General features: G+C 33.1%; 5 protein-coding genes across 7 annotated transcripts; 1 reads left to right on the top strand and 4 right to left on the bottom strand.

The window, feature by feature from the left end:
- Positions 1 to 27,814: 27,814 nt before the first annotated feature.
- Positions 27,815 to 30,763, bottom strand: LOC131629036 (zinc finger BED domain-containing protein RICESLEEPER 2-like). The gene is made up of 2 exons (XM_058899835.1): positions 29,142 to 30,763; positions 27,815 to 28,265 (listed from the first exon to the last, which is right to left on the bottom strand). The coding sequence occupies exons 1-2, from the start codon at positions 30,761 to 30,763 to the stop codon at positions 27,815 to 27,817; spliced, it is 2,073 nt and encodes a 690-aa protein (XP_058755818.1).
- A 9,662-nt stretch (positions 30,764 to 40,425) lies between these two features.
- LOC131629047 (uncharacterized) lies at positions 40,426 to 41,702 on the bottom strand. Its single transcript, XM_058899845.1, has 2 exons — positions 40,889 to 41,702; positions 40,426 to 40,657 (listed from the first exon to the last, which is right to left on the bottom strand). Exons 1-2 carry the CDS (start codon positions 41,638 to 41,640, stop codon positions 40,642 to 40,644), a joined length of 768 nt encoding a protein of 255 aa, XP_058755828.1. The 5' UTR covers positions 41,641 to 41,702; the 3' UTR covers positions 40,426 to 40,641.
- A 7,250-nt stretch (positions 41,703 to 48,952) lies between these two features.
- LOC131629035 (uncharacterized) lies at positions 48,953 to 50,977 on the bottom strand. The gene is made up of 6 exons (XM_058899834.1): positions 50,851 to 50,977; positions 50,664 to 50,754; positions 50,451 to 50,578; positions 50,291 to 50,381; positions 50,040 to 50,196; positions 48,953 to 48,991 (listed from the first exon to the last, which is right to left on the bottom strand). The coding sequence occupies exons 1-6, from the start codon at positions 50,975 to 50,977 to the stop codon at positions 48,953 to 48,955; spliced, it is 633 nt and encodes a 210-aa protein (XP_058755817.1).
- Positions 50,978 to 51,963: 986 nt separating this feature from the next.
- On the top strand, positions 51,964 to 56,772 carry LOC131629046 (uncharacterized). Its single transcript, XM_058899843.1, has 17 exons — positions 51,964 to 52,094; positions 52,218 to 52,329; positions 52,435 to 52,485; positions 52,577 to 52,752; positions 52,849 to 52,926; positions 53,037 to 53,148; positions 53,395 to 53,479; positions 53,575 to 53,626; positions 53,872 to 53,933; positions 54,016 to 54,131; positions 54,223 to 54,344; positions 54,885 to 54,953; positions 55,134 to 55,191; positions 55,403 to 55,476; positions 55,705 to 55,753; positions 56,130 to 56,209; positions 56,449 to 56,772. Exons 2-17 carry the CDS (start codon positions 52,275 to 52,277, stop codon positions 56,509 to 56,511), a joined length of 1,302 nt encoding a protein of 433 aa, XP_058755826.1. The 5' UTR covers positions 51,964 to 52,094; positions 52,218 to 52,274; the 3' UTR covers positions 56,512 to 56,772.
- A 3,193-nt stretch (positions 56,773 to 59,965) lies between these two features.
- LOC131629029 (probable inactive receptor kinase At5g58300) lies at positions 59,966 to 63,710 on the bottom strand. 3 transcript variants are annotated; one of them, XM_058899825.1, is made up of 3 exons: positions 63,512 to 63,710; positions 61,105 to 62,437; positions 59,966 to 60,822 (listed from the first exon to the last, which is right to left on the bottom strand). In XM_058899825.1, the coding sequence occupies exons 2-3, from the start codon at positions 62,429 to 62,431 to the stop codon at positions 60,194 to 60,196; spliced, it is 1,956 nt and encodes a 651-aa protein (XP_058755808.1). In that variant the 5' UTR covers positions 62,432 to 62,437; positions 63,512 to 63,710; the 3' UTR covers positions 59,966 to 60,193. The 3 variants fall into 3 exon arrangements, with proteins under 3 accessions (XP_058755808.1, XP_058755809.1, XP_058755807.1); XM_058899826.1 differs by lacking the exon at positions 63,512 to 63,710 and adding an exon at positions 63,443 to 63,502; XM_058899824.1 differs by lacking the exon at positions 63,512 to 63,710 and adding an exon at positions 63,213 to 63,351.
- Between the last annotated feature and the right edge of the window lie 8,379 nt (positions 63,711 to 72,089).

The following is a 72,089-nucleotide window of genomic DNA, read 5'->3' as shown; positions in this document are numbered from 1 at the left end:
AAAAAATGCAAACAATCAGGAAATCGATCTCCAGGTCGAAAGGTTTGATGGGATATACGATGATGAACCTTTAGGCTTCGAAATGGATCCATTAGGATCGGTAAAAAGAATGCAAGCTCAAGATCCTCTTGAGGAAGTTGACTTAGGTGACGGAGTCATTAGAAGACCTACTTATGTAAGTACAAAACTTACAAGTGACCTAAAGACCAAGTTGGTTCGACTGTTTAAAGAATATAAGGATTGTTTTGCATGGGATTACAATGAAATGCCTGGTTTAAGTCGAAGTGTGGTTGAACATCAATTACCTTTAAACCCAGGAAAGAAACCTATCAAGCAACTTCCTAGAAGATTTGCGCCAGAGGTTATGGAAAAAATCAAAGTAGAAATTGAAAGATTGCTGAAAAGCAAGTTTATTCGAACTGCGAGGTATGTCGAATGGTTAGCTAATATAGTGCCTGTAATAAAGAAAAATGGTAGCCTTCGTATATGCATAGATTTCAGAGATTTAAATAAGGCTACCCCTAAAGATGAATATCCCATGCCTGTTGCTGAAATGTTAGTCGATTCCGCAGCCGGATTTGAATATCTCAGTTTATTAGATGGATATTCAGGTTATAACCAAATTTTTATAGCTGACGAAGATGTACCTAAGACGGCGTTTCGATGCCCAGGTGCTTTAGGAACTTATGAATGGGTAGTAATGCCCTTTGGTTTAAAAAATGCTGGAGCTACATATCAACGAGCTATGAATTCCATGTTTCATGATTTTATTGACAAGTTTATGCAGGTCTATATCGATGATATTGTAATAAAATCTAACTCTGAAAATGGTCACTTAGACCATCTTCGACAATCTTTTGAACGAATGAGAAAATATGGACTCAAAATGAATCCTTTAAAATGTGCTTTTGGTGTCCATGCAGGGGATTTCTTGGGCTTCGTGGTTCACAAGAAAGGTATTGAGATAAACCAGAACAAGAGGAAAGCAATCTTGGAGCTAAAGGCGCCAGAAACAAAGAAACAACTCCAGTCATTGTTGGGGAAAATTAATTTCTTGAGGAGATTTATTTCAAATCTAAGTGGCAAAACGAAGATTTTTTCACCACTTGTGAAGCTCAAGAATCAAGATCAATTCAAATGGGAGCCAGAACATCAACAGGCGTTCGACCAAATAAAAGCTTATTTAACTAAGCCTCCTATTTTGTTACCCCCCAATAGGACAAAGAGTATGAAATTGTACATAGCTGCATCAGGTTCGACAATTGGGAGTATGTTAGCCCAAGAGGATGATAATGGCGTCGAAAGAGCTATATATTATCTAAGTCGAACCTTAGTGGATGCTGAAACTAGGTATAATGATATTGAAAAGTTATGTTTATGCTTGTATTTCTCATGTAACAAACTTAAGCAATATATAAAGCCTGTTGATGTGTATGTGTCCTCTCATTTTGATGTTATTAAACATATGTTGTCTAAACCAATTTTGCATAGTCGAATTGGTAAATGGGCCTTAGCGCTAACTGAATTCTCCTTAACATATGTTCCTTTAAAAGCTATGAAAGGACAAGTTGTGGCTGATTTTATAGTCGAACATGGGTTAGTCGAGTTCCCTGCAAATCTAGTCGAACAAACTAACTGGAAGTTGTTTTTCGACGGTTCTAGTCACAAAAATGGATCAGGCATTGGAGTCTTGATTATTTCTCCTAAAGGACTTCCAACAAAGTTCCATTATAAAATGAGAGGAGTATGCTCTAACAACGAGGTCGAATACGAAGCCTTGATAACTGGTTTGAAGGCCCTGATAGACTTGGGGGCAACACGAGTTGAAATTCGAGGTGATTCTGAGCTGGTAATTCGACAAATCAAGAAAGAGTATAAATGCATCAAAGAAAATCTAATAATGTATTATGCAATTGTGATACACTTGTTAGAAAAATTCGAACATGTTGAGATCTTGCATGTACCAAGATCTAATAATTACATTGCAAATGAATTGGCACAGATTGCTTCTGGCTATAGAGTTTCTAAAAACAAGTTAGAAGATATGGTCGATATCAAAGAGAAAGAAACTCATGAAATAACAGACAAGTTAGGTCAATTGTCGACGTCAAAATTTGGGGGGGTAGATGACAAAGTTGAAAGTAAAGATTTGTATGCCTTAGAAATTTTTGCCATCGACAATATGACAGATTCTGATTGGAGAAACCCATTGGTCCAATACCTAAATAATCCAGTCGGAGGAACCGATCGAAAGATTAAATACAGAGCTCTAAACTATGTGATATTAGGAAATGATTTATACAAGAAAACAACTGAAGGCGTATTGTTGAAATGCTGGAATGAGGCTGAAGCATATTTGGCTGTGTCAGAGGTTCATAGTGGTGTCTGTGGAGCTCATCAGTCAGGCCATAAGATGAAGTGGTTGTTGTTTAGACAAGGTTTATATTGGCCAACAATGTTAAAAGATTGTATTGAATATGCAAAAGGGTGTCAAGAGTGCCAGAAATTTTCAAGCATTCAACATGTTCCAGCCAGTGAATTGCATGCCATTGTCAAACCTTGGCCTTTTAAAGGATGGGCTTTGGATTTAATAGGAGAAATCAAACCTGCATCTTCTAAACAACAAAGATTCATTTTAGTAGGAATAGATTATTTTACTAAATGGATAGAGGCAATTCCCCTGGTTAATGCTGATCAAGAAACAGTGATTAGTTTTATACAAAAACACATTATTTACAGATATGGAATTCCAGAAACTATCACTACTGATCAGGGATCAGTCTTTATTGGTCGAAAGATGCAAGCTTTTGCAGCTGAAACAGGATTTAAATTACTAACATCCACTCTGTATTATGCTCAGGCTAATGGTCAAGTCGAAGCTGCTAACAAAGTTATTATAAATTTGATAAAAAAGCATGTGGGGAGAAAGCCAAGAAATTGGCATCAAACGCTCGACCAAATCCTTTGGGCTTGTCGAACGTCACCAAAGGAAGCAATAAATACTACCCCATTTCGTTTGACTTTTGGGCATGATGCTGTGTTGCCTGCTGAAATTCATTTACAGTCAGCTAGAATTCAACGACAAAACAGTCTTTCGTCTGATGAATACTGGAGTATGATGTTAGACGAATTAGTAGAGTTAGACGAAGAATGACTAATAGCGTTGGATAGGTTGATAAAACAAAAGAAAAAAGTGGCGAAAGCTTACAACAAGAAAGTCAAAGAAAAAACATTCATGATAGGTGATTATGTATGGAAAATTATTTTACCCATGGATCAAAGGAATAAGTTATTGGGTAAATGGTCCCCAAGTTGGGAAGGACCGTTCAAAATTTTGCAAGTATTTTCAAACAATGCATATGAAATTGAAGAACTAAATTCAGATGGTCGAATCTTGAGGATAAACGGTAAATATTTGAAGAAATATAAACCTATACTTCAAGAAATTCGTATAATAGAATAAAACCAAAAGATTATATTAAAATGGCTAAAAATTTGGCCAATCATTACAAAAAGTTCCTTATAAAGAGCGTTGGCAGTCATTACAAAATATAGCCAGTTAGTCGAAAACAAAATTACAAAGTTGGAAAGTTGTTCCTAAAATAAGCTAGCTTGGCTGACTCAAAGTCAATCTTAGAATCAAGTCGAGACAAGTTTTGCTTAAGTTGTCGAATGTTGCTTTCCAACTTGAGGGCATTTTCACCATGACCAAGTCCTTTCAAGACTTCTTGGTTAATAATTTCAGGCGAAGGGATTTCTTCAGTCTGGGCTAAATTGATTTTCTCTTGTTCAAGACCTTGAATCTTCTTGTTGAGAGCATCAATTTGAGCTTTGTAGTCAGCAATCTTGTTGTCGATCTCTCCCTTCTTATCAGAAAACTTTAAAGTTTTTTCCTGAAATTCTTCAACCTTTTTGGTCGAAGCTGCACTGGCATCCCATTCCCTCTCCATTTCACGCTCTTTGTTCTTTGTTTGACGAGTGATGTTCTTCTTCGTCATAAGGTCCCTCCAGAGTTGGTCGAAGTACGCCTCAAAATCAAAGAAGAATTGAACAACAACTGCTGGAAGAGAAGCTTTGACTAGTAAGTCTAGGATCTTACGAATTTCTCCACCAAGATGTTCAGAACTCTCAAGAACAGCGAGAAACTCAGGTTCGTTCAGATGGGTTTTTAGCTGGCATATAGCTTCGACAAGAGAAGCATCAATCTCAACATCAGGATTGGTCGATTGAGCAGGAATCTCAAAAGAACTTGGTCGCAGCTTCTGAAGTCGAAAGAAAGCTTCTAAAGGATTAGTCTTCTTCAAGTCCAGAATTTCCTCCTGACTAAGAGAACTGTTGGAGTTAGTATCGTCAGGAATAGGATGTTGTCTGGACTGAGAAACTGCATTGTGTTCTGGTCGAGAGACATCACCAGCTTCAACAATTTTTGTGACAGGTGTTTGTTCGACGGTGGGTTTGTCCTTAGGATCTGTTCGACTTTGACCTGGAGTGTTAGCCGAATCAGTGTTGCTTCCAAAAGCGTCAGTCCTTTGAGGGCTAAAAAGGTTGGAGTCAGGAGTAGCTTCAGCAATTTTTTCAGCAACCTCGACAACTTTCTCCTGAGTGTGGTCGACAGTTGGTGCATTCTATTCAGGAAAAGTGTTAGAAAACAGAGATATTGGAAGGGATATATTGGAAGAGAATGTTAAGTTACCTCAGGAAGAATTTGAGACGAAGAGATTGTTGGAGCTGTTTGAGGCTTGACAACCAATTTGGGAATGTTCTTTACAATTTTTCGTCTCTTTGGTGGAGTCGGAAGCGGGGGTCGTGAAAAAATCTCACTTTCTTGATTCGGTGGAGACGTAGTTTCGTCTGATTCAGTAGGAACTACCAACTAAAAAAGAAAAAGTAACAATTAACGAAGGTTAAGGTAGATTTGACAAGATTAAAGATCAGGCTAAGTACCTTTCTAACAGTTTTGTTTTTCTTGGTGGTGGTGCTGTTCGACGTACTGGGGCGCTTTCGACCTGGCTTAGGAGCAGGAGCTTCAATTTGATTGGTAAGATCAGGCCCTGAAAGATCTAAAATTGATATTAGAATTTTGTTGTTGTCAATAAAAGAAAACGAAAGCAGATATAAAATACTTACTTATGGTAAGTTGATCCTCCAACTTGTCGAACGCAGTATTCAGTTTCTTGATAAAAGAATCTCGATCAAATAGTTGGTAGTATTCAGACCACCACTCACTAAACTCTTTAATTGTAAAATAGGAGTTTTGAAAGGTGAAAGTTGGGTGTTCCAGAGATTGTTTGTTATGAAACTTTAAACAGTCAAGGTGTTGACGAGATGTAAACGGTCGACCGGAGTAACAAATGTCATTGTCATGAGAATATAGGCTTTTGGGCAGCATCTGGCTCAAACCAAATTGTCGAGAGACCAAATTTGGTTGATAACTTACAAACCCATAGCACTTGCCTGTCGACTCAATACGATGAGAGAGAAGTGTTGGGGTCAGAAAAGCAGCCCAAATAGCATTCAGTTGAGCTCGAAGGGTTGGAGTGTTCCCAGGGAAAACGGCTTTGAACCAAGTCGGCCCAAAGCATCGATTGGAAAAAGGAGCCATAGAAGCTATGAATGTTTTACATTCAGAAAACAATCTCACATATTTAAGAAGGTTGGACCTGTTAGACTCATCTTGAGGAGTTTGAAAGGCAAGTTTGATGCCTTCGACCCTCCGGTCATACATGACCTCAAGAATGGACCTGGAAACAGTGTAACCTATATGTGACTCGAAGGTGGCATTCAACCAGTGTTGCAAGAGCCAATAAGGTCCCGACAGAGAGAGTTGTTTTGGAGTTTCGTGCATACGTTTTATCCTTAAAGATGCTATGCCTAAAGTATGGTAAAGATAAGCAAGGAGAAGCTTACCTAAAGAGACCTTTCGACCTTCATGAATCTGAATAGCCAAAGGTATGTAAGCTTTAGCAATCTGAACTGATCCTGGACAAAACAGATAGTATGAGAGCCAGTAGGTGAGGAAGGCAACATACTCTTCGTCAGAGACTTCTTCTGTCGACTTGTCATAATGATCTTGCATATACTTGGTGATGGTAGCGTTGGTGAAGTTGAAATTCATTTCTGTGGGAAGAGTTGGGTCGAAGATCTCACCCAATGGCGAAAGCCCTGTGATGGCAGCCACGTCGAAGAGAGTGGGAGTCATCATTCCACAAGGAAAGTGGAAGGTGTTAGTCGAACCTTCCCAAAAAAATATCGAAGCAAGTAACATTGGAGGACAAACCCTATGACCAGTTCTGGATAGTTGTATGGCGTCGAAGATGCCCAATTCCTCCCATCTTTGTTGTTTTTTCGCTTGAACTTTGTTAAGCCAAGCCAAATACTCTTTGTTGCCAGGAGCTGGAGTCGAACGAAACACCCTAAGTGAAGGGTCCATAAACTTCAAGTCGAGGGGACGTGGTTTGTCGAAAGCTACAGGCATAGTGGTTTGGAAGCAAGGAAAGAAACCAGTGGTTTGTTCTGGATGATAACGGTGATCTGGTAATGGCCCTGAGAAAGCCATTAATCTATCAGTAATCTGAAAAGGGATTAACATTTGGTTTTGCCAAATAATGGCTTTGGCTTCTGTGAGGTTGGGTTGAGGAACAAAATCCAACCCTTGTTCTTCTTCTTCACGAGACATAATAAACCCTAAAGGGTTAGCACCTGTAGCGTAAACGGTAGTGTTGGTGGTTGCAGCAGCCATTGTTGTGTATGGAAGGAGAAGAAGAAAATGGTTAAAGGTTAGAAAAGAGGGGTGTTTCTTTCTGAAACGTTTGAGAAGAGAAGGAAACGAGAAGAAAGAAAGAAAAAGGAGAAGGAACCTGCACATATATATAAGCTGGTAGTGACGTCAGCAGAAATCGTGCAAAAAGAAGTTGTAGAAATCAAAGGTCATGTCAAAGAAACGCTTTGGAAACTGGTTTTTAGAAAGTGGGGAGCAGTTATAACCCACTACCTAATATTTAGGTAATAATTAGTACCTAGGGATGCGCAAAGTAATCATGGCGTCATAAGAGAACAAAAGTCGAAACCTAAGAAAGAACTGAAACGCCATTTTTCTCTTTCCTGAAGTCAGACGAAAGAAGTCGCTTGGGGGGCAATTTGTTACCCTAGGATTTCGACTTATTAAATAATGGTAAATAATCTCTAAAACAGGTGAGATTATTAAAGAATCTAAAGAGAAAAGTCTGACTAAAAGGTCTTGTTTAGTCAAAGCTGACGTTCGACTATCTATAAATCATCATTGCCAAGGTTCGACTAGAATTAGTCAATATGCATGTTCGACTAGAACAAACAGGAAAAACTTAGACGTTTTGTTTAAGTATAACCCTGAAGTCGGAAGGCATCAGAAGTTAAGAGGCAGTTTCAAGCAGTTTTCTGGCAATTTTTGTTAGACGCTGGCCTAAGGATCTAGAGGGGGGGTGAATAGATCTCTCAGAGTTTTTCGTAGTTAATTGAACTTTAAGCGAAAGCGGTTCTGAATCGACTCACGTCTATTCCGAACCACTATTGAAACGATTGTATATGTGTTAAAACCACTAAATAGCTTGAGATAAACGATAAGAGAATACCCTATAGAATCAATATGTCGCTCTAATGAAAATCGATTAACTTCTTATATGATGAACGATGTTTGCAATGCAGTAATAGTGAAAGAAGCAAAAACACAAACACTTGGTGATAATGATCAAATTGATAGTAATTCAATGTGTGATGAGTTGTGACGTTTATACAAGTTCTTAATTCACAATTTTAACACTTGAATCGTTGATCAATTTGCAATTATAACCAAATATGAACAGAACGTAAATGAAAAGATAAAAGCGATAAGAACACGATATTTGTTTAGGCAGTTCGTCGATCGTCCTCGCTACGACTACGTCTGCCCCCAATTCCAAAATGAAATTGGGAAATCTTCCATTAATGTTGAAAGCAGTTTATACAAAGAAGATAACAAAGCGATAAACAATAAACCAAATTTGTCAATCCTTTGAATCTTCTTCCCCCTTAATCTTGAGTCAGATTAAGGTCTTCCAAGAGCTTCACTTTGATCCCTTTCTGCAGTGTCTTGAATTGCTCGAACACTTGTTCTTCAATCTTCACACTCAGCTGGATCCTTGATGAACCTTCTTGATAAAAACCCCCAAAATTCACCTATCTTGGAGGACAAAACCCTCAGATTTTATTCACCAAAAACCCCACAAATCTTCACCCACTAGGAATCTTCAATTCCGTTCCATGGACGTTATCGAACTCGATCACTAACCCTCAACACAAGAATGATTATGTGTAATTGTGTTGGAGATGATGAAGAACGAAGATGAGAAGCCTTTGTGTATCTTTCAGTTGTTGGTGTTGATGAATAATTAACATGGAATGATATATATAGTTGCTGGTATGTTGGAGCAGAGAAAACACATAATTTGGGAAGTTTTCAGCAAATAGGTTGACCTACTTTAGTGCTTAGGTCGACCTAACAGAAGCAGAGTTGAAATTGTCCCAGTTAGGTTGACCTGTTAGGTTGGCCTAAAATCTGTTAGGTTGACCTGCTGAAGGTTTAGGTCGACCTAAAGTCAGTTAGGTTGACCTGTTGAAGGTTTAGGTCGACCTAAAGTCAGTTGTTTCCAGTTAGGTCGACCTGTTGAAGGTTTAGGTCGACCTAAAGTCAGTTGAAATGCATTTTTGTGACTTTTCTTCAGTTTAAGTCGACCTAGGAGTGTGGGTAGGTCGACCTAACAGTGACATGTGTAAATCCCTTCAGTTTAGGTCGACCTGGGAGTGTGGGTAGGTCGACCTAACAGTGACCTTGTCAGTTTTGCTGAGTTTGCTCTGGTTTTGAGTCGACCTAGGGCTTTGCTTGGTCGACCTAACAGATGCAATACCATTTTCTGAGTGATTTGAGCTTTATAATCTTCCATTGTCTTGAGTCATTCATTTATGCTTTTGTATTTGGTTGCTTGTGATGTTTGCCATGAATCAAAAACTCATTTGTGAGTGTATGCTTGTTCTTACAAACTCCCCCTTTTTGATGATGGCAAACATTTGATTAAATGACGAAAGCTCCCCCGGTCTTGTATGCGTAAGCTCCCCCGTACTAAGCTCCCCCGTACTCTCAACTCATCTCCCCCTTTGACAACATCAAAAGAAACCAGGGAATAGTAGAAGAGAATAACAAAATAATCTAAACAAAACAATGTCTTACATAACACAATAGTAAAGAAATAGAGCATAATATCCAAACATATTTAAAGGTACAAACCAAGCTTAAGTTCAAGTAATAAAAGACATAATAACATGACAGAAATGAGATGCAATGCAATGAAATGAACTAATGCAATGCTCGCTAACGTTTGCCCAAACATGTTAGATGTATGCTTATTCTACTATTTTTATGTCCAAACATGATATGTTATGAGTAATGATGAACAACATATACATGTAAATGAGATAGGTGGAGAAGCATATAAGAAGTCACTATAAACATGTTAATTGATAGCATATTATAGCATCAATGATATTTTTGGAAGTGAACAACAAACATGTTACCACTTTCTCTATTATAGGTATCTCGTCATCATTTCGTAGAATGAAGTATATTCCTCTAGTCAATGTGGAATGATACTTGATGTGATGATGAACTACCTTCATACTGAGAGAGATGTTAGCTTGAGCATAATCAATATATATAAAGTAAAGGAATAAAATTAAGAAAACAAACGCATTTAGCTCAAATTAGAGATATCTAATATCCCTAATTCCCTATGAATGTTGAAGAACTGCTCCGTTGCAAGAGGTTTGGTGAAGATGTCAGCTAGTTGCTTCTTGCTCTTCAAGTTTAAGGCACTTGTGTTGTCGCACATGATAGGTATACGATCAAGCTTAATACCAAAGTCAAGAAGTTGTTGCTTGAGCCATAATATCTGCGCACAGCAGCTTCCGACAGCTACATATTCTGCCTCAGCAATAGATAATGCAACTGATACTTGTTTCTTGCTATGCCAACTTATCAATGAATTTGAGAATAGATGACATGTTCCACTGGTGCTCTTTCTATCGGATTTGCAGCCAGTAAAATCTGAGTCGGAGAATCCTACCAAATAACACTCAATTCCCTTCGGATACCATAGGCCATATGTAGGAGTTCCACGTAGATATCGCAGAATTCTTTTGACAGCTTTTAAGTGAGATTCCTTTGGACAAGAGTGATATCTTTCTCATCTTTGTCTAGGTTAGTATTTGTTGCCATAGGTGTGTCAATCTCCTTCGCTTCACTCATTCCAAATCTTTTGAGCAGCTCCATGAGACTCATCTCAAATTCACTCTGCATAAGCTTAGAAAATTCTTTGACAAGTTTTGCATTAGTCGACCCAAATATAATATCATCCATTTGGAATAGTTTGAAGTCTTTTGAACAAGCATAGGCAAGTAAGAGGCGAATAGCTTCGAGACGTGCTACAGGAGCGTATGTATCTTCATAATCAATACCTTCCTATTGATTGTAACCTTGAGCAACTAATCTAGCTTTGTTTCTAGTGATAACTCCGTTTTCATCAAGTTTGTTACGAAAAACCCATCTAGTACCGATTACTTGATGATCTCCCGAATGAGAGACAAAGTCCCAAACATCATTCCGTTTAAATTGGTTTAATTCTTCTTGCATGGCCATTAGCCAATGCTAATCAAGTAATGCGTCCTTCACGTTTTTCGGTTCAACTTGTGAAACAAAAGCAAAATGATGACAAAAGTTACTTATCTTGGAGCGTGTTGTCACGCCCTTTGAGATGTCCCCTATTATGTTGTCGATTGGATGATCTTTTACATTTGTCCAGGCCTTAGGAAGTTCTTCATTGTTTGAGATGCTTTCTTTTTCAACACTATCATGAGACTCATCTTTCTCTTTCTTAGCATCTTCCTTTGCAACACTTTCACTTTCGTCTTCCTTATCTTTGACAATTTCTTCAGTGGATGGGCCTGCACTATCAAAAGATATACCTTTCTCGACACATTTTGCATAAGATTCATCAAAAAGAACACATGAACTGACTCTTCAACAATAAGTAGTAACTGAATTGATAGAACCTATATGCCTATATGCCTTACTAGATTGAGAGTAAAAAAATATGCCTTCTTCCAAGTTTTAGCATATAAATGTGGTTTACCCATGTGCCATTAAACATGATCTATCTCTTTTCTTAATATGTTCTATTGTGCAGCCAAAATTTGTAAAAGTTACTTTGAAGTCTTTGTCGCACAATTGACTAATACTTAGGAGATTATGTTTAAGACCTTCTACTTAGTAACACATCAGTTACAGTTGTGGTAGACGGGTTACCTACACTTCTTTTACCAAGTATAGCTCCCCGATTGTTGTCTCCATAGGTGACATACCCCTTTTTCTTTGCGTGGAACTTCAACAAAGAGTGATATGTCTCCCGTCATGTGTCTTGAACATCCGCTATCAAGGAACCACAACCTTTCGGCAATGTCAAGACACTTTTCCTGCAAAATTAATTTATAGTGGAAGGTCCCCAATCTTCATTGGGTCCTGGGTGGTGAGTACATAAACTGTTGCATTTAGGCAACCATTGAAATACTCCTTTAGGAACTAAAATCCTCCTAAATTTGCATTTTTCAATGGTATGTCCCTTTTTGCAACAATAGTGACAGGTAATATGATGAGAATATGCTGTTTTGCTAGTTGATACTTTTGGTACAAAAGTGTATTTACTATATAAAGGAGTATACGATCTTTTGAACTTATTCGGATCAACCGCAAACGTCATTTTTGGTTGTAGAGCCTTATCTAATTTGGCCTTTAGGTCTCTCACTTCTTTTTGCCAAATATGACATGTCTCACAACCAAACCATGATGTAGGATCTTCCTCAATTTTATCCTTTTGAATATCTAGCATAGATTGTTTCAAAGCTTCCATGTCCTTTTCGGTCTTCTCAACTTTTGATTCAAGATATGAAAAAAATTTCTTATTTAAGGCCAAAAGTTTAAAAGCTTCAATTGCATCTCTATGTAGTTCTTCAAAGGCTAATTTTAATTGAGCATGAGATACCTTATCTACAAGTTCAGGTTTAAGATGACTTACACGTTTCTTTTTCTTGTGTTGATGAGCCGTAAGACATAAGTTTGCCAATTCTTCTTCATCGCTTGATGAGTCTTCACTAGATGAATCACTTTCCCATGCTATGTAGGCTCTTCTAGATTTGTTGTGACCTTTGCTTTGGTTCTTCTCTTTATCCTTCTCAAGGTATGGACAATCCGGTTTGTAGTGACCGACTTTGCCACAATTGAAGCAAGGACCTTTGATTTTTCCTTTGTTATTGTCATCTTGTTTGAACTTGTTTGATTGCTTTCTATAGTTGATCAAACCTTTGTCAGAATGTTTTGCTCCATTTTTCTTTAGGTATTTGTGGTATCTTCGCACAAACAGTTCCATTTCCTCATCATCGGAGTCTTCATCATCACTTGTATCACTATCCTCTAGCTCTTGTCTTGAGGTCTTGGAGCTTGAAGCTTTTAGAGCTATTGACTTCTTCTCTACCTCTTTCTCCATGTTCTTCTCTTTCTTTGCCCTTTTCTCATGCATGTCAAGGCATTTAAGATGTTGTTCATGTTCTTCTAGTTTACCAAAGAGAGTGGTGATGTCTAAGGTGTTTAGATCATTTGCTTCCTTTATTGCTGTAACCTTGGGTTGCCATTCCCTGTTCAAACATCTTAAGATTTTGTTAGTAGCAACTGCGTTGGAAACAGGTCTATCAAGAGAATTTAAACGATTTTTCAAGTGAACGAATCTCTTCTGCATGTTTTCGATGGATTCACCATCTTCCATGTGGAAGAGTTCGAATTCTTGAGTTAGCGTATTGATTCTAGCTAGTTTGACATCATCCGTTCCCTCGTGGGCAACTTGCAATGTGTCCCACATAGCTTTAGCGGATCTACAATGGGAAACGCGATAGTATTCATCAACTCCTAGAGCTGAGATTAGAATGTTTCTCGCTTTCCAATCGTATCCATATCTCTTTTCATCTTCGGCATCCCAAGTATTTTCTGGTTTTGGAACAACTGCACCAGCTGCATTTGTCATGGTGATCTGAAAGGGACCATTGACAATAGTTGTCCAGATGTTCCTATCAATTGCATTGATGTGGACACACATACAATCCTTCCAATAGCCATAGTTTTCACCGTTGAAAACTGGAGCTCTATTGTGAGCCCCTTTAGGTCCGGAAGCCATCTTTCCAATAAGTGTTTCACGTAGCACGGAATAAACCAGAGCTCTTGATGCCACTTGTTAGACGCTGGCCTAAGGATCTAGAGGGGGGGTGAATAGATCTCTCAGAGTTTTTTGTAGTTAATTGAACTTTAAGCGAAAGCGGTTCTGAATCGACTCGCGTCTATTCCGAACCACTATTGAAACGATTGTATATGTGTTAAAACCACTAAATAGCTTGAGATAAACGATTAGAGAATACCCTATAGAATCAATATGTCGCTCTAATGAAAATCGATTAACTTCTTATATGATGAACGATGTTTGCAATGCAGTAATAGTGAAAGAAGCAAAAACACAAACACTTGGTGATAATGATCAAATTGATAGTAATTCAATGTGTGATGAGTTGTGACGTTTATACAAGTTCTTAATTCACAATTTTAACACTTGAATCGTTGATCAATTTGCAATTATAACCAAATATGAACAGAACGTAAATGAAAAGATAAAAGCGATAAGAACACGATATTTGTTTAGGCAGTTCGTCGATCGTCCTCGCTACGACTACGTCTGCCCCCAATTCCAAAATGAAATTGGGAAATCTTCCATTAATGTTGAAAGCAGTTTATACAAAGAAGATAACAAAGCGATAAACAATAAACCAAATTTGTCGATCCTTTGAATCTTCTTCCCCCTTAATCTTGAGTCAGATTAAGGTCTTCCAAGAGCTTCACTTTGATCCCTTTCTGCAGTGTCTTGAATTGCTCGAACACTTGTTCTTCAATCTTCACACTCAGCTGGATCCTTGATGAACCTTCTTGATAAAAACCCCCAAAATTCACCTATCTTGGAGGACAAAACCCTCAGATTTTATTCACCAAAAACCCCACAAATCTTCACCCACTAGGAATCTTCAATTCCGTTCCATGGACGTTATCGAACTCGATCACTAACCCTCAACACAAGAATGATTATGTGTAATTGTGTTGGAGATGATGAAGAACGAAGATGAGAAGCCTTTGTGTATCTTTCAGTTGTTGGTGTTGATGAATAATTAACATGGAATGATATATATAGTTGCTGGTATGTTGGAGCAGAGAAAACACATAATTTGGGAAGTTTTCAGCAAATAGGTTGACCTACTTTAGTGCTTAGGTCGACCTAACAGAAGCAGAGTTGAAATTGTCCCAGTTAGGTTGACCTGTTAGGTTGGCCTAAAATCTGTTAGGTTGACCTGCTGAAGGTTTAGGTCGACCTAAAGTCAGTTAGGTTGACCTGTTGAAGGTTTAGGTCGACCTAAAGTCAGTTGTTTCCAGTTAGGTCGACCTGTTGAAGGTTTATGTCGACCTAAAGTCAGTTGAAATGCATTTTTGTGACTTTTCTTCAGTTTAGGTCGACCTAGGAGTGTGGGTAGGTCGACCTAACAGTGACATGTGTAAATCCCTTCAGTTTAGGTCGACCTGGGAGTGTGGGTAAGTCGACCTAACAGTGACCTTGTCAGTTTTGCTGAGTTTGCTCTGGTTTTGAGTCGACCTAGGGCTTTGCTTGGTCGACCTAACCGATGCAATACCATTTTCTGAGTGATTTGAGCTTTATAATCTTCCATTGTCTTGAGTCATTCATTTATGCTTTTGTATTTGGTTGCTTGTGATGTTTGCCATGAATCAAAAACTCATTTGTGAGTGTATGCTTGTTCTTACAGTTTTCACAGGACGCGTGGAGGTCTCACAGTTGAAGATCTTGCATGTCGAAGACACGTGTTGACTGATAATCAGTCGACCGTTAGTAGTAGTTATTTTATTTTTTACTATTTAAGCAAGTTCCATAGGAACAGTTTAGGGTCCGCATTTTCTACAAAACACAAGTAAACTCAAATCTCTGTGCAATAATGAGTGACGAGTGCAACTTTGGAATGTACGTATGCGTACCAGTGTAATTTATGCAATCATTTTACGTTATATTTCATTTTTAGTGCACATTTACTGCTTTTTAATTGCTTTTATTTACTTTAAAGCCTTCAATTTCAGTGTTTACTTTTACTTTCAAAGTCACTGTTGCATTTAATACAAACCAGATACACGTAATAAACAAATTAAAGCAATTAGTCCTGGAATATTCTAGTTGATTCCGCAAAAGTAACCTTTAAAAAGGAAACTAGCACTTGTTTACCATTTTTCTGTGTAAACAGAGACGGATGAAGGATATGATTAGTAAATTTTTTTTGTTTGTGTTTATCTAAATTATTTTAAGTATTAACTTTTCCAACTCTATTTTATTATTTATTTTGAAATAAATATTAGGAATAAATGAATATTGTTGCATTTTTCAATAGTCACTTTTATCACTTTTCAATGCAAATTTAATTTCTCGCTTACTCAATGCCTTTTGATCTGAAAGGTCACATGGAAATCAATACACGATAACCAAATTTTTTAAAGTTTTAAATCCAATTCTCAGTATTTTTGGATTTGATCTTTCTATTTATTATTGAATTCATTTCATGTTCTTATTAAATATAAATACAAAATAATGAACCTTAATTACTTTTGTGTTGTTGACATCGTAATCCTAAAAAAATATATGATGATTGTAAAAATTGATTGATATAGAAAATTTATATTCGAATGTTTTTAATTGAATTATAATATATATTTATATGTTGCTTATGTGAGTTTAAATTGAGAAATAAAATTATATTGAACTTACTATATTTAAATATTTTTAAGTATTGTCAAAAGTATCAAAATTATATTTAGTGTTATCTTTTCCATTTTTATTTTTTTATTTATTTTGAAATAAAAAACCCCTTATTTAAAATGAATATTTTTTCTTTTTTAATCAATTTTATTAGATTAATATCATTATTTAACCCATCTTTCATTACTTAAACAGTATGGATAACTGTGATAAAAAAAAATTATGGATAACTAATAAATATCAAGTCATTGATATCATAAGGTTTAATATAAATTAATTTAATTTTATGTTTTAATATATTGATTTAATTTTATTTTTTTAAATATGTGCATTATTTATTTTTAATCTATATTAATTTTTTTGTATTATACTATTATTTACTATTATGATAACAAAAAATGGTTACTAAAATATTTATGACAAGGACAAAATATTTATTTTCTCAAATAGGTTACCAAAATATTTATGACAAGGACAAATGATTATGAGTAAATATTTATTTCTTTTGTTACAAATGCAAAAAATTTTACCTCAGATGTATCAATCCTAAATATTAATTTTTCTTTTTTTAAAACTAAACATACCTTAAACACTTAAAAATTTAACAAAGGTTAAAAAAAAGGGTCATGCTAACGAGTGCCCCAGGGGCACTGGTTAAGCATTCCAAATAAAGAAAATATTCAAGGTTCAATGTATTGAATACACAGAATATTCTTTAAAAAAGTTAAACATTTATGTTTTCAATGCATTGAATACATATATTTTAGGTAAAAACATATCTTTTTACTTTATTAAATGATGCTTAACTTACTTTTTTAATCTCTTAACCAGTGCCCGGGGGCACTCGTTAGCATTACCCTAAAAAAAATTCAAAAACCTAAACCCATCATTACATTTATGGCATGCTTCCTTAATCTAATCTACTCATTTTAAGTATAACCTATTTGATTTACTCATTTAATTATAAGATATTTAACCTATTTAATTTTAATTAATAGTCTAATTTATTTTTATTTTATTATTTCCAGTACATATGTATTATTTTATTTTACGACTCTATGGATTCCAATTTTTCATTTTTCTGTCGTTCACTATTGTTTAAAGGTGAAATATTATATATATATATATATATATATATATATATATATATATATATATATATATATATATATATATATATATATATATATATATATATATACACGATAAATTGTTTCTTACTACATTATTAACTGATTTATATAAATATTATTTATTTCATTTTGATAAAAAAACATAATACGTATTATATTTTAAATAGATATTATTATAATAAATATTAGATAAATAAGGATTGTTAATACTTTTATAAATATGATAAATAAAAAATTATAAGAATCAAATATTATAAGAGAATAAAATACTTAATTCAATGTTTCCGATCAAATATTATAAGAAAGTAAAACACTTAATTTAACACATCGTCTTTCAATCAAATATTGTAAGTGTTTTTAAAATATTATTTTTACTTAGAAAATATTTAACCCGTGTCTCGCACGGGTTTAAGTACTAGTAAAAACTATAAATTAATCATAAATTTTGAATAATACAATTCATCTCATTCTTATGTTTGAAGTCACTTGTCCAACCGTTAACACTCCAACGCTTGTCAGTGAGAGAATATGAAATAATATAAAAGTGAAAATGAATTTGAATCATATTTTTTCTTCACATAAACTTGAATCATACATGGGGCTTTCACTTATTGGACCTTTAGTCAACCCCAATCAACATCTAATCTCAAATTGACCATTTTTTATTTGTCAAAGCTTCTTATTCCTAAGTTCTAACATTATTGGTCTACTTTAATGAATATTAGTTGGAAATTCTATGATAAAAATTGCGAGTGTAAATATTTTCTTTATCACCAACTAAAAATCAAGAATTTTAGTCATTTGTATTTCTTTCTGGCCTACAGGTGGTGTGTTCCAAAATTGAAATTGCTTAAAGATTAAAGATATCTTGACACCACAAACTTACACCTACATCTAATATACCGTTCACAAATACGTGAACAGTATTTTTATCATTATTTTAACATTTTGATATATCTTTATATTTTTCTTTAAATTACTTTGCCTAATGAAATATTTAAATTTGGTTAATGCAATTTTAAGTTTGGTTAATATATATTCTGATATAAAAAAGTTAATATGTATATCGTTTAGATTTTGGTTAATAGTTTATATAAAGTTGGTTAATGCACTTCATAACTTGGTTAATGAATTTTCAAACATTAAAAAAATATTAAATAGTAAAATAAAATTGGTTAATAGAGTATAAAAATTGGTTAATACATTTATAATTTAATGTCAGAATACGGTTAATAGTATGTATTTTGGTTAATGAAGTATTGAAAGTGATTAATAAATTATAAGTAAAATAGTTGGTTAATGACGTACATTTTTGTGGTTAATACAATTGTGAAGTTGATTAATGACACAATCATATATTTGTGTTATAAAATAAAATTTAAAAATAAATATTTCTTTTATAAAAAATAAATATTTTTTTAAAAATAATATTTTTTTAATAAAAATATACTGTTCACCGTATAAATACGATAAATAATATATATGATGTAAGTATTTGATGTCAAAATGTAAGTATTTGGTGTCAAAATAGCAATGTCGTTGCATAAATTAGTATAAATATACACTTACTTGGCCGCATTGATGTGTTCTTAACCTACTTAGACTCCTTTTAATCTTTCTGCTAAGTTTAGCACCTAATGCAAGTGTGATTATCCTAAACAATCAATATACTCCCTCCGGCCTGAATTATAAGTAAATATTCTCTTTTCAGATTCATTGAGTAATGAATGTATCTGGTCTACATAAGAGACCAGATACATTCATTATTCAGTGAATCTAAAAAGGGAATATTTGCTTATAATAATGGTCAGAGGGAGTACGCTATAACTTTTATAAATTTATGTGACTTACTCATAATTTTGACAAATAGATTATGATATCAAAGATGTAAATATACATTTCACAAAAACAAAAATAAAACATGTCTTTGACCTTTGAAATTTTGGTGTCTCCAAGTATTAGGCATATTTCTCCTAGTTTTATAATTTTATAAGATAAAAAAGAACTTTAAGTTACTTATCAAACATGGTTCCATATATATATATATATATATATATATATATATATATATATATATATATATATATATATATATATATATATATATATATATATATATATATATATATATATGAGAAAAGAAGTCATACATTGACAAAACCTCCTTATTCATCACAACACTAAGACCTCCATCTCACTCATCCTCCCTGAACATCACCTTCACCATCAATATTTCCACCATTTTTCTCCATCACTAAACATAAAACATCCATCTTTAAGCTTTCAATTCAATTCTCATTTTCGTTCATCAACACCATCACAAGAATATTACCAACACATGCAACAATAACCATTAATAAAGAGGGGAAGTAAAATAACAACAACTCAGTAACAGAATGAGAAGCCGAAAAAATATCTCGCCAGAAAAGCAATGTCACCACCACATTCAAGCTTACTGTTGCTGGATATGGACGCTCACCGCTGATCCGGATTCACGACCACCTTCATTCTTGACTTCGATTCAATACTCGTTTGTTCTCCTTCATTTTATTTGGATCCATGCTTTGCTTTTGATTTTGTTTGCTACGAAGAAGAGATTTGATTTGATTTTTTTAGAAATTTATGTGATGATTTTTGTTTGAAGCAAGAGAGATGAGAGTTTGTGAAGAGGAAAGTTTCAACATGTAACTTTTTCGAGAAATCCATGTCTCTTTGTTTTTCGTTCTGCTTCACCTGTAGTTTTTTTTGAAAAACTTTTCAGTTATGCACAATTTTGCAATTAATCACACACTGGGTTCAATTGTTTAAAAATACCAGTAAACTGCAATTTTATACTAATCCATAACTACAACTACATCACAATTTCATAAACATCAAGGAGTAAAATTCAATGTACTTGAATGAATAGCCAGAAGGGAAAGACTTGTTCATGAAAGATCCAGCACGTAGATGTTTTGATTGGCTGCATTTTGTGGTAAAACATTCATGTGTATTCTGTTGTCTTGACTAAGGTCATGACATGTTGTGTGTAGTGTTAAAGGTTATGCAGGTTCTGGTTGTGTAAGCTAATACATGCTGTGAGTTGGATGTCATGCTCGACGTCATGACATCAGTGTTTGACAGCAGTAGCTGCTACAGTTTCTATTCTGTTTCTATTATGTTTCCTTATTTATCTTAGTCTTTATTTTGGGAAACTAAAGATTATGTTGATTGTACATCAGTAATAGAACAAATCATGGGCTGTCTTTTTGGCATCCTGATATGTGAGAAGCAGAGAATTGAAGTGAAGAATACTGTTTGCTGTGATTTATGCAGAACAGGTACAGCATCAAGATGTTCTATGGAATGTCACGGCATGCTCTGTGACATCAGTATTTGACAGCAGTTACTGTTATATTTAGCTGTCACGCGCCTGCTGAGCTGGAATATAAAGATTCAGTAAGTACTCAAAAGATGCAAAATATTCTATGGAATATTATGCAATCCTATGTGGCGCAGGTTTAAAGGTCAAGAGAATCAAGATTAGAATATTCGAGAATTATGCAGTTTCTAATTATGAAGATAAATTAGGAAACTTATGATTGAAGACCTTGTTTGTAGCAGAAGAAATCTGCTGATTTGTAACAGCATGGAGTGCTGCGATTTTAAGCCCAAGTCCAACTAGGATCAGGTTATATATAGGAATCTTTGTAGCCTTGTAAACCTAACGATCATAATGTAGTCATTAGGGTTTGTTGTTTAAGTGAACCACCCAGGTTGTGGGATGGTCACTGATTTGTGTCTCGAAGCCTGTAGGTAAGAGGTTTGTTTTATTCACTCAGAAGCTGTGAAGCAATGAGTGAAAATTGTGTTCTTGGAACTACGCTATTATGTATATTTAAGTTGTTGGTGATTAAGCCGTCGATGCAGTGGCTGAGTTGTTGACTGCTAGACATCGTTGCGATGATTGGGAGTGGAATGGAGATATTCCATATCTAGGGAGAACCTAGGTAGAAGGGTCATTGGGTAGTGATTAAGTGAGGAGTTGTAAACTGGGAGTTTAGCTCTGAATTGATACTGCTAATAGTGGACTTCATCCCTGGCTTGGTATGCCCCCAGAGTAGGTTGATTGAACCGAACTGGGTGAACAATTCTGTTGTGTTGTTTATGTTTCTGCATTGTTTATTTGTAAGTTCAGTTTGGATGTCATAACATCGTGCACGACATCAGTGTGTGATTTAATGACTGTGCTAACACAGAATCTCTGCTAAGCGGATTTGTTAATGTTAACTGAACTGATATGGGATCCCAACACTTCCAGACTTCTGGATGTTAGATGTAATAAATAATTGAGGGATCTGTATGTACTGCCTCAGCCAAGCTGATGACAGACCAGATGTCTCAACATCGTATATGACATCTGGGGTCTGTCTTACCAGAATTTCAATTGGTATCAGAGCAGGCATCCTGTCTGTTTCTGGATGAGATCCATGGGAGATACTTTCTGGTTGTTGGAGGTAGTTGATTGTTTGAACATTCATGTTCATATTGAATGGTCCCTAGAAGTGGAGGATGGACCTATGTGTGGAAGACTGGACCAAACTGACCAAAACAGGTGTATTCTCTTGGCAAGGGAAGATGGTGTTACTGGTTTCAAGGATATCCAAATGATTCATGCGGGAGTGAAGAATTTGGGGTGTTTTATTCAGCATATAGCAAGGTACAGAGAAGAAGATTGTCAAAACCTTCATGCGGGAGTGAAGTTAATGATAAGGTATTCTTTGTGCTTATCTGTTTCTTTCTGGTCAGAATATTGGTTAGGTCTTGTTGTGTTGCTTGAAGAAGAAGCAAGCATATTGTTGGATTGTTCAGTTGCAATTCTTGGATGTCATGCTTACAACTGGTTCTGGGAGTAAGCATTGTGTAATCTCTGTTGATATATGGCTATTTTCTGCTGCATAGCATCTGATGCATAATCCTATCTTTGAAAGAAGATCTCTAGGGTTATATGGTTTTCAACAGAATTTGTAGCAGATTGTTTTCAACTTTAGTACAAGTGTCAAAGATACTTGAGATTTTTTCTCAAGTCCACTCATAAAGGCATGGTTATTGAGGTTGAAGAGGTTCATATGATCAGTGTTCCTCATGTTCATCTGCAAAGTTGTTTGATAATCCTCAAGATTGTCAAGAATTGTGTGTTCCAAGAAGAAGGAACTGATGGCATACTGGTATGCAGCTACCAGTTGAAGAACAGATGTTCTGGTGCTAAACTTATGTAGTGTGATTACATTTGTTTGGAACCTACTCCTGATTTGGAAGAGGAGACATCTGCTTTTTGTGTTGATTGGTCAGAATACAATCAACTGAACCTTCCATCCCAAATGTCAGTTTATTTCAGGCATAAGCTTATGGGAGTTGGAAGTAGAGCTCAGTGCAAGTGAAAGGATTCATTCAGGTTTTCTTTTCAAGACCTCTATGAAAATTCAAGATGAGCTTATATCTGGTATGTTCTTTTGATCAAAGGAACCAGATGTGTGAATTGTTTTCTTAACCATAGAACAGTTAGTGTTGAAAACTGAATACTGTGTATCGTGCATAGTGAAATATGGTTTTGAATATTGTGTGATGATTCAAGGGAGTCAGATTACTGTGTGGAATCTGAGGTATTTTCAGGAGTTATGTCATAAGTGAATCTGTTCCAGAAACCTTGTTGAGATATGGCATATATTATCCCTTAATCATGAATGATGTGTAGCTGACTGATGCAAAGGTTATTGTTTTAGGCCTGAGGTTTATTGAGGATAAATTTTAGTTGGTTTCCGCTGTATGGTATCTCTGTTAACCATGGTTTATGTAAGTATAGTATCCTCAACTGGTGTATGAAGTATGTATAGGTATAACTCATGGAGTTAGTTGCCTCTAGTAGGGATGGTGTATAATGAGACTTTTATGTACAATGCATGGATAAGCGGTGTGGAGTTTCCATGATTGTTTGTTTGAGGGGGAGATTTGGTTAACCTCCCCACGTCTGATTCAGCCTTGTGTTTAGTTGGCTACTGAACGGTGTCACATGGGTTCTGGTTGTTGTGTGACACATTTGTAAGGAAAGATTCATCTCTCTCTTTCCTAAGGGCGAATCTAACTGGGAAAGGATTTAAGATTAATTGTTATTTGTGCAAAGTACAAGTATTTAATTGATTATCCTTGGAAGTTCAAGATAACTGATGTTCTTAAAGATGTTGGAACATCTCTTCTTCAAGACCATGTACAGGAAGGATAGTGCAATTGTTTTAAGATCTATCTCTTTGATGGCAGCAGAAGCATATGATCACTGAAAAAGGTTTCCTGGCAAGAAACATGTTCGGTTTTGGAGTGCACAAGAAGAAGAAGACATCATAATCTTGATGGTGGTTACTTGGATCAGTTTATTTCTGATCTAGGTAAGGAAGTGCATTGGCTAATGCACACTGTGAAGTCAAGAACAAGTGGCAGTATTCTTGACATCATGGAAATAGCTTTGCTCAAGGAAGTGGCATCCTTGGTACAGCTAGAGGATTAGTCTCTAACTAGTCCTTCTGATGACTCATGCATCAGAGTGTCTGATGTTGTTGGAAAAGAAGCAGGGATTCATAAAAGTGTGAGCTTGGATGACATAACTGCATAACTGCAGGATGGAGGTTGCGTACTCAAACTTGGTTTCACAATCAGGTCTATGAGAGCATTGAACTCTGGTTCTGTAAAGGGAGGAAGTTCTTTCAAGTGGCAGAAGAAGGAGCTGAATTCAACAGCTAGATGTTAAAACACAATGTGTTGACATTTGGTTCATCTCAGAAGTGGGTTCGAAGGATCAAGATAATCAACATATGGCAGCTGATTATTCTTGAGGATAGTCTTAGACAAATTACTTTTGGGCAGAAGAGTAATAAGCTGAAGACAAAAAGGAGGTGTTTTCTACTCACCTCTTGGAGCTTGTGGTAGAAGTTATGAGCTATCTATGAAAGAGTGCATCTTGTAATATAGATCTCCTATTGTGGGTGACTTATTGTATCCTAATCAAGCTGGTGGCGAAGTGGTATCTAAGGATTATCAGATGGTGTTTTTTTTTGTGTGTCGTGGTCATGTCATGCAGAGTAACTTTTAAGGGGGAGCTGTACGTTGCTTTGGCAACATTTATGGCCAAACAGGGGGAGAAGAGATTGTCACCCCAGATCATATTGAACAAGTTATTTCTATTCATGGTATGTGATAATGTAGCTTGTGGAACTTATTCAGCAGGTCTGATGTTTTGATGTGCTTTAGCAATTCTGCATAACTGGTAGTTTGCTAGTTGTTTTTGTGCTGCTGTGGTGACAGAATGTTTTAGCCAAAAATTTGCCAAAGGGGGAGATTGTAGATGTTTTGATTGGCTGCATTTTGTGGTAAAACATTCATGTGTATTCTGTTGTCTTGACTAAGGTCATGACATGTTGTGTGTAGTGTTAAAGGTTATGCAGGTTCTGGTTGTGTAAGCTAATACATGCTGTGAGTTGGATGTCATGCTCGACGTCATGACATCAGTGTTTGACAGCAGTAGCTGCTACAGTTTCTATTCTGTTTCTATTATGTTTCCTTATTTATCTTAGTCTTTATTTTGGGAAACTAAAGATTATGTTGATTGTACATCAGTAATAGAACAAATCATGAGCTGTCTTTTTGGCATCCTGATATGTGAGAAGCAGAGAATTGAAGTGAAGAATACTGTTTGCTGTGATTTATGCAGAACAGGTACAGCATCAAGATGTTCTATGGAATGTCACGGCATGCTCTGTGACATCAGTATTTGACAGCAGTTACTGTTATATTTAGCTGTCACGCGCCTGCTGAGCTGGAATATAAAGATTCAGTAAGTACTCAAAAGATGCAGAATATTCTATGGAATATTATGCAATCCTATGTGGCGCAGGTTTAAAGGTCAAGAGAATCAAGATTAGAATATTCGAGAATTATGCAGTTTCTAATTATGAAGATAAATTAGGAAACTTATGATTGAAGACCTTGTTTGTAGCAGAAGAAATCTGCTGATTTGTAACAGCATGGAGTGCTGCGATTTTAAGCCCAAGTCCAACTAGGATCAGGTTATATATAGGAATCTTTGTAGCCTTGTAAACCTAACGATCATAATGTAGTCATTAGGGTTTGTTGTTTAAGTGAACCACCCAGGTTGTGGGATGGTCACTGATTTGTGCCTCGAAGCCTGTAGGTAAGAGGTTTGTTTTATTCACTCAGAAGCTGTGAAGCAATGAGTGAAAATTGTGTTCTTGGAACTACGCTATTATGTATATTTAAGTTGTTGGTGATTAAGCCGTCGATGCAATGGCTGAGTTGTTGACTGCTAGACATCGTTGCGATGATTGGGAGTGGAATGGAGATATTCCATATCTAGGGAGAACCTAGGTAGAAGGGTCATTGGGTAGTGATTAAGTGAGGAGTTGTAAACTGGGAGTTTAGCTCTGAATTGATACTGCTAATAGTGGACTTCATCCCTGGCTTGGTATGCCCCCAGAGTAGGTTGATTGAACCGAACTGGGTGAACAATTCTGTTGTGTTGTTTATGTTTCTGCATTGTTTATTTGTAAGTTCAGTTTGGATGTCATAACATCGTGCACGACATCAGTGTGTGATTTAATGACTGTGCTAACACAGAATCTCTGCTAAGCAGATTTGTTAATGTTAACTGAACTGATATGGGATCCCAACACTTCCAGACTTCTGGATGTTAGATGTAATAAATAATTGAGGGATCTGTATGTACTGCCTCAGCCAAGCTGATGACAGACCAGATGTCTCAACATCGTATATGACATCTGGGGTCTGTCTTACCAGAATTTCACAGCAACCTTTTGATACAAGGGTCTGGAATTATCAACAAGAATTACCTATAGAGAAAGCATAAACATTTGTTAGGTTAACAAAAGCGCAATGAGTGGTTAAGTGTTAAGCTATGGACTATAGAAAATGATAGAATTTAAATGACATACTGAAATTTGACTATTGGGTTGAGATTGGTGGCGGCTACAAATGGAGTTGAAAGGGGTTGCTTCGTTTTTATCCATTCTGATAAGGAAGGAAAAGTTACTATACTGATGCAAATGTGTAGAGATCAACCTGCAGTACCGTTGGATTTTATGTTATCTCCCTGTATGGGTCCCAAAAAGAGTTTGAACTATTTAAAGGTAAAAAAAATCATGTCAACACTGTTACTAACACCTAGGGTTGTTTTTGGTCCGGACCGTGTAACACCCAAGGCCAAAGAAGGTGAGTGGTGGTTACACCGCATGTAACACGTGAGGCCGAATATGGCAAGAAGTTGTCGCCACATCGGAATGAGAGGGATCCTAAGGCTGTGCAGGTATGGGACTGTATGGTTGAAGGAAAGTTTATAAGGATTGATGGGTACTACCTATACCAACAAGATGCATCTTCTTTTCGGTAGCTCATTCCATAAGAACTCCACAGTTAAGCCTGCTTAACTTGGAGTAGTCTTGGGATGGGTGACCTTCTGGGAAGTTTCTCGGAAAGCGTGCGAGTGAGGTCAAAGCATGCTAAAAAGACTCGTGTTGGTTTGTAAGGTTAATCGATCATCCCGAAAGCAGTCTGGGGCGTTACAAATGGTATCAGAGCCAGACCTCTCCCAGTACGATGTGGTTTGAGGACGAACCATGCGGAAGCTGGTGGGCATGTAACACCCAAGGCCAAAGAAGGCGAGTGGTGGTTACACCGCATGTAACACTTGAGGCCGTCTTTTCGGTAGCTCATTCCATAAGAACTCCACAGTTAAGCGTGCTTGACTTGGAGTAGTCTTGGGATGGGTGACCTTCTGGGAAGTATCCCGGAAAGCGTGCGAGTGAGGTCAAAGCATGCTGAAAAGACTCGTGTTGGTTTGTTGGGTTAGTCGATCATCCCGAAAGCAGTCTGGGGCGTTACAGACCGGTCTGGGTATTCAAGGTCCCGAGAGTTGGACCGAACACTTAACCGGATAAACCGGGACCGGACCAAAACAATATTGGTTAAATTTTTGAACCGAAACCGATTCGGTACCTTCGGGTAAACCGAGAACGGACCAGATACTTGAGGAATTGGTATTGAAAACCAAAACCGGACCGATAATTTCGGATCGGGTATCCAGACCACCCGAATTAGAGAGAAAAAAATGAAGATTTTAAGCAAAATTCACATAATCAACTCACATCATTTTCTCATCCCAATTTGAGTATTTGACATTTGACATTCACATTACATTTGATCAAAATTCACATCATATGATAAAAATTCACATAATAAGTCACATGTTCAAAATAGAAAGTTGATGCAAATAATTAAAACTTGTTCAAACATAAGTTTAAGTTATGCAAATTTTGTTTTAAAAAAAACACAAAATATCATTACATTTGTTAATGCCTCAGAACAATCTTATCATTGGCATTGCATTATATCTTCAAGTTGCTGTTGTAGAAGAAGCGACAGCCGGATCCTCACCAAAATGATATGCTAAAGGTTCATCTTGTAGTTCTTCAAGCTACAAAAGTAAAAAGATAACTTCATAAGCAAAAGTAATATAGTTATTCAATTAAAATAGACCATCCATAAACATAATCAAAGGTTACTTACAATGCTAGCAGTGCAACCCTTTTTAATTCCATACTTCTCCTTCACCCAATCACCCCCACAAAGAACCATTTCAACTGTCTTAGTTTTCATTGAAAATCATTTCGGATCAATAACTCTTTTACCAGCACTAAAAGTTGCTTCAGAAGCAACAGTTGTAACTGGAACAGTTAGAATATCCTTTTCCAATTTACTAAGAACAGGATACTTGGCTTCATTCCCCATCCACCATGTTAAAACATCAAACTTAGTTTTAGGGGGAACTTTCAAGGGAGGCTCCTCAAGATATAATTCAAGATCAGATTTTGAAATAGTGTTACCAACAACAGTTTCTAAAAACATTTCAAAACCCCTCCTTCCCAACCCAGAACTAGACACGACCTCTGGGTTCTCAAATACAGGGACATTCTCACCATTGGTTCCATAGGTATCTTGATATAATTGGAAGAGAGATTTTAAGTTGGTTGCCAACTCTTGTTCATAGGCAGTGGCTTGAGTAGGATTTAAATACAAGAAGGGATATACCCATTTGATGAAGATCATTTTATACCTATTTGAACAAGTAGAGTTGTCAACCAACTTAAATTCAGCTATACCTAGACACAACTAAAAGACACCATGAGGTAACAGAATGTTTGGTCTCAGAATGTGATTTCATCATAGGCAACAAAAGACACCATGAGGTAACCGAATTTTCCCTAGACACAACTAAAGTCACATCAGAAGAAGGTAACAGAATTGGCCTCAGAGTCATCATAGGCACAATTGAGTCACAAACAACTCACTAGGAAACATAATTAATCATAGGCACAATTGAGTCACAACTCACAATGTTAGATAATTAAATTGGCCTCAGATTCACAACAAGACAATAGAATTCATCATAGGCCAAGGTTGATTCTCAATTCACAACAAGGCAACAGAAATCATAGGCCTCAACATGTATTTCATAGGCAACAGAAATCATCATAGGCCAAGATTAAATCAAACAGAAGTACACAACAAGGCAACAGAAATCATTGGCCTCAACATGTATTTCATGGGCAACAAAATCCATCATAGGCCAAGATTAAATCAAACAGAAGTACACAACAAGGCAACAAAAGTCATCCTATGAAGAATTTATTAAACATAACCACAAGAAAATCAGAGATATAAAAGTGGCCTCAATATTCATCATAGGCCAAGATTAAATAAAATAGAAGTACACAATAAGGCAACAGAAGTCATCATATGAATAATTCATCAAATAGAACCACAAGCAGATCAGAGACATAGAAGTGGCCCCGAGATGTATAACTTAGGCAACAAAATTTATCATAGGCCAAGGTTGAATCTCAAGGCAACATACAAAGCAGAATAGTAGCTACCTATTGTATAATACAATGGCAACATAATTAACTATCTACTTGTAAAATGTACATACCTTGGATCAAGAACTGCACCAATAGAAATCAATGTATTAGACTCTGACCAATACTTGTCATATTTCAACTTCATTTCATTAGCAAGCGCTTGCAGCTGAGGATTATTTGAGATACTTGAAGGGTTGTCAAGTAGAACCTTCACCATGTAAAGCTCAGCCAAAAACAAATTAGCAGTAGGGTAAGAGGTACCACTAATGATTGATGTAACATCAGCAAAAACCTCCAAGAACTTGCAAATATCATGAACATCTTCCCAATCATTTGCATTAGGCAAATAGTTGAGAAATGCACCATTTTCTTCAGCATATCTAGGCCAGACTTCTCTGTAGTGGTATGCAGTGGACAACATCAACCAAGTTGAGTTCCACCTAGTCTTAGTATCCAACACTTGCATTCTGCTTTCAAGTTGCAACTCATCAACAAATTTTTTGAAGGCTTTGCATCTAGTTTCAGAATTCATCAAGTATTTGACCCCATTCCTAATCTTATCAACAGTCACTTTAATCATATCAAGACCATCCTGAACCAACAAATTTAGGATGTGTGCACAACATCTCACATGAAACAGTTTACCATTCAATGGTAGATTTCTCCTACCAGAATAATCTCTCTTCAACCTAACAATACAATTATCATTGGCACTAGCATTATCAACTGAAATTGAAACAACCTTATCCCTTATGCCCCAGTCACCCATGACCTTAATCAATTCCCTACATAAAACCTCACCTGAATGTGGTGGTGGCACATTCTTAAAAGATAAAACTCTTTTGTGAAACTGCCATTTTGAATCAATGAAATGACCAGTCACAGTCATATAACCTATCCTCTGCTCAGCGGACCACCACAAGTCAGTTGTAAGACTGATCCTGTTAATCAAAGACATAGACTTTTTCATCTTAAGTCTCTCAGCCTCATAAAATGTCTCACAATCAAACTTAACCTGTTGTCTAGTAATATTTTTGTACCATGGATAAATTTCTCTAAGAAACTCATTAAAGATAACACCTTCCATAACAGAAAAAGGAAATTCATGACCTAGAATCATATGAGCTGCAACCTCTCTAACCCTAGCATGATTATATGTCCAAGTTGCCAAACTAGGAGTATTATCATCACCTACATTTAACCTAGATTGTGCAACATGTTTGTCAGTATTACCTTTCAGCCTCAACTTTCTCTGAATGCAGTTTTCTAAATGTTTCTTACCATTAGAAGTACTTTTCCATTTCACATCATAAGTGTAAAGCTTACCACACCATTTGCATTTCCACTTCTTGGTACCATTAGGCAGTTCTATAAGAACCATTTCAGTATGTATAGCAGACTTCTTAGGACGAGGAGCTTTACCAAATGCATTTCTTTGACTCTGAGAACTCTGATCTGGGTCAACTAGAGGGGTTGCACCATCATCAACAGTAGTTGTATTTTGTGTAGTAGTTGTATTTTGTGTAGTAGAAGTATTTTGAGTAGTTGTTGTATTTTGAGTAGTGTTGTCATTTGGAAGTGTAACTGGAAGGTCCAAATCAATCATCTCGCCAATCTCTAAATTTCCTCCGTCCGTTGTCTCCTCTTCCCAACTCCCATCAAGCATCATGTTAATATCAATAAGATCATCCATTGTTGGAGTCAATGAAGAATCTTGAAAAGACATGGCAAAAAGAAAAAATATCAATCAAACAATAATGTATGATGAAATATGAACAAAATTGAGTAACACAAATAAATTAGAACCTCAATTCAAAATCCTAAGGCCGAACCCTAATGTAGAACAAAACTCAACAACAAAATCAAATACTCAAACAATTTCTTCTCAAAACTCAAGCAATATAAAGAACAAATCGAATACTCAAACAATTTAGGTCAAAATTGTGTTTGAAATTTAAACAGAAAGAACCTCAATTCAAAACCCCGAAACCCTAATGAAAACAATACTCATCAACATAATCATCCTCTCAGACATTTTTTATCACAATTCAAGCAATATAAACAACAAATCAAATACTCAAACTGTTTAGGTCAAAATTTTGTAACGTCATTGAAACAGGGTCAAGAACGATTCCGAAATCACAACATTTTATGTGAAAATTAATACCAGGTAAAGAAGTATTCAATATATCAAACATGCAAACATTGTAAACAATAGGCGAACAGAAATAAGAAATATAAGAGTTTGGAAACATTACACGATTGTAGTACTAGTAGTAGGCTTGAAGTCTTGAACAAATTACACTAACATAAATGATTCAAACACTCATGCAAGGAACCACTGTGGCTTGATCGGAATTTGGGAGGAAGAAGAAACCCTAGAAGACGGAACGGAAGAGTGAGAGACGAGAGAGAGAGAGAGAGAGAGAGAGAGAGAGAGAGAGAGAGAGAGAGAGAGAGAGAGAGAGAGAGAGAGAGAGAGAGAGACGAGAGAGGGACTAAAAAGAGAGAGGAAAAAATTGATGAAATGAAAAAACTAAAGAATTTATATGCATGCTTACCGGGTATCCGTTGGATAAATGGTTCGGTTCTTTGTTATGGATACGGATTAAAATTATATCCATTACTAGACCAACATTTGTTTCGGTCGGTCCAATGGTCCAGTTCCTGGGTGGATTTCGGTTCTTCATCTCCATTTACAGCCCTACTAACACCTCATTCATGTTAATTTTAATGCCACATATTCAATTTTTAAATGAAATTTTTTAAAAAAAGCAACTTAAACGACTCCCCATATATATATATATATATATATATATATATATATATATATATATATATATATATATATATATATATATATATATATATATATATATATATATATATATATATTTCAAATTTTATTTTTAGTCTCTATTAAAAAAAATTATATATTTTAGTCTCTAAAATTTTATGCATGCACTTTTAGTACCTGCTATTTTTTTAAAATTTTGAAACTGTCTAATTACCCTTAAAATTTTAAATTTTTGAATAACTTTTTTCATACAAGTTTAGAGTATTATTAAATATTTCTTTACAATTTTTTATAATGAGAAAACTTAAATATGAATTTTTTAAATTTCAAAAGATATTGATAAAAGGAAATACAAATCTCGACTTAGAAATCAAATTTTAAGTTTCTTTTTTTTCGAGGAAGTTTTTATAACGTTCTAAACATGTCTGTAAAATAATAATTAAAAAAATACACATCGGTTTAACAGTATGGACTAAAACAACGTGCATAATAATTTTATAGGGACCAAAATATGTCATTTTTTAATAGGGACTAAAAATGAAATTGGAGATATTTATAGGGACCAAAAACATACTTAACCCTATACAATATTTAATCATTTTGTGATATTTTTGAATGGGAAAGCATGAAAACTATATTAATTAAACAAAAGTTAATAAAGATATAAAAAAGTGAAGCCGAGAATATCAATAGTGCCCTAAAACAATAACATCAGCCAAAGCCGAAATACCTAGGAAAAAACCACACAAAACGGGTCACCTCCTAAACACGAACCAAGATGGAAAAGAAATAAACCAACAATCAACCACATAAACACCAAAACCAATAGGAAACAATCAACCAACCACCGATATGATCCATTCACCAACCACAAGCACAACAGACCTTTAGAGAAAGCAAGTTGAAGGAAGGAAAACTCGAGCATCCGACAATAACAAAAGGATGATGGTTAGCCAACCAACATACCCCTAAACACTCATCCACTTGAGTGGACCCCGCTCCTAGTAAAGCAAAGAATGACAAAACTATGGCCATGAACACGAGTTCACTTCCATGTCAAATTAATAACCAAAGACACTTAGTGACTAACCCCATCAAGTGAATATGTTTAAAAAAACTTTATTCTGTATATTTCAAATAGCCCATATCATAAAGAGCCAGACCGAGACTAGACCTATGAACACCATCTTCCCCTCTCATTAACCCCAAAACCATTCAAATACCCCTCTGAACGACCTAGTCAAAGACTTTGGTTGTCCCACTCACCTAAACACCATATACCAACTGATAGAAGAAACATATCATAACATAAAAAGGTGGTATGCTGACTCCACCTGCCCGCACACACGACATACTCCACACCACCACCACTCAACATAATATGACACCTAAGAAGATTATGCCTAGTCGACAACCTATTCTGAATCAGTTTCCAATATAACACAACTACTTTGTAAGACGCTTAACTTTTCCAAATCCTAGGAAGCCCGTGAAGGATCGCATCAAACCTATTATCTGACAGACTGGCTAGAGAGCTAAAATAACCATAAGTAATTTTCACGAAAAAGCCACATATCGGGTCTAGGTTTCAAACCCAAATATCCTCTTTATCAAACCTCATATTACCTACAAAAAGACCAAGTAAAAACTCTAGAAACTCCTCCTCCTAGACCCGAAGAAGACGCCTCCAAGAAAACCTCCAGAGCCAAACTTCCCCTTTCTAGACTCCAAAAAAAACTCACCACCTGATTTTTTTTTTTAAAAACACACTAAGTTAAAGTTTAGAAAGGTTTTTGGAATAACAAAAAGTATGTTTAATTTTAATTGTGAACTATGAGTGGTTTTCAAAATAAATTGTGTGATGTATATTTTTGTTATATTTAAAGGTTCTGTTTGGTAAGACATGTTTTCGAGCTTATAGCTTATGTCTTATGTCTTGTAAGCTCATATGATAATTTAGACCCGTTTGATAACGGTCTTTTCATCACGAGTTTATAGCTTATTTTACTAGCTTATAGCTTATTTTTCAGACGCTATTTCAAATAGCGTTTTAGCTTATGTCTTATAGCTTATTATTTTTTCTTTCTTATTTATCCTTATTATTTTAATTAAAATCCATTTTTAACCCTTATAATTTATTTTAATTTAAAATAAAATAATTATAAATTAAATATCTTTTATGTCATTTTACATTTATAAGTTAATTGAACCGGTAATTTTACCAAACACTTCAATTAGCTTATAAGCTATCAGTCTCAACCATCCGATATAGGCTATAAGCCATAAGTCACTAGCCATCAGTCATAAGCTATAGGTTATCAACTAGCTTATCAGTCAACCGCTATTTTTACCAAACAAACCCAAAGTAAGTTTTATGTCAAATTTAGGGTCAATGTTCTAATTGAATATAAAAATGTTTTCTAATTATTTTTCTATTTGCATCTATTCTCTTACATTATCACATATATTTAAATAATTTAAAATACATTTGAGTTGGTGTTTTTTACAAGCTAATATCTACCATATAAGAAAATAATATGTTCTGGAATTCTCTAAATTACCCTTTCTATTTTACACTTAAAATTTGAATTTCTGAGGATAAATCCTATCTTAAAATTTTTGCCCCAATTTCAGTTATTGATAATTACCTTATTGATAATTACTTAGGTTTTCTGATTAGTGGAAAATTATGGGGAAAATCAATTATTTCCATTCTCTATGTTCACCCATTTGTTTTCTGTACAGGTAATTAATATGTAGTCTGTACACATTATATAGCTGTAATGTTTTCTTTTACAAAATATGTCTTCCCTCGAACTTCATAAGTTTTCATTCTATTATTTGCAACAAAAGGACTGAGGAAGCAAGATTGCTGTTAGAGTCCACCATAAGTGGAAAATCATCTCAAGAACATTTTGAAATAATTGTTCTTTGATAACGAGGTGACCTAATTTTTGTTCTGGAAAATAAGCTTAAATAGATTCTGTAAGTCATTGTTATTAATTTTTTCGATTTTGTTATCCTTTTAAGTGATGTTGTTTATTTTTTTCTATAAATAAATTGTATCCATTTGTTCCTCCATCTTATATGCGAATTTACGATTCACTTCCATGTAAATGATTATTACTAATTATGCATAAATGTGATCTATAACTTTTTCTTAATTAGGGATTTGTATTTTTCGATGGCTTAAGATATAATTTTGTTGACATTTCTATACTTTCAAAAACAAAGAAAGATCTTAAATAACTCTTCTGGCTCTTCCTTCTCTTTTTGCAGGGTTCAGACAGGCAGTGACATGCTGCTTTGGTGTCTCCATTCACTTTTTCACTACTATATTCCATTTGTAATTACTTTTGTGATTTTAAAGCAATTTACTTGGTGATAATCATGTAAATAGATAGGTTGTTATTCCATTATAAAATTCTAGATATTAAATTTTTTTTTTCGGAGCCCAAGTCTAGAACCGTGTTTAATATTTTATACAAATAAAAACATTAACCAAAACTCATTATTCTAAAATAAAAGTTTTATTGTATGTGGAATTAAATCAAATCCAAAATCTAAGCCTACAATTTCAATCTGTTTCGGGAAAAATAATACTATTATATCATGAAAATAATTGATTAATATTCCAAAAAAATTATAAATAAATATAAATTTTTCATGTCTTAAAGAAAATGTATAATATGTCATACTTAATTTGATTTTTATTTGTTTTAAATATTTGATTATAAGAGTTTTATTAAATTCAATTATGATTAAAAATATATATAATATTTTATTTAAATTGGTTCAATTAGGTAGCTTTTTAGAAATTATTATTTTATTCAAAATTTATTTGCAGAAGATTGAATTTTTCTTCCTCTTTGTAAAATTGATTTAATTTTAATAAAAAATCGAAAAAATTGTATATAGTAATTATGAATAAATATATCAATATAGTTTTTATGATATAATTATAATTAATAATACAAATTAATTATCTATTTATACTTGAATTTTGTTTATTATTTGATTTTAGTTTTTATGATATAATTATAATTAATAATACAAATTAATTATCTATTTATACTTGAATTTTGTTTATTATTTGATTTTAGTGAATGTGTGATTAAAGTTTGAAGGGTGTTTTGTAATTTAAAAATAGTTTTATATAAAAAAATTATTAAATGGGATAATTTCAAGTAGAATTGATTCTATATTTTTATACCCACCTCAAAAAGGTGGGTAAGGTTACCTTTAGTGTAAAATGCATTGAAAACATCAAACAATTGTTCTTTATGATAAATAATTAAATACATAAAAATGAAATGGCGTCATCTGATTGGTGGAATGTACACTACCCATCTTTTTGTGATGGGTAGAGAAGTTGTCCCCATTCTTTTAATTCTAATCATTTAAGTGCAATATTAACTTATTAAAATATGCACAAAATTTTTTCTCAAAAATAACACTTAATTTTTTTATTCAAATGTTTTATTTTTAATCTATTCTATATATACAATTCAAATTGTAATTAATAAATTATAATTCAAAATAATATTTTTTTTATAAATGATGTGATTTGTATAATCTTAAGATTTATAAAAATAAAAAATAGTTTGAAAACAAATAAATTTATCTAAATTAAATGTATGATACACATCAAATTTATTTTTTTCATATCATATTTTAAAAATTATCTTATTTTCACGTTTACTATCTATATTTGGTTATTAAAAAAGTAAAAAAAAACTATTTATTATAATATCTATGATATTTTTATTCTGTTTTAAAATATGATATATCATCTAAAATTATAAATATTAGGCTAAATTACAGTTTTGGTCCCTCTATTTTATCCAACTCACGGAATCAATCCCCTCATTTATTTTTTTAACACTTTTGGTCCTTCATACTTATTTTTCACTAAAAAATGTTGATGTGTAATGTTTTTTAAATATGTGGCATATGTTGATGACTTGGCATAATAAATATTAATAATCATTTTCCATGTTATTTTATTAATTTGTTTATTTATTAAATAAATTAAAACTTACTAATAATATGTCGATCAAGTTTAAAAATTAAAGTGAAAAGTTTTCTGGAGACAGAACATGAACACGATAAGCAAAAGATAAACTCCTCATCAACCTTTATTCTCTCATCACTAAATTTTTTTTATCTTCTTCTTCAACAATTCTTTTCTGTTTTAACTATCTTTTCTATTTCCATTATCTCCTTTTTTTTAAGTAATTCTTTATATATCTCAGATTTTGATTTGGGTTTTAGGGATTTGAAATTGGAATTAGAATTTGAGATTTAGAGATTCAGATTTGAGTTTTATGCATAAAGAATTTGGATTTGGAATAAACATTTGAGATTTAAAATAAACATTTGAGATTTGGGGATTTCGAATTTGAATTCTGAATTTAGGAAATCAGATTAAGATCTGGATTTAGGGATTCCACCATGGTTGAATAAACTGAGAAAACTTATCCGAAGCAACTCAAAGTGTTTTCATGCTAGAGAAATTTGGCAAAGTAAAAGGGGCATGCAGAAATTGCTTATGTAAATGATTTGATCCCAATGAAGCCATTGAAGGATGCTCGAAAAAATCTGGAAAGAAAAAGAGACCTTTGAAAATTGCTTCTGCAAATTATTTGATCTTAGATTCAAGACTTCCAAAAAAAACCATTGAAGAAACCTATATTGACAAGAGTGTCCATTCATTGACAATGAAATTTGATTTGATTGAAACGTAGTGTAGAGATCTTATCATCTCTACTGGAAAAAAAAAATTCTGTATGAAGTTATCAATTTTGATTTGTTTCACACAGTATTATTTTTACTTTCAATTAATTTTCCTTAAAATTATGATATTTTGTTTTTATTTTTATTATTATAATTATTTCTACTTTTAATTTTTGTTTTTTATTTTATTATTTATTAGTTTTTTAATTATTTTAAATTAAATCAATAAATATAAGAAAAAGAAAATGACATGTAAAATGGGGTAAATGAGTTGGTAGTGTCCACATCATTTAAAACATGCCAATTTTTTAAAGAAATTACATGTCATCTCTTTTTTAACCAAAAATAAGAAAGAGGGACCAAAATTGTTTAAAAATAAAATAGGGGGATTGATTTTGTGACTTGACTAAAATAGGGGAACTAAAACTTTAATTTAGCCTAAATATTATTACATATTAAGATACGATAAATGATATTAAATTTTATTTATGATAAATGAAAATGTAACACAAATATTTTATTCATTTAATCGTATTCATGTTATAAAATATATAGTAAGTTATTAATTGAAATTTAAATAATTAAATCAGTAATCATAAAAAATTTTCTTTGGTACAAAATGATCTTACAATATAAATGAATTAAATGAACTTTAATATAAATACTAATAGAATAGGGTATAATATAAAACGGGTCAAATACATTAAAAATTAAAGATTATGAAAGATAATGTATTATAAATAAAAATTGGTAAGAGTATAAAGTATAGTATTGTGATATAGAATAAATAGATAAGTAATGTATGAATTAAATAATATTAAAATTGTATGATAATATGTAGTAATCTTAATTATTTTATGATCACAAAAATAAAACTAATATATAATTATTGATTCAAATATAAAAATTATATTTATTTAAAATTTTAATAAATTTTATTCTCTCCTAATATGAACATTTTATTCAGCAGGAAAAATAAAATTATTTATAAAAATAATTAAATAATAATGACAACAAATTTACTATTGATTCAAAAATAATATTTATATATGAAATATTCTTAATTATTGTATGATCACAAAAATAAAACTAATATGATTATTGATTAAAACATAAAAATTATATTAATTTAAAATTTTAATAAATTTTATTTTCTCTTGATATGAAAATTTAATCCAATGAAAAAAAATGAAGTTATTGATAAAAAACGGGAACAAATTTATTATTTATTGAATTATTTTTATAAAGAATGGTAAATAAAAAATAACATTTATATAGGAGAAAATAATACAATCGAATCAAATAATAATTTTTGAAAAAATTATAGGCAACGGTTTATTACATTTTAAAAACATATGTGCGTAATGGACCAGTACGTACCCATACGAATGCACGAGTATCTATACTTAGGGGTGGCAAAACAAGCCGGTCGGCCCGTCTTATGCCTGTAAAAAAAGAACGGGACAGACAAGTCCGCCAAGTAGAAATGGGCATGGAAATTTAGGTCGTCCCGCCAAGGTGGCGGGTTTGCCCGTCTATTTTTTTCTTCATTTTTTTAATAGAATAATTAATCTTTTTTACATCTCAATTAGATTTTCACTTATTGTTTAGAACAAATTTCTATAAAGCATATTTTTAATAAATATTACTTAAAAATATTGCATACATTCACAAATAAATGTAAAAAATAAAACGATCAAGAGCTGTTATTGCTAGAATTAACTAAAAAAAGGTGGACATAAGGAGGGACGGGCTGAATGGATAGACTAGGTGGATTTTGGAAGGCGGTGAACTTTGGTGGGGCGGATATTGGTGGGTGGCGGGCCCAAAATCTCAACCAAACCGCCACTTTTTGATGGATATGTGAACCGACCCGACGGACCACACCTTGTTTTGTCATCGGTTTATTGTATTTTTGTACAATTAAAGAAATTTAAAGTAAATATAACATATTTATTTATATAATTAAAATATAATTTTCAAATACTATGTTATTAGTTGATATTTATAAAATTAAATTATTGCATAAATATTATTATAAATAATGTCAAAACAAATTAAATATTTACATACAAAAAATATACGGCCGATCGAAATATTTGTATACATGAAAACACTATATTTATGCTCCAAATATAAATATATTTTTTTAATAATAATAATCTTTTTTTTGGTTAATTAAATAATTGTCTTTCTGTTTTTTCATTCTTATTATATTTTAGAAACATATGCGCGTAATGCACCAGTACCCGTGATACTATACGAAGGGTGTTCAGATCAGAATTTGTGCGAACCCACGAGTTATTACATTTTTATATAATAAAAAAATAATTTTTTTTTAAATAATAGATGAATCCAAACACGAGAAAAATATGTTGTTTTTTAATTATTTATGTTGCGAATATTTCTATTTTGGAATTAGTTACAATTTAAGATACAATATTTTTTAAGATAATATTTAGAAAATTAAAATATATATTATTCTTGTAAAATAATTTTGTTTTTATTTAAAAAATATGTTTTTTTAAAGATAATAAACTATTTTCATAAAAATAATTTCGTTTTTCTCATTTATATTTTAATAACAAAAACGTGTGTACATCACATAAGTACCCGTGCGAACGCACGGGTATCCCACTAGTTTTATTAATAAGAGTATAAGATATACATATAACACATCAGATAGATAGTATAACTTATATGGATGGTTGAAGGAAATGTTTTTTTTTTTTGAGGTTTCAAATTTAGACATCCTTGATATCTTTTATCTTAGTGAATATTGTATATTTACTTATTATATGATTGCAACATTGATGACTAAATAATTAAAAGACGTATACATGTACACACAGAAGAATACAAAGGAACTTTATCTAAAATTGAAATACTTAAATGATGTACATATCTCTAATGACCATTAAACACTTTACTACTTTTTGTATAAGTGTTACATCCTATGAATAATTAACTTATATCAATCAACACAAGAAGTTTTGAAACATCGCAGTCTTAAAATTTGCTTCTCATCATTGATGTCGTCAATTGGTTGTGGGCCTGAAACAAATGATACACAACAATATTTAGAAAAGACATTAGTATTTCTTAAATGATACACAACAACATTTAAATTATTTAACATTCACATGTCTATTAAAATGTATAATCAAACAATATGCATGACTAAACTCCCATAGGATGGCTTAATAGTGAAGGTTTAGGTCCTTCAATCATAAAGTCGGATATCAAGATTTCAAAAAAAAAACAATAAATAATTCAGAATTTTACCTAAAAGAAAACATCTTGATATCACACTCAGGCTTTCTTCCATAATCCACATCCATCTTTTTTATTTGTTCACAAGTTGACAAAAAAGGTACATTGATCATATGCAAACTTCCAATTTTCACTCCAATATTTCCACTAATATATACATCAAACACCATCTCATATGCACCAATGTCAGATTTTAGATCATCTGCAGCATCATTGTTAACAATTTCATGATTTGTCGTCATTGTCATGTCTAGATCCGTCTCATTTCGAGGCATTTGAGTGAAGCCTTTAAGTTTAGTGTTACCCAATTGCACATCATTACTAATGACATCCACAAAAAGAGGACCATATAAAAGTTTGAGCTCTTCATTATTATTTGAGAATCTTAAACCTAAATTTACAATTGCATCCATTTTCTGTGAGTTATAATTAACTTGAAATTTGCTAACGTTGAATGCTCTAACATTGACTTTTGGCATTCCTGATTTGAGGAAAGCCAAATATGATATCCCAAAAAAGAGAAAAATTACGACAAATATGAACACGGCAAGACATGACCATGCACAACACGCCACATAACATGGATGATAATGTCCTGTATCAAATTCCTCGACGGAGGTTTCAATATTATGGTTGTGGTCGGGAGAATGGCTTCGATGATTATTTCCAAAGGGAATTTCAAAGGCAACACGCCGGCCTGATTTTTCACAACTGTTGGTGGATGAATTCTTCACCAACACCGGCTTGCTTTCTAGTTCCGCCATTTCTCCCAACCTTTCACCACCGTCGAGAGAAGGGTACGCACATATATCCAATGTTATTTTTGCATAATAATTCTTTTCAAATATTGGTTATTTGTGTCATTAATGCTATTTTCTTCTTTAAGTAAATACTTTTCCACCACAAGTGCATAACTTATCTGTATATAGTAAATCAAGGTTGGCATATAAACACAACAAAAGGTTTGTATCCACATGTGCAAGTTTTTTTAAATAATGTGTTGGTTTACAATTTAAACAACTCTCCTCTATATATATTTTTTTTAAATGAGATGCCATTGTAGAAATAAGTTGTAACAGACACGGCTTTTATTGACGCGAAATCCTATCTAATTCCTTGAATGCAAATTTTAATTACATATATTTATATATTCATTTAAATCTTTTAACTCTGCCGTGTAAGAGTCCATTTTTTTATATTTTAAAATGTATTTTGTTATTCTTTCAATTTCACAATTTTCTCATATTAATAAATAATGGTTTAAATAATATTTTGGTCCTTGTAAGTTAGCAAATTTTTTATTTTGATCCCTGTATTTTTTTTTGTCTGAATCCCTATATCTCACTTTCTCGTTGGCGTTAGTCCCTAGGGTTAGAATCATGTTTAAAAAAGATGACTTAGGCTAACAATGCTCGTGTGGAAATTATTTATATTTTTCTATTTAACAACGTAAATATGTGGCTATTTATTTACTTCCCACCAAAAATGTCAAATGTTCATAAATTAGCCTTTGCTTTTAGTCCCTGTAAATTAAGATTTTTTATATTGGATGAAAAAGGAAGCTCTGGTTGTGGGAGGGAGGAGACAAATGAACGAAGATGGAAAAATGCTTGATTTCATGACCAAGTAAAACAATTGCCTTTGTGGAACACAGTCGTATATGTAAACTCAATTTCATTTGTGGTATCTTATTTCTTCCTTCTATCGGTGAGTTAGCTCTGTTCATTGTGTCTTCTTGAAAGTTTCAAGTGATGGAGGTCATTTTGATTTTTCATCACATGGGTAGATTTTATAGGGACTATATAGTATATTACATAAGGGAAATGAGCATGCAGTAGAAATAGATCTGGATACATGGAGCTTATTTGAAGACACAAGTATTTTGAAAGAGATGAATGGGCTTGAGCAGTCATAATATTGGTTATGATGCTATAATAATGATGTTGATGGGTGTAGTTGAATGGTTAGTGATAGTGATACCGGTAATGTATAACAATATGCCATGAAATGAAACTTGCAATGAACATATATGTTGAGCATAAAGGCAAATGCAATGCACAAGAGTTTGATGAAGGACATGTTTAAGAAGATGATATATGTGGTGTTGAAAAAGTTGAAGTAGGTCAGGTAATATTGTTGGTGTCGAACAAGATGAAGTAGGTAACGTTGGATGTGTTGAACAAGATGAAATAGGTAATGATGTTGGTGGTGTTGAACATGGTGAAGTGGGTAATGATGTTGGTGTTGAACATGTTAAAGTAAGCAATGGTGTTGGTGATGTTGAACATGTTAAAGTAAGCAATGGTGTTGGTGATGTTGAACATGTTAAAGTAAGCAATGGTGTTGGTGGAGTTAAAGATGTTGAAGTATGCGAAGTAAATGAGGATAGTGAGAACGGTGAGGATAGTGACATTGAAGTTGATGGTTTATCATTTGATGATAGTGAGGATGAGAGGCCTCTTAGGTTGGATGATTGCTTTGATTTTATTAAAAATGAAGTTGAAGAAAGTGGCAAAAAAGTTACAACAAGGAAGCACTAGCATACTCTAAAGAAAGTACAAATTGGTGTTGTTGATAATGTAGAGTCATCTAGTGGTATGGATAATGAGATGGACATCAACTATGCTAGTGATAAGCTTGATAATAATGGCCCTGATACTTTTTGTAGAGAGAATGAACCAAACTATCCAAGGTTTAAGATGGAGGATTTGGACAAGAATAACAAATTCAAAGTGGGATTGGAGTTTGTATCGATTGATGAATTTAAAGAAGAAATTACTCAATGATCTATATTAAATGGATGAGAGATAAAGCATGTGAAAAATGAAAAAAGTTAGAGTAATGGTAATATGCAAGGGCAAATGTGGGTTTTTAGAACTTGTAAGTAAAGTTGGGAATAAGCACACATATAGAATGATGAAATAGGTTGGAACACACACGTATGGTAGAATATTGAATAATAATTCTACCAATTACAAGGGGGTTGCTAAAACTGTGGCAGCTAGGATGGCATCTTTTGATGGTGTTAAGATTTGTGATATTGTCTCTGAGATAAGGAGTAACTTTTCTGTTGGTATAACTATGAACAAGGCATGAAAGGCTAAACAAATTGTAAAATATTTGATTGAAGGTGATGTAGTGAAACAATATAACCTTTTGTGGAGATACTCTGCAGAGTTAAGGAGAGTCAATTTTGAGAACAGTTGTAAAATTGATTTGGCAAGGGTTGCACCTACAATAAAATCGTGTTCATTGGAGTTGATGGATGTCATCTTAAGACTAAGTATGGATGGACTCTTCTTATTGCAGTTGGTAGAGATCTAAATGACCAATATTATCCTATAGCATTTGGTGTATGTGAAACTGGAACAAAAGAGTCATGGAGGTGGTTTCTACCTTTCTTTTGGAGGACATTGGTTAGGAAAAGAGATGGCTTTTCATCTCTAACCAACAAAAGGTACTTTCATAACTGTAATTATTTTTTAATCTCATCCCTAACTATATTTTTTATCTCATCCTTAACCATATATTTTTTTTTTGGATTTCATCCCTATTTAAATCTGGTTTGGAAGGTTTGATACTTGTCTTTGAAGAAATGTTTGAGAGGGTAGAATACAGACTTTGTCTTAGGCATTTATATGCCAATTTCAAAAAGAAGTTTGGTGGATGGACACAGATCAAAGACTTAATGATGGTAGTTGCGAAAGCCTCATCTATCCAATCCTGGAATGTTAAGATGAATGAATTAAAGGAGCTTAATCTAAAGGTTTGAGAGGCATACCTACCAAAGCATGGTGTAAGCATACATTCTATTTTTATTCCTTATGTGAAGTTCTTATGAATAATGTATCTGAGGCATTTAATAACACTATATTAATGGCCAGAGATAAACCAATATTAACTATGTGTGAATGAATAAGAAACTACCTCGTGAATAGGAATGTCAGCTGATAAAAAAAATAGCAAGTGTACTATTTTTCCCGACTCGAGGACTGCGTAGAAAATATAAATTAGTTTAATGATTCAATATAACAAAAGAATATGAGGGTTTTGTTATTTGGTTGATAATAAGATTAAATTATAACAAATTAAATCAAAGCGTAAAATAAAGGTTTAGAATATATGAGAGAGTATGCTAGGGTTAGGTGTTTGAATTGCCTTTTAACAACTTTTAAGCCATGTTTTATGGAATATTGTTAGGATGGTTTACTACGAAATCTCAAGAATGTTTCCCTCAGTTCCTTAACTGAAAACCTTTGATGTTTATCTTTAACCCTAATTCCTTAGCCATTAAAGTTAACATCAAGCAAATTATTATTTTTACCAAGAATTAAACGGTTACTACGGTTAAATCCTCACTCCTAAGCGATTTCACTGTCATATTATTGTGCAAAATGCGTTGAGTTAGTTTGTCCGATCTAAATCTCAACCGTAAATCAATAATTATTTGTCCAATAGAAAAAGCATTAGGAACTTTGCACAATAAAGTAAACTCATAAAAACTTCAATAACATAGAATATTGGAAATAAGGTTCATAACAATAGCAAGTCAGGGACACCCCCTAGAATTGGAGGGTTTTACTACTCATAATAATATTCAAAGAACTAACAAAAGATATGATAGACATTACAAAAATTCAGGACTTCTTTGATCTTCAATTGCAATTTTCCCTTGAAGATTTCTGTTCTCCGAATCCGTTGTTCGTTCCTCTTCTCTTCGTAAAAACTCTTCAATATGATCCCTGATACCCAATGCTTTCCAAAAACCAGGTCTAAATAATGATAGGTCATTCTTTAGCGATGTAAGATGTCTAAAACGCCCTTAATGAATCAGGAAATTGAAATATTCAAAGTGTCATCTTAAAAGGCATCTCCAAATTCAACATTACATGGAGTACCAGTGGAAACTGTAAGGGATCATCAATTCCAGCATATAATGGAAACAACACCATTACTAATAGGGTGTGCAGATAATGATAATATGTTGATGTTCAAAAAAAATTTAAACCTGGTGTCACACATCGAGCAGCAGATAAATCCAAAATATGTGCACACTCTCTGTCCTAAAAAACAAAGTTACAAGTTTTCCTTGAGTTGCAAACTTCAATTTCTATCTTATACCTACAATATGGGTAATAATGGTTAGACATCAAAGGTTCCAACATACGGACAACATTATAATTTTAAGTTTCAAGTCATATAACAAATAATAAACAACCATACCTAAATATCTCAGCCTCAGTGGAATTTCCAACTTCACACTGAAATGGAGGTTTGTCACCGCGTGCAACTCTGGGGCATAGATGGCAGGCTCGATAATACCAGCCAAACGAAGATGCTACTAAAATATTAGTTTCAGCGACAGTGGCACAAAACGTGATATGTATCATCAGTACATAGCATAAAATAAAATGATATAAACACCATATGCAACAAAGCTAACAAATATAAGGTAAAAGCTATATGGTAAAGTTGTAACACGGTAGGAGAACTGATTTTTTGTTTTGTATTTCGCAAAACAATGTTGCGGTAAGCTAGAGTCGCCGCCGACTTTTATTTTATCCAATTTAGGAAAGTTAAAAAATAATAGGAAAGACCTTTTAAAAAGATTTGAGTTCGGGGGGTAAGTTATGAAAATGGAAGGTGTTAGCACCATTTTCATTTGTAGTTATCTACGGGCTCTTAATTGCTTAGATCACGTTATTTGTTTGTTTGATTTGTGTGTGTGTGTGTGTTTTGGAAAAGAAGATGCCAATAGTAAGGCAAAACTTTGCAATGATTCTTGTATCAGTCCTAAAAAATGTATGCAAAGTGTTTTGAATTCTTTGTTTGAAAAGAAATGTAGTGTAAAAAAGCATTATGTCTTTTAAGTTGTGAGCAAGCATTAAGAGCTACTTACCCTAATCACCTGGTCTATACTTTCTTACTTTCCTTAGGGGATAGTACTAACCATACCATTTGTGGGTAGGTAGTCATATTCATTGGATGTTAACGGACAAACGAAAGGGTCATTTATGGTCATTGATGGCAACATGTAGAAATACCATTAGCAGTTCGTAGGGACGATCATCATTTTAACCTTATGAAAAATTGAGGAACGATATCATATATTCGTAGGCAACAATCGAGGGTCGTCGAGGGACTATGATCTTTATGATGATTTATAATCAAGGGTCTTTGCTAATGGTATCCCTATGTTCGCGGGACGTGACCATATAATCGAAAGGCAACGAAGAGAGGTACCCTAAAGGTGAGTGAGTGCAAGTGTGTTATTTTCAAATATCTTATCTTGAATTATTTGTTAGCTATGTTCAATTTTATCTTGCCATACAATCCTATTAGCATACATCTAACAGTTAAATAACAGTTTATATGGTGCGGAAAGTAAAGAGCGGAAATTAAATCCTACGCTATTACAAGGCTTAAGGATGGGGAATTGCAAGTTTAAACAAATGGGGATAAACATTATTACAAATCTAAAATAGAAATTAAGACGGAAAGAAATAAGTAATATACAGGAAAACTCATGAATATCAACAAAATGGCCCGAGTCCTCAAAGAAGGTAGTACCTCACATAAATACGAAAAATGTTAGTATATATAAAATGATGCATGATTAAAATGTCAAAAATATGAGCAACAATTAATTCAAAAATTAAAGAGATAACAAACCTATTAAATTCTAACGAACGCTAACTAAAATACTTTCGTATTTTTGGATAAAAAGAAAAACTAATTAACTAATACATTTTTTTGTGTTTTCGAGATTTAAAAAGAAAAACAAATTAATCTAATAATATTTTTTGTGTTTTTGCCAAATTAAAACGAATACATAGAACAAAAATAAATAAAATAGAATGGGCTTGAGAATAGTTAAACATGGAGGTGTGATGAGCAGGGGCGCTGGGCCCAACTTGGTGAATGGCCCAAGTTAAATGAGATTGAGTCATTCAGGGGGTGCATGCTTGGATAGGCACTGCAGTGAGTAAAGCGATGGGCCATTGGCTGCTTGCAGGCCCAAATATCAGTTGAATCAAAACACAGGGAGAGAGGTGTAGTGTTACGCGGGGAAGTGTAAATAAGAAAGGATTTGGGCTTTCAAACACACGGCCCAGACAACAATTAAACAACCAAAACCCTAAGGTTATGTTTGGGAGTTTGGAGGGGAAGGGAGGGGATGGCTTTGGGAAATAGGAAGAATTAGGTGAAAAGGATAAAAAGATTTTAGGTAGGAGGGTTTTGGAGGGTTTAAGTTTATTCATAACACCAAAAACCCCATAAAAATGGGAGAAATCAAAAATTGTATTGAAGGAGGGTTTTGGAGGGTTTTGAAGGGCTTACATAAATTTTGAAATTATCTTTTGGGTTGTTATACTATTTTGAAAACTAAAAATTTTGTAATGATAATGACTCTTTTATCATTCTATACAAAATCATTTTTTCAAAAAATGTCAAATATTTTTCTATAATTTTTTAAAAATTCGTTTTCGGAAGTCTTCACCTCCCCTCCCCTCCAAACTCCCTAACATAGCCTAAAAATTAAATCGGAAGCTAGCCTCCCCCACTCTCTTTCAATCTCTCAACCTCTTCACACTATTTAACGCTCTCTCACCATCCTTTCTGCAATTTTTAGTTTCCTCTATTTTTTACTCTCAAACAACTCTTCACCAATGAAGTTATTTACAAAACATGGAGAATGAAATGAGAATCAAAAGCAAACAAATATTTGGAAAGAAATTAACGAAGGTTAACGCTGAATTGTGTCGAAGTTGTTGCGATCAGCGTGATGGCTTTGATGGTGTCTGTGCGGTGGTTGGTAGGACGTGGTGGCTGGAGCGCAGCCGCAAAGGGGGTTCGGCCAACGGTGGTGATCGGAGGTGGATCCGGTGCGGGACTGATGTGTTGTGCGTGAATGGAGGCGGATTGGGGTAGTCACGATTCGGTCAACGTAATGGGTGAAGCTCGCAGTTGTTGCGTTTCCGCCGTGTGCGTCGTGATTTGGAATGGTTCCCAACAGCTTTGGGTTCGCGGTGCCCTGAGGTTATCTTTTCGACAATCTCGATGACACATTATGCTTCATTTGATCTCGTTTGTTCTTGCTTCATCTCTCATTTCCTGCAAAAACAAGGGTTCACACAAATTACATTATATCATTAATTTAAATCTTATTTTTTGTTCTGTTAATGTGATGCTGTTGTAAAAAAAGAAAATTATTATAATGAAATGATGGTGTGTTCATGGGGAAATTTTTGTGGAGTTTGAGTGATTGAGGAAATTAAAAAAAAAATAATTTTAGAGGTGTTGGAATGGAGAGGTGAAGTTGTTTATGGTTATTATTTTTGGGTAAGTTGATGATGAATATTGGTGACATGAAGATTTTGGTTTTTTTGGATGTTGTGAAAGAGTTTGAAGTAGGCGATGTTACGATGGAATGAGCTTGCGGTTTTGAGGTTGTTGTGAGGAGGTTTCAAAGTTTGAAGATGTTATTCCCCCCTCTGTGTGGTTACGTGAATGTTTTTGTATAACCTTACAAATATGCCACAAACGGTATCAAACAGGATATTAATTGATATAATGAGCCTAGTCACCTATGATTAATTCTTTTTAATATTTAAAGATTTTTGTCTTGAGGTATGTTTGAGGATTTTGTCGTGTAAATGTTTTGGAAATAATTGAGAATTTTCTTTTTCTTATTTTTGTGAATAGAAATTAAAAAAATAAAAATTAAAAAAAAGCATGAAATAAAAAACAAAAAATAATATTTAAATAATAAAAAAAAATATTTTTGGTGATTTTTTTGAATATAAGTGGAAATAAAATTAAAGCTAAAGTTAAAAATAAATAAAAGGGAAAATATTTGAACCCGGAACTTTGTGCTTGTAAATCTTACTTCCTCACCAATTGTGCTATATTATTTTTTCAAAATAAAAAATCAATTGAAAGGATATGAAACATCAGCCAACATTTTGCTATTTATTAAAGATATAAATAATTTAAGAGTAAATTATTATATTTTAAAATTGACTTTAAATCGAATATTTATAAAATTCAGGACGTCAATGTAAATGAACCCAAGATTTTTATAAAATTCAATTTTTTAAAATAGTTTTGAATTTTTGAAAAGTGTGGGCAAATTTTGGGGTACAACAAAAGTCGACCGTACGTCAATAAGCTTAGTAATCTCAGCGAAAGGCATATCAACAACCTTAGAAAGCAACTTTTGAATAGGATCCAGTTGAGTATTTTCAGAGCCCTGTGAGGAAAGTTGAGAGTTACAACTTAGTTGTCCAGACACACTAACTAAAGCCTCTTTAGGGATACTACACAAAATTAAGCCTCTTTCACATATGTCTACACAACATAATTAGCTAACTACCAGAGGGGTGTAGACAATACATAGTAATCATAATATACCTATTTATAAACTCCTTGATTGGAAGAAAATCAGCATCGAGGTAAAGCACAATAACATTGTAGGAGTTTGTGACAGACAACGAAAACTTCCCTACGTACATCATTAGGCATAAGTGTGAACAGTTAAAGGCATGGGCATTTTAATAACAACATAACTAACCCTCTTCCTTCACTTTTGCATATTGAAGCAAAACCACTGTTGGACCAGACACATTGACCTGGTCCTGAGTAAAATTGATGAATTGGTCGGCATACGATTTCCAAATAGTGCAGTTGACAATGTTGTTGCTATACAAAGAGCACACGATAATGATGTATGAAACCCGAAGTCAATTTACAATCAAGTGACAGTGTTGTTTGGGAGTAAATATACCCGAGGTCACGTAGTACTAAATTAACTTGTTGTTTTTTTGCCCCTGACTGAGTCTGCGAAAATCCAATGTTATCAACCATTCCAATGACATCTGCCAAAAAGATAAAAGATATTCAAGAGTATAACAATACATCAACCACAAAGGTGTAAGCAAAATGCGAACAAAATATGAACAACAGTCTGTTACCTATCAGGACATCTTTGACAAATTTGCGGGTGATGATATCAAAAAACCTGGTAAACTTTATTGCCTTGGGTGGTATTTCGTGCTTATCATCGTCACCAACGGATGTTCCTTCGGTAAACTTCACCATAAACTTGTGCGACGACTATTTGAATGTCAACACATTAGGCTAAACTTTTGAAGTTGGACACACTGTAATTATGGTCCACCAATAATTTGTCATAAAACACAACCATCTAGGGAGTTGTCACAACAACATGAATATCATCCCTCTGTGGTGCACACCAAAGTCAGTAACACACGAAATGAAAAAGTAACAAAAACCATACACGAGAAGATAAAAAATAACGTTATGAAAACGATTTTCAAACACCATGAAACGTAGAATTCCATAAACAATCATAACTCATAAATCAAATAAACACAAGCACTGACAGAACGAAACCTACATCTCTGTCTATGAATATCATCTTAAAGTGTTCATTGTTGTTGGAAACAACCTTCCATTTATGGTGCACCCTGACCGCCACCTTCCATAGCTCCTTCTTATCGTTGATGTCACACATTCTCTCCAACGGTCTGACCATAACGTAAAAAATACAAAGTTGTCGCAAGAGAGGTCGAAAGAAACAGAGAAGAAAAAGTATTTGCGTGAGTAATTGATTGTTCTTTATAATGTTATGCATAGGAGGTTGTGGAATGAAAGAACAAAAGGACTCAGGATATGAGACATGGATAAATTTGTTTGATCGTGGGTGATGAGTGAAAACTGGTTGTTGAAGGTGGAAGAGAAACTACCATTACACAAATACGTGCGTTAAACGATTTTGGAAACAATTAATTTTGATTTTTTTTTTACACTAAAGCAAAATGCTTACTCCATCCGTCTCATAAAAAGTGTCATATTTGAACACTACGCGATTTTTAAGAAAATTATTAGATTTGTTGATTTTGATGAAAAATCTAATATCATTTATTATAATATCCTTATTAATTATAATTGACTAAAGTAATAAATAGGGGTAAAGTAGTTAAAAAATAATAATAAATGATGAATTGGAATTATAAATGGACTAATATTTCCAAGGAGTTGTATATATATATATTTAAGAAATGTGAGATTTGTGGCGGGTTATTTTTGGCGCGCAAAACATCACATCCACATTTTTAGGGTTTACACTCAGATTCAGTGGCTTCTTCCACAGTTATCATCGCAATCTTCTTACCCTCTTCGCTCTTCAACTCAGGTAATTTCCATTTGCTTCATGATTCACCTTGTGTTAGTTTTGCTTGTTCATGCCGTGATTTTTGCAGTCTGATATTCGATTTGTGTTCCGGTGTTGTGATTTATGCTTGTTGTTCACCTGTAGATCGTCACTTCACTCTCTCTTTGTTCATTTCCCAAACCATCTTCAGTTTTCATACCAATGAATCCTCAACATGAATCGGAATTTGATTCCGGTGCTCTCAAACCTTATTATGGTTAGTTACATCCAATTCCCATTTTTTTGGTTACTTGTGTGAATAGTTAGTGAAATTTCTAATAGGTTTTAACAACTTGCTAATTTTCTATTATTTTTTTACCAGGAAAGCTATTTCCTTTTGCTGATATGTTTAAATGGATGTCTTATGGCCATGGTAGCACCTATCAAACTCTTTACTTTTGATGAAAATGTTTAAATGAGTAGGCAAATCCTGATTTTTTTCTATGGGTATAAAATTATTGTAGATGGGAAACATCCTGGTTGTGATCAGTCTTACTTTGGAAGAAGGGAATTTTCCTTCACTCTGAAAGGTGATTTTTATCTGCGTTTTCAATCTTACAACAATGTCCTCGAACTTGAAAACTCGATCAAAGATAAATGCCCTTTAAAGATTGACATTGGACCTGTCTACACTGTCGATGTAACATTTCTCCTCTATCCCTATAGTTAATTATTATCTTCCTCAGTTTTGTTATAGTTCGTGCTGCATTTAGTAATGATTCTTTTTGTGGTTCAGCCTGCAAAAAGGCATGCCTATGCACAGGGTGATAATAGCGTCTTCACTCCAGTTGAGAGGGAGTTGATTTTTGATATAGTAAGTTTTTCTGACTCGAGTCTCCTACTGAAACCTTTAGATACTTTTGTCTTTTTGACCTCTTTGTTATCCTCTTTTTTTTTTTTTTTTTTTTGCATGGTGGGCTTTAGGATATGACAGATTATGATGATATCAGATACTGCTGCAAGGGTGCTGATGTTTGCTTGGATTGCTGGCCGTTGATGACCATAGCCATCAAAGTGATTGATACTTCCTTAAGAGGTAGTAATTTCCATCTTATATGATGCGGATAGTCGGTGCAATGCCTGGCATTAATATTGTGCATTGAAAAGAAGATTTAATTTTAATATAACAAGATAGAATTAGTTTTATATCAATGAAATAAATTGAACAGGATAGAGGAAATACTCTAAAATAACATAGATTCACATTCACCTATTATTTAATCTTCTCCATCAAGTGTTTCTGACTGTTGTGTTAATTTCTGCTTTGGGACTACTGTTTCAGATGAGTTTGGTTTTAAGCATATACTCTGGGTCTATAGTGGACGTAGAGGTGTTCATTGTTGGGTGTGTGATGGGAAGGCAAGAAGGTGAGACCCTAGACTGTAAGAAGTTCTAAATGTTTCCTTAACCTATATGTAGTACACATAGGCATCATTTAAATTTATTAACTTTACTATTGCAGGTTGACAAATGAGCAAAGATCTGCTATTGCTGAATATTATCGTGTTTACAAGGTATACTTAGCAACAAGTAGTGTGTTTGTATAGGCCTGGGACTAGGTGCAGTCAATAGTTGATGTAGTCACAACAATGTCAACCATTGGATATATCTTTCACACACTTTCAATCCTTGATTGCTTTTTCCATAAAATAAATCTAAAATAAAAGTTAGAGATTGATAGATACATTGGGCTACACCCAATCTGAATCTGTCTGTCAATACTTGTATCAAGTGTTTTCTGATTTCATGATTTGTCCAGGGCAATGAAAATAGTCATAAGAAGGTTTCTTTGACTGGTGGCGCTCTTCATCCTTTCTTGGCGTAAGTCTTAAGATGAATGACTAACTTTCTTTATCCTTTCTGATACATATTTCATATCCTAATTAATGCTTTCCATTTCCAGGACATCATACACCAATGTCCTCAAGGACTATTTTGAGAAAAAACTGCTTACAAATCAAAACTTACTTGCTACTGAGGAGAGATATGAGAAGATCCTAAGCATGATTCCTGATGAATGTACATTAAATTAGTTTTGTTCTCCTGCTATGGTCCTTGTTAATTCATTTTACTGCTATTATCTTATGCTGTGCATGTTTTACCTTTGCAGCTATTGCTTCTGAACTTAGGGGAAGATGGCAAGATAATAGACGGTCCTCTAGTGCAAAAGAAGATATTAACGTTGTGAGATGGGAACAGTGCAAGCAGTTGCTGCAATCTGGAAAACATAAGGTAAAAAATATTCCTTTTGGGAAATTTTAAAATATCTCAAGGTAACATAGGCATCTTCTCTCTGCAATAGTTGTACAACTAGTTGAAAACAATTGAATGAGCCTAGAACTCGAGCAATATTGGCTCTTAGTTTATCACGTAGCGGTAGGGTCGGTTTCTAATCTTAACTTAATCTTAGATTATATCTCAAGATTAATTTCTCACATTACTTGTTATTGTTATAATCTGCATATTGATTTCCTTGTTTATTTAAGCTGAGTAGTCCTGTAATAAATAGGGTTAGTGTTTTGTCTTTTGTATCAGTTTATCTTCAATTATTTTACTCCATAATCACATTCTTTATTCTTATTTTATTTAAATCTTCATAATCTCAACAATATGGAAATTCTTGCTCTTACCTACAAACTACTCACCTGCTTATGCTGTATAGGATGGTTGCATATTGTGCTATTCAATGCTGGAAATCATCCAAAATTTGCTGAAACAAGCATTGTCTTGAGTTTCTTTTTATTGTTAATGTTTTCATAATCCTTTCTGTAGGCACAGGGGCTGCGTAGATGTGTTGAAGAAATTGTGTTCTCCTATACTTACCCCAGGCTAGATATGGAGGTCTGTCGATCTACTGATCCCATTTTGTTCATATCCTCTAAATGATTTTTCATGCTATTAGGCTATATTTTCATTTATATAAATTCATAATTTCCCTAGAACATGTCTACATATATGGAAGACCAACATTTATTTATAGTTTGAATTCGTGCCTTTAAACAAGACTATTTTATGTTTCAGGTTTCAAAACATATGAATCATTTGCTTAAAGCACCGTTTTGTGTTCATCCAAAAACAGGTTAGTATCAAAATGATGCACAATTTTTATATTGAAATTTGAAACTATATTGATGACATCATATACCTCTATTTTCCGATAATGATTTTTTGAATAGAAAATAGAAATAATGAATCTATTTTCTCGTTAAAAATTGTCAAAATTGCCAGATAGGTTCATTGGCTAATTTGATTGTCTACGATAATTACCTGGTAATTCTATTTTGTTTTAGGTCGTGTCTGTGTCCCTATTGACCCAAATCGGTGTGATGAGTTTGATCCTACTACAGTACCCACCCTTTTCCAGGTAAACTTATAATGCAACAATAGTTTTTATGATCTGCAATGACAGAGGGAAGCTTCCCTCAGGCTCAAATTAGCCTTTCTCCTAAATATCACTTTGGGCATATACCTATAATGGGTATAGGTTCCCATTTGGCCTGATTATATCTAACAGTATTTTTTTATTAGGTTACTGTTTACTAGACATTTTATGTTTATGTGAATCCTAATATAATGATTTGTAACATTGCAGCTTCTAGAGGAGCTTAACAATGAAGGCTCGAGAGCTGATGTTAATGGCAGTATGTTAATTTTATACTTGAACAATCCTGTTCGATTATTAAAATCATTACTTATTTTAATTTGAACACACCATTGATTGAAGGCTATTGTCACTAACAACTGTGGCAGAAGTTGAACAGCCTACTAGCGAGATTGTTTCTTTCGGAAGCACTGAAAGTAGTTATTTGATATTTTCCCAATTTCTACTAGTATTGCATCTGTTTTCACTTAAAAATACAAATTTAAAAATATTTCGAATGTATTTTCTAATATTTTTTTAGTGGAATTAAAAACAAAAACAAAGTAAACTGACCCCATCAATTTTCATTTTGCAAAACCTTTTCATTGCCATCTCCACACATCTTGTAATGCTAATTGCAACTTGTTTGCTAGCAGAATGGAGTGGAACTTCGCTTGGAAATGCTGTCAAGCTTTTCAGATCGTCATTCTTAGAACCTCTGCAGAAAGCCTGCAAGGTATGGATCATTTTTAAGTAGTTTCTAATTTCTATATTAAACTCTGAAAAACAACTTAATGCTCTAATTTCATATACATGCCTATGTTCTTCCCCCTATTCTTTTAGCATCCTAAAATAAAATTCTGTCAAACATTATGTTGATGCTTCTATTCTTAATAATTTGATAATGGTACATGAATAAGATTCAGGAGTATATAATATATCCATCATAACTGTTGCCGATAATAAATATTGCAGGAGGAGATAGAAAGAGCCTATAATTTGAAGTTGCAGCAGTCAAAGAACTCCATAGGTTGGTAATGCAATACATCTTTGATTAGACATGTAGAGCTTAAGGTCAAATCGGGTCACCACATTTGCAGTTGTCTTAATTAAAATTATAGAGTATTTGTGCTAATTATTTAACTTTAGAGAGGCCCTTTGCATCCTTTTCGTATTTTTAGAAAACTTCAACCCTTGATTTGTTTCTCGGCAGTCAAATTTGAGTTTATTGTATATAATTTGGATGAAAAGAAAAACTAGGTTCGCCTTATCTATATAATTATATGTGTCTTCTCGATCTCTAAACTTGCCAACGAAGGTTGAGTTGCTCTTTTATAAGATTTAACTCCTAAATTTGTACAAGGTCATGAACTGATTGAATATCTGCTATTAATTGTTCTGAAGTGTCAAATGAATGATAATGGCTCATCTTATCTCAAATGTAAGAAAAGTTAGTAAAAAAGCTTATTATAAAATTTCAGTTTGGATCATCTCCTTCATTTTCCTCCTTTGTCCTTCCTCTATCTCTTAATCTCATTTTAAGAGTAAGTACATTGTTGACTAACTTCTGATTCTGAGTATATTTGAGATTGAAATAATACCATAAATACTAGCATATGCAATGTTTTGAGATTGAGGTAAATGTTGATCTAACATGGTTATGTGATATTAGTGATTTCTTAATATTATAATTATTTTAATTGAAAAGTAAAATAAAATCTTAACATTATATGATTATTTTAATTAAAAATAAAATAAAATTAGTATACGCAACCAACTACTATTTTTACCATAATTTTTTGTTTACCACCCATACTACTACATTATATGTTGTCTTTTAGGTTAAAGTTTGCAATTGCATCAAATTATGATTATGATACAATTTTTTAGAATTGAAAAAAAATAATCATTTTTAAATTTTTTATTATATGAGCAATTAACCCAACTCAAACTGTACATGATTGATTAAGTTGGTTGGGTAATAAAAGTTAATATTTGAGAATTTCTTTAGTGACCTAAGAGTTTTTCACAAGTTTCCTTAAAATTCAAAAATGTTATTTTTTGACTAAAAATCCAAACACTTAAATATACACTACATTCTAAAATCCCACATATAAGTATATAACTCGTGAATCTCTTCTTTTTCCTCCCTTCATTTATCCTTTTCTTTTTAATTCTAGAATCTAATCACTTAAAATACACACATTAGATTCTAGAATCCAAACACCCCATACAACTCATGTTTCCCTTCCTCTTGCCCTCATTTTAAGTTGACAATATTTAGATTTTACAATCTAAATTATCCCACCATAACATGTTTAGATTTTAAAATATGAAGGAACAAAACACTTCTAAATCAGCGTACCTAATAACATTTCCTATGAAATAGTTGCGGGTAAATTATATTTATCAATATATAAATTAAATTCACTACCGATAAAGCTACGAGTAATATAAAAAAATATTGGATCCTCTTAAATTTTTATGGTTCAACCGTTTTTTTTAATTTAATGGTTGATAGATAAAAAAAAAGTTTTATAAGAGACAAATAAATAGAGTGAATTAATAGTTTGGATTTAAGCAAGATAAAAGCCTGAGAAAATGGAAGGAGAATATTAGAACTTGGAATCACTCATAACTGGTTACGCAAAATCCTTAACCGATTGCAGTTGAAACAAAAATATTTTTATAACAGTGGTAACCGGTTACTGCGAATGCGTAATCTTTTATTCTAATAATTAAGGAGATGTGTTTTGGAATTTGTTAAATTTTGGCTAGAGTTGTAGAAAATAGAGTTTGTTCTTTGGAAACTGTGAAGTATTTTCTTGTAACTCATCTGTAATATCTTGTAACAACTTTATGAGTATAGTGAATTTGAGAGTTGCTCTCTCTCCTAGAATAGATCGTTTGATCGATTCGTCTTTTCTCGCCTTAGTCTATTATATTATCTTTGTATAGATCATTATTGCTATAGACCATTTATTTTGGTTGCTATTTTCTTTGTCTCACGAATTGATATTGAATTTTGTCGTAATTCACAACAAGATTCACAATAGTGACAATTAAAGGTTGCATGGTCGGGTGAAACCATAGTCACGATACCAATTCACCAAACTTGCAAAGTTAGAATTAACCATCGTTGTTTATGTTACACATTGAATGGAATCATCTTGATTAGCACCATGTAAGGAGATTATATAGATAATGTAGGAGGTTAAGACATGTCACAAGATATAAGGCCAAAGCATTGCCATGAATTGTTAGGCCAAGGCATAGAGAGTTTGGAGTCAAAGCATTGAGAGGCTTGTAATCCTGCTTAAAACGATGGAAACAAATAAAAGTATCATGGTCAAACTTATGGCACACTTGACATTGAATTGAGTTGCATTTACCACGTCCTTTTTTACCATGGCCATCACAATTGGACCTTTCACCTATGTCTCCTGCGTATATTTCGTGAGTTTATTGTACTTGATTTTGTCTGAGTTCTACTAAAATAAAGAATGCATTTCTAAATGGAGAGTTAGAAGAAGAGACATATATGCAAATTCCTCTGGAAGTTAAATCACTCAAGACCTCCAATATAGTGTATTGATTTCGTAAATCTCTACACGACCACAAACAATCACTTAGAACATGGTTTGATAAACTGAAAAAAGTTTTCCTTTTTCAAGCAAGATGGTTTTATTCATTGCCAAACAAACCATACTATGTTTGTCAAGCATTATGTGGATGGAAAGATATAGCTTTATGTTAATGATATCATAATTACGGGAGATGATGATGAAGAAGTCAACCAGTTAAAAAAACTTCTAGCCAAAGAATTTGAAGTCAAGAACTTAGGCCAACTCAAATATTTTCTACGGATGAACATTGCACAGATAAAGAATGATACATCTGTTTCTCAAAGGAAGTACATTCAAGAAAGAAACATGTATGCTTGGATGCAAAGCTTTCAATACTCCCATATAACTAATAAAAAGGAGTGAATATGAGAATGTACCTGCTAATAAAGACAAATATTAAAGTCTAGTTGAGAAACTAATCTATCTAACTCACACCAGACCAAACATTAGTTTTGTTGTAAGCATGATTAGTCGTTATATGTCAATTCCAACTAAAACTGACATGCGAAATGTGAACAAAATTCTTCAGTACTTGGAAGGTACACCAGGTTGAAGACTCTATTATCAAAAGAACTCAAACATAATATTTATTTGACAGAAAATCAACTACAAGCTACTTCGCATTTGTATGGGGTAATATGGTAACTTTGAGAAGCAAGAAAACATCTATTGTGGTTTGGAGTAGCTGATCAGAAGCAGAATTCAGAGCTATGACACATGGTATTTGTGAAAGAATTTGACTTAAACGAATTGCTAAATGAAATAAAAAGTGATATATTATATCTTCTCAATTAACATGCCATGGCATGGCATGATAAGATGCTGCAGTAAACATATCCTATAATGAACTAAAAAACAGCTCAAAAACATCAGCAATTGTACTAGAATCAAGATCATCAATTGAATCATGATGTTAATTAATACATAAGAATTCTTTCAAAGAAAATAAATAACTAAAGGAACTCCATCTATGAGAAATATTGAACAATTGGACATAGAAAAGGTTTGAAATGAATAAAGTTTAAGAAACCTTCATGTCTAAGCATGCACTCTTATATACCATGTTAAGAAAAAAAAGACCATAGTTAATCAATCTAAGGAGTTTGAACATTTGAGTCCTTAGATTTATTCTCTTCCGAAGATGGTCGGTTCTCTGAGTCAGATAGCCGGATTTCTTCGATCATTCTCACCACTTCGTCCATGTTTGGTCTCATATCAGGCATTTTCGCCACACATGCCATGGCTATTTGCAACATTTGCACCATTTCTTCTTCGATGTTTTGGTAGCTCATTAGCTCGACGTCGAAAACCTCGGCTGTCCATTCCTCCCGAACGACGGATTGGACCCATCTAGGGAGATCAACCATATCGTCGCGTCCTGGTGATTGAAGAGGCGCTTTACCTGTAAGCATCTCTAGGAGGAGGACACCAAAGCTGTAGACATCTGATTTATGAGAGTGCTTTCGGGTTTCAATCACCTCGGGAGCGCGGTAACCTGCAGCTCTAGAAGGGTTTGCAGGAACATTCATAAGTGAGGTTAGGCCGAAATCAGAAATGCAGCCGTCATTATCTTGGTTGAGGAGGACATTTGAAGACTTGATATTTCCATGTGTGAACTTTGGACCGCCGATAGAATGGATGTGCGCGACTCCTCTCGCAGTTCCAAGGGATATTTTTACTCTCGATTCCCAATCTAATGGATTTCTTCCGCCTCCTCGACTGCCTGTAATCAAATCAAGGTCCAATTCTTTAAAATATGAAATTACCCTAAAACACTTCAAACCAATGTTTTAAAAACCGAACTGGACATCGAACTGGAGAAATCTCCAGGTCATGATTCAGTTGCTTTAAACCGCTCAGTCCAAGACTAAGCCGCGGTCGAACTACTTGAATATCCAAACCATATACATGGTTGGATCGCGGTATAATCGGTTGAACTGTCCATACGGTTTTTAAAACATTGCTACAAACTACTAAGAGTTAGAGAAAAGAAAAGATTACATACCATGCAAGAGTGTGGATAGGTTGCCAGCGGGGACATGGTCATAAACCAGAAGCTTTTCATCTTTCGAATAGTAATAAGCACGAAGCGGTATAGCATTCGGGTGTTGTCCAACCCTTCCCATAATTTCCATCTGTTGTTCAAATTCCTTTTTGCCAACCACAACTTCTTTCAGCCTTTTCACCACAACTGTCATTGACTCCTCCAATATAGCCTTATATGAGGTACCATAGCTACCTTTTCCCAGAACTTCTGCTGAAGCTCTCAGCAAGTCTTCGAGATCGAAATTATAAGAACTTCCCTCAAAGAAAACCAACTTATTCTTCTCAGGTTCTTGCACTCCACTACCAAACTCATCTTTCGGCTTCTCACCCCTACCACCACCGCCACCACCACTAGGACTCTTCGCTTTAACTTCTCTAGAGCCTCCATCATCATCGCCGTCTTTCTTCAAACAGCAAAGAACAATAACAAGAGCTACAAAAAATAGCAGCATGGCTCCACCAACCGCAATGGCGATGATAGCTACCTTACTCAATTTATTTTTGGAGCTTCCTTTACTAGGAGCCGACGATGGAGTAGGAGTCAAGGCAGGAGGAGGTGGAACTGTAGAGCATGGCTTTAGAGGCAATCCGCATAAACCAGAGTTTCCTTCAAACGACGAATTAGGATAAATACGGAGACTTGAAGGGATAGGTCCACTAAAATTGTTGTAGCTTAAGTTCAAATGACCATGCTTGGTAAGATTGAGATTCGGTATGCTTCCAGATAGCGAGTTGTTTTGGAGATTCAAACTGCTCAGTTCTGTCAAATTTTGTAACGTCTTCGGAATTCTTCCGGCGAAAGAATTATAAGACAAATCAAGAACAACTAGTTGGTGTGACAACGAGGTAGGAATATCACCGGAAAAGTTATTGTGCTGGAGGTAGAGATACTGAAGAGACGGGAGCGAAGCAATGTCTGCAGGCAGCTTTCCACCGAGTAGGTTGGAACGAAGGCTGATTATTTTCACAGCATCAAGCTTTCCAAGTGTATTTGACGGGATCGAGCCAACTAGTCCGACTCCAGGGAGCCGGACACTAGCAACTCGAGTTCTATCTTCATTGCAAGTGATGCCAACCCAAGATGTACAGATTGAGGCGGATGCATTCCACATCAGGTTTCGACGATGCGGTACAGCATTGATAAAATCAAGAAGGGCCTGCTTGTCGGAATTAAGATCCGCAATAGCGCGAGGTAAAAGAATAGCTATGACAAAAAGGAAAGAAGCCATTGAAGCAGAATAGAACTTCATGAACATAAATTTAGAGTGAAATTTCCCAGCCTTCATGTTTTCCTGTTTTGGCAACATGAACATAAATCAAAATTAGGATCCATCAGAATCATGAGATACAAAAATGAGAACTTTATAAATAAGAGTACTCAATAAAGTTAAAACAACTACTTTAAGCATGTCTAAACCTAAATCATAGGTGAAATGCAAAGCAATTACAAAGAGTAACCTAAGGTGAAAATGATGATTGTTGAAAGCTTAAGCAAAAGAAAAGAACAGTGCTTGGTTTAAAAAGTACTAGAAACAGGTAAAAAGTTTAATCTAGAGAGAGAGAGAGAATCAAGTTTTTCTGCTGCTAAAAGAAAGATACATTGTTTCATGAACAACAAAGGAATTCATAGATTTTGACAGAAGAGGAAAGTGAGAAAAAAGTCAAATAATTTTCTAGCCAACATCAACTAACATTAAAAAGAGGAACAAGGTGAATTTCAACAATGAATTTCTTGAACAAATAAAGAATCAATTTTTCTTCATATTTACAAGATGAAAAACAGTTCAAAGTAGTTCAACAACTAATAATGAAAAAAAAAAACAAATAAAAAATGTTTTCTACAAGTAGTTTCAGATCCTAAACAAAAAAAAAAAAAAAAAACACAGCCCAAAATTTCACAAACACAACAATTTAACATCAGAAAAAACCCAAAATTTCTTTGAAGCAAATTCTAGTCCTTTATATTGAAAAGTACATTTTTTGAACAAAATTGAAACAACCCAGATCTGCATGTAGAACTAGTTGTACCATAGTAAGAGAAAGATAGAGTTTTGAATGAGAAATAACCTGAAGTGAAAAACAAGGTTAAATAGCATTTTTGAAGAAGAAACTGAAAATGGGTTACATTGAAAGCAAGTTTGGCATTGGTAACAACCAATAAAGCAAGGAAATTTACATGAAATTCAGGAGCATTTGAAGCTCAAGCTACACAGAAAAAAATAGTGGTAACAGCTATAACAAGTGAAGAAAGAGAGAAGAAAAAAACAAGGACAAACATTTTAATTAAGATAAAGTACCTTGATTCAAGAAAGTGACTTCATTTTTTGTTTAAAGATAAAATAAACAAATGAAAAATGGACACTGACCTCAATTCAAGTTCCTTCTCTTTCTTGACCTTCCATGGACTTGACACAGAAAAAAGGTTGAGAATTTTTTTTTAATCTATATATAAACAAAATAATATATATTTGATTTATGAATATATTATATAGTTTTGGTATGTGAAAGATTGAGACATGAGGTTTTATTGGATGGTTGTGATGTGAGGGAGGTCAGAAGACAGAGCAAGTAACATCATTGTCTATCATCACTCTCTTTATGGAGTTTTGTTTTATCAAGGAAAAAGAAATAGGAACAGAAAGTGTATATAAAAAGCTATTACTGTTTTGAGTTATATATTATAGATTGAATATGATAAATGATAAATCATGTGATAAATAAATTGAACATGATTTATAGATTTGTTGTTTATTAGTAGCGTGAGAGAGAAGAATTAAGAGATGTTAAAGAAGAGGGCATGGAAAATGATAAATCATGTGAAAAAATATTTATGTTTCATTAATGTTATAAAGTGACATATAAGTTAAGGGATGGTTTTTTCTTTTATAAAGTGTGTTATAGTTTGAGAATGATGGAGTATTTTACAATTTTCTTCTTATTTGAGCATGATAAATGATATTTCCTGTGATAAAAATGTTCATGTTTTATTAAGAATTTAATGGATATACACTAACTGTCATGCAATAAAAAAATTATTAATCTATTATGTTATTAAATTTTTTAAAATAAAAAATAATTTAATTAAATATATAATTGTGATTAGTTGATAGTGTAAATTTAGTGTGTCATTCTTTTCTCTTTTATTAATATTATAAAGTGATGTATAATTTAAGGAGTGTTTATTTATTTATAAAGTGCCTTATAATTTGAAAATGTGATGGAGTATTTTACAATTTTTTCTTCCTATTTGAGCATGATAAATGATAATTCATGTGACAAAAGTATTCATGTTTTATTAATATTATAAAGTGCTATATAATTTAAAGAGTGTTTAATTATTTATTTATAAAGTGCCTTATAATTTGAGAATATGATGGAGTATTTTACAATTTTCTTCCAATTTGAGCATGATAAATGATAACTCATGTGATAAAAAAAATTATTGTTTCATTAATATTATAAAGTCACATAATTTAAGGAATGGTCTTTTTCTTTTATAAAGTGCGTTATGATTTGAAAATGAAGGAGTGTTTTACAAATTTTTTCTCTATTTTTTATTTATTTATTTATTTATTTATTTTGTTTATTTAAGAAAGTGCATAATTTAATATATATTTTTTAAATTGTGTATTCAATATTTGAAAGTTTAAAATTTATTCTTGTATATATAAAATTATTTATTATTATTAGTTTTTAATTTTCTAACAAATTTTCTAAAGATTTGAGTTAACAAGACTTTAAACAAAAATGAAAACTTAAGAGTTGATAATGATATTGCATTTACAAGTTTATTATTTTAAAAGAGATAGTAATAATATTATCACTAGAATATTTATTATAGATGTTATAGAAATATATATTATAATTAAAAAAGTATAATTCAATAAATAATTTATTTATTTTGAAAATTAAAAAATTATATGAAATGAAAAATAATAATTTTAAGATAATTTTATATTTTAAAGATAATTAAAAAAAATAAACTACGGTACTTAATATCATTTTTTTATGTCGAGATAATAAATATCATCTGGAAAAAAAAATGAAAATTTCTTTACCCACCTCCCTATGGGTGGTCACCTCCTGCGAAAAACCAAAACTACCCCTGCTTCGGAAGTTCATTTCCGAAAGCGTGTTTTTTTAAAAAAATTGACTTACTTCGGAAGTTCATTTCCGAAACAACCATTTCGGAAGTTCACTTCCGAAATACTGCGATTTCTGCAGATTTATCAAAACACTCCCCCTCCCCCAATCATTTACCCTAAATCAAAACAAAAAGTGGCAGAGGCGAAAATTTGTGCAAACAGAATTCCAAAGCTGCATCAAGGCTCCAATCACACTGCTAAACAACATTCAAAAGCCCTCAATCCTAACACTTTGTAAGTTTTGAAATTTTTAGATCTATTATTCAAATGCATGTTATTTAGGGTTTTAATTGCATAAAAGATATATGGCTAGGTTGTTAGTAGTATTTAGGTTGTTTAGAAGCATTTTGATTTGGTTTGAAGGTTGATTTAGGGGTCTGCCATGGAAGTTGTAGGAAATTGCATCGCATGGGTGTTTCGGAAGTTCATTTCCGAAAATACCTCCCTCCCAGTTTTCGGAAATGAACTTCCGAAATATATCAGAAGTTCAAATTTTTTTGTTTTTTTATTTTGTCTCGCATATTAATCGATTTCAATTGTTTACAGGAACATGTCTTCTAGAGAGGGCGCTAAGGGAAGAAAGGATTCTTCAAAGAAAGAGGTGAAAGAGGTGAAGGAGGTGAAGGAGGTGAAGGAGAAGAAGAAGGTTTCGAACGGCTCTACTTCTCGTTCCCAGGGGGCCCGGGGCCCGGATGCTCAAGCTCAGTCTTCAGGCGTGAGAGTCGTGATCAACGCTGATGGTTCTGAGACTGAGTGGGATGAGGATTGGTATAATTATCTTCATTCGGAGGAGTTCGCTCGTCGGGAAGAATAACGTGTTTTTTTTGTTTGATGTGTATTTTGTAACGCTCGTCGGGCAGAATAACATGTTTTTGTTTTGTTTTGTTCTGATTTCGGATTGTATCGCACAGTGTATTTGTATTGGATTTATCATGTTAATTTTTGGAAGTGGTAACCGGGGTCGGAACATATGACGGATGAGGTGGATGTCTGGAGGAAGTAGAACTGGAGATACGTCCACCACGAGACAAAGTAGCCAATCAATGTAAGCTATAGTTTATGATTATCATCTGGGGAGGTCATTTCTAAAAAATCAAGATTAAAAATAATAAGATTTTTTTTCCAATTTTTTGTAATGACGTCCCCTGATGATAATGATAAATTATAGCTTACATTGATTGGCTCCTTTGTCTCGCGGTGGACGTACCTCCGGGTCTTCTTCCTCCGGACATCCACCTCCTCCGTCATATGTTTCGGCTCCGGTTACACCTCCTCCGTCATTTGTTACTTTCAGTTGTACGTATTTTTATTAAAATAATAAATAAATCTTTTGAAATTTGGAAGCCTTTTTTTCTCCCCACCACTCTCTCATCCCCACCTACCCGTGTTTAACAATATGTAACTTTAATTTTATGTAATATTATCGTTGTAATTTTCACCCGATTAAATAAAGCGAATTGTTCATTTTCTTCTGTCCAGACCTATTTTCGGAAGTGCATTTCCGAATTCCTCCAAGGGGGGTGCGCTCGGAGATGAACTTCCGAAACACCACATTTTCTGAAAAGTGACTTTATTTCGGAGATGCATCTCCGAAATCAATATTTTATATTAAAAAAACACGTTTTCGGAAGTTCATTTCCGAAAACACCTTTTTCAAGAAAAAAAGTACAGTTTCGGAAATGAACTTCCGAAACAAGGGGTATTGTGGTAAATTCATCGGAGGTGGCCAAGAAGGTTGGGAGGTGGGTGAAGAAATTCTCAAAAAAATACTATAGTGACAATATTTTAAGACAATTTTTTACTATTTAGATTAAATTATAGTTAGTGTCATTTAAAAAATAAAATTTAAAACTCAGCCTCTATTTTCTTTCTTATGAATAGATCTATAAATGAGTTTAAAACGGTGCCTCGAGGCTGTGAGTGCATTTATCAGAATACTAGGAAGAGAGTTAATTCTTCATCACATGCACCAACACTTTAAATTAAATTAAACCTTGACTTGGTTTAACTGTTTGGGCTAAATAGTAAATACCTTTCTCATTAATATACCCAAATTTATCATCTTGTTTGCTCTAGAGCGGTTAAAATGGACCAAATTTAATAGGCAGAGTCATGAACCCTTAAAATGTTTTAGACCAACCCTTAAAATGCGAGGTTTATCACAAATAAATCTTTAGTTTACTTTAATAGATTTGAGTATGAGCTCAAAAATTTTCATTTTTGAGAACTTGTCAGTCAACTCTTTAAAATGTGAAAGATTTTTCAATTTTCTTACATATTTTCATCAAGTTTGGTACTTTACAAAGATCCGTAACACGTGATTTTAAAATTCTGAGAACTTTATATAAGAATGAGAGAAATGGATATACACTTACAGAGAGTGTAAAATAATTTTAATTTTATTTCGTCAATCAATTTCAACCATGTTAAATGCCAAATCACACTATTATTTTTAAAAAAGTTACGTGACATGGCTGATTGATGAATCCCAATTGAATGACAATTTAAAATTATTTTACACTATCAATGCACTATCTTTAACTTCTATAAGAATTAATTTTAAAATATATATTTTAAAATATATGTTTATACTACGCTTTCCATTTTTATTATTTATTTTTAAATCAAATATAACCACGGTCCAATATATCATTCGTTATTATATGTGAAGAGTGACACATTTTAAATCCAATATACTCTTTCTTATAGTTATGTTTTTCGTTTTGAAAAATGGTGTGTTCCTTAAATTTTTACTTTTAAATAAAATTAAATTTTCTCTCACCATGATTTAGATTAAAAACCGTGAGAAATATCATGACAATTTATCATGGTTTATTTTGTCAACCGTGATGAAATATATTACATATAAAAACTAAATTATATCACTTCAAAATATTTTACGCTTATAGAAAACCCTAACTCTCTCTCGCTTTAACCAAATCTCTAAAAACTTAAACATAACTTCTCCAACTATTATGAATTAAAAAAGAAGTTACAAATTCTTGCAAGACAACACAAGTGTCTCATTTCTGTCTTTATTTTTCACGAAAAACTTTTTAATGAAAGGTACTTTCGTGAAAAACATTTTATGAGTTACGGTGTTGTTGTTGTTCGGAATATTTGCCTCGTTTATCATGTTTTTCTTGTTCATAATATAAGTGAAAAATTTGTCTTGGTCCAACATAGGGTTTATTATTTTCTTGTTTTCTTGTTGTTAAGATGAGATTATAGTCAGGGCCGGCCCAACGAATTTGGAGGCCTAAGGCAAAATTTAGAATAATTTTTTTTAAAATAAAAAATATATTAACAAAATTTATATTAATTTTATTTAAAAATAAGAAAACCATTAATAAATTTTTTAAATTATTATTTTCTACAATTAAATCTCTAAATAATGTAAATTTTTTAATATATTAGTTTTATTAATTTAATCTTTAATTAATATTAAAAAAATCATGTTATTTTTTATCATCTAAATAATATGAATTAAACTTACTAATTTTATGTACTTTTGAATTACCTAATAAAATTTATATTACTTTGTATATAATTTAAGAATTATATTAAAAAGATAATATTATTTTAGAAATTTAATTTAAAATTATTCATTTAAAATATTTGTTTTTATTAGTATGGAGACAATGGTAAATCTTAGTCAAGTTTTTATGACCAAATAAAAATAGATAATGTATCAAAATCATTTATAATTTTCTCAAATGAAAAACAAAACATAACTATATTTATTTAAAAAAGATATTTCTAAGTTTTAAAATAAATAATTAATTATATTATAAATGTATTCAATTTCATCACACTGTCAACCAATCACAACCATGTATCCAATTCCATCACACTTTTATCTTTAAAAATTTTTAATGACATGACAAATGGTTTGTTTTCTATTGGATGACAGTGTAAAATTGTTTTACACTGTCAGTGCATATCCATTAAACTCTTAAAATAAATAATTAATTATATTATAAATGTATTGTCATGATAAATGTTTTGCAATAATTAATAGTAAAAGAAAAAAAAAGTCTCCAAAATAACTAGAGCAAGAATCGAACAGCTGCATGTAAAGAAAAAATATTGTTTCCTTACCGCTTGGCTAGTACACATAAATTGCATATCATATGCATTATATAGTATATAACTATTAATATATTATTTGGAGGCCTTATATACGGGCCAAAAAACTGAGGCCCAAGGCAAAGGCCTAGTTTGCCTTGCCCTTGGGTCGGGCCTGATTATAGTTATTGTTGATAAATGTTGTTGTTTGTATTATTGTAGATGTTCTTTTATTAGGTATGTTGATGTTTTTGTTGACGCGTGTTCTTGTTTAGTCAAGGTAAGTTGTTGTTTATGTTAAGGTAAGTTGCTGTTTTTGTTGATAAATATTATCGTTTGTGTTGAAGTATGTTGATAAGTGTTGAAGTATGTTGATGTTTTTGTTGATAAATATTATTGTTTGTGTTATTGTTAATGTTATTTCTTGTAAATTGCAGCTTTCATTTCGTTATCCAATATATCCTAGAAGATAATTTTATTATATCGTATGTAGTTTGAGTGTTTTACCAACCCTTCACTAAATATATAAATTTTCTAATTGATATATAAATAATAATATTGAATATTAATTTATATTAGAAAATAATTTTCACAAATCAATATTTTTCGAAGTTTTTACAGTCTATTATTTATATCTTACTCTTTAGTAGTTAGAATCTGATTCAATGCTTCAGTTTTTTTGCTATCACTTCCTTCACTACTAGTTTTGTCTGCAAAGTAATTAATACTTTGAAGAATGAACTAGTAGATAAGGAAGTGTTAGTTGAAGAATTAGAAATATTGAAACAAATTCTAACTATTAAAGAGTAAGATATGAATAATGAGTTGTATAAAGCTCTAGAACATTGATAAGTGTAACTTGTTCTTCTAATATAACTTAACTTGTCATATTATTGATTTCTAAATTAGATTGAAAGGTTAAATGTTTAGTGAGCATTTGGTGAAATAAGCATTACACATAAGTTATAAACTTATAGTAAACACAAGTGAACATAGGGGTGTTCATTGGTTCGGGTAAATCCGAACCAAACTAGAATCCGAACCAAACCATAGTGTTTGGGTTTGACATTTTTTCAGTTCGGGCAAGAACTGAACCAAACCAATGAAATTCAATGACAATTGATTCGGGCATCAGATTTTCAAACATAATTAATTATCGTGAAAATTACTACCAAACATTCTACTTCGATAAGAAAAAAGTAAAATGTCATATGTGGACAAGTTATGTTATTTTAATTTGTTATTAGAAAATTGTTAATGTAATATGGTAACGGAGAATAGAGTTATGAAACACAATCATTATCATACTAACTCAAGTGACTAGTTATAGATTCAAAAGTATTTATGTTAGATATTTTTGAATCTATTAGGGAAAAATTGTTAGTCTAATATTTACAATTGAATACTATTAATACTATATTTTTATATTATTATGAAAAATTAATTTATGTAAATAAGTTTTTTTTCAAATATTTTAGCATTTTTTATCTACCCGATCAATCCAACTCAAACCAACTCGTTGTTTCTCGATTTGGTTCGGTTTGGACTTTTTCGCAAAAATTTACAAATCCAATCTAAACCAATCCATTTAATTTTAATCGGTTTGGATATCAGGTGCTCTCAAAACCGAACCAAACCAGCTTGCGAACATCCCTAAGTGAACATATCACCATAGTTGGGAACTATAATCATGGTAAAATATTGTCGCTAAGTTTTTCACTACGGTTAGAAAGAAAAATTATGGTGAAATGTTGAGAAATTCGTAAAAATGCTGGTATTGCATATTGAACCACTGACTCGAGCCTATTATTTTGGTTGTTTTCTAAAACCATAGTGATATGCTACATGTTACTGTGTTTTTACCATGGTTACCAGCCCTTGGTGGTAAAGAGGGCACATACTACCACACACTACATTACCACGGTTCATCACCCGTGAAGATATCCCTTTTTTAATTGTGGTGAAAGATTCTTTTTGTAGTTGAATTAAATACATATATGAAAATTCTAGTAACTCACACGCAATGTCGTACTAGATGTTGTGACATCCACAATTACACAGTGCAAAACATTAAAACAGAAACGCATAAAAACAGTAAAGAACACAACAAATTGTTCACCCAGTTCGGTATACAACAATACCTACTCTGGGGGCTACCAAGCCAGGGAGAGAATCCAATATAAGCAGAATTAATTCGGAGTTAAACTCCCCCGTTTACAACTCCTCACTTAAAACATACCCAATGTAATTCCAATCTATTTCTAGACCTGAGTATCTCCACTCACTCCCCTTCAATCACAGCAGTGATTACAAACAAACATTAAACAAATTAGAGAGAAAACACACTTCAAAAACACACATTGATCTGCTTAAAAGCTTCAATCAAGAGACACACACTCGTGCTTAAAATCTTAGAGTGACAAGATACATAAACAACCTATTCCAATACAATCATCAAAAAACAATTGCTTGGAGTACAAGAGACTAAACACACAACTACAGAACTACAGTTCTTCACAATTAACAAACTTTCTCTTTGCGTTCCAAATTAGGATTGCAGTCTTCTTATATGCAGCTCTTGGGCCTCGGGCTTTTGAAGAATCAAATTAGGGTTAACCAAGTTAACCTAATTTACACGTCATCTGGTTGTTACAGAATGTGCTGTCAGCGAAATCTTCTAGACAAAATATTCAGCACACAATAAAAGGTTTTCTGAATTGTAGATTGAGAG

Source organism: Vicia villosa, unplaced genomic scaffold (assembly GCF_029867415.1).
Source record: "Vicia villosa cultivar HV-30 ecotype Madison, WI unplaced genomic scaffold, Vvil1.0 ctg.000505F_1_1, whole genome shotgun sequence".
Lineage (NCBI taxonomy): Eukaryota > Viridiplantae > Streptophyta > Magnoliopsida > Fabales > Fabaceae > Vicia > Vicia villosa.
The sequence above is the reverse complement of the archived record's forward strand: the minus strand, read 5'-3'. Positions and strand labels throughout refer to the sequence as shown.

Coding starts and splice junctions, on each gene's coding strand:
- LOC131629036 (XM_058899835.1), bottom strand. CDS start 30,763: ATGGATGATCTTATTGATATTAACATGATGCTTGATGGGAGTTGGGAA. Junction 28,266..29,141: donor GGTGCAGTTCTTGATCCAAG/GTATGTACATTT, acceptor TTGTTCAAATAG/GTATAAAATGATCTTCATCA.
- LOC131629047 (XM_058899845.1), bottom strand. CDS start 41,640: ATGGCGGAACTAGAAAGCAAGCCGGTGTTGGTGAAGAATTCATCCACC.
- LOC131629035 (XM_058899834.1), bottom strand. CDS start 50,977: ATGGTGAAGTTTACCGAAGGAACATCCGTTGGTGACGATGATAAGCAC. Junction 50,197..50,290: donor ATCAAGGAGTTTATAAATAG/GTATATTATGAT, acceptor AATTTTGTGTAG/TATCCCTAAAGAGGCTTTAG. Junction 48,992..50,039: donor AGATTACTAAGCTTATTGAC/GTACGGTCGACT, acceptor TTGTTTTTGCAG/GAAATGAGAGATGAAGCAAG.
- LOC131629046 (XM_058899843.1), top strand. CDS start 52,275: ATGAATCCTCAACATGAATCGGAATTTGATTCCGGTGCTCTCAAACCT. Junction 52,330..52,434: donor TGCTCTCAAACCTTATTATG/GTTAGTTACATC, acceptor TTTTTTTACCAG/GAAAGCTATTTCCTTTTGCT. Junction 53,149..53,394: donor GATTGATACTTCCTTAAGAG/GTAGTAATTTCC, acceptor CTACTGTTTCAG/ATGAGTTTGGTTTTAAGCAT.
- LOC131629029 (XM_058899825.1), bottom strand. CDS start 62,431: ATGAAGGCTGGGAAATTTCACTCTAAATTTATGTTCATGAAGTTCTAT. Junction 60,823..61,104: donor CCTATCCACACTCTTGCATG/GTATGTAATCTT, acceptor ATTTGATTACAG/GCAGTCGAGGAGGCGGAAGA.